The following is a 53,045-nucleotide window of genomic DNA, read 5'->3' as shown; positions in this document are numbered from 1 at the left end:
TCTAGCAAACAATGCCACAAAGCAAGTATTCTGAAGAGCTGAATAATATGTTCAGATAATTGAACAGAGAAATGAACAAGTGAACAGAATGAGTATCTGTGGCTCATGGTGGTTTTCATGTAGATTCTGATCCACACAGATGAAATGAAGCAGGTGCTGTGGATCTTCAGGTCAGGATGATCCTGTTGTTTTGCTGGATCTCCATCTGCTGAATCATCAGTTTCATTCAATTACTCCTGAACAAGCAGCCTCTTGGTTTGAGAGTTTAAAGCCTCTAAATTAAAGCAGGTGTGTGTGTGTGTGTGTTCAGTCTGGATGTGGATAATCTGTGTAATCTGATTACGTGTGTGTAAGAGCCTGTGTTTCTCAGTGTTTCACACACACCACTGATCATGGCAGGAGAAGAGCCGTATCCCAGAAAGATCCTGCAGTACATGGAGGGATTCCTCGTGTCAAAGGTACCAGATCAACATTTACGGTCATGCATTTATACATTTATACAAAACAGCTTAGATTGCATTACTGCATGTGCATGTCATCATTAAACACGTGAGCTTTTACAAGTGTTTGGAATGATGATGATTTTTTAATGTTTCTGAGAGAAGTCTCTCCTGCTCAGCAAGGCTGCATTTATTTGATCAAACATACTGTAAAAATGTGAAATATTATTATCATTTCAAATAAGTGTTTTCTATTTGAATGTATTGTAAATTGCAATTTATTCATGTGATGCAAAGCTACATTTTGAACATAAAGTGCCAGTGAAGATATTTATTAAGTAACAAAAGATTTCTATTTCAAATAAATGCTGTTCTTCTGAACTTTCTATTCATCTGTGAATCCTGAAAAATAAAATGTATGATAGTTTCAACAAAAATATTGTGCAGCACAACTGTTTTTATCATTGCTAATAATCGTAAATGTTTGTTGAGCAGCAAATCAGTATATTAGAATGATTTCTGAAGGATCATGTGACACTGAAGACTGGAGTAATGATGCTGAAAATTCAGCTGCGCATCACAGAAATAAACTAGATAGTAAAAGTTTGTTCATAGACAAACTTTAAGTTGGCTTGAAAAGGTCTAGCCAGAAAGTTTTAAATTGGTGTTTTTCAGTTTAAAATAGTTTGAAAGATTAAAGTCTGAATGTTTTGAAGCCAATACAGTCTATTAGAAAAATGGTAGATAGGGTGTTGCTGTGTGGTTGCTAGGGTAGCCAGGGCAGTTAGCAAGTTACTAGCATGATTGCAGCACAATTAACATGTTACTAACATGATTGTAGCATGATTGGCATGTTACTAACATGTCGTTAGCATGATTAACAAATTACTAGCATGTTACTAACATAAGTAGCAAGTTACTAGCATGTTGCTACCATGATTAGCAAGTTACTAGCATTATTGTAGCATGATTAGCATGTTACTAGCATGTCGTTAGCATGATTAGCAAATTACTAGCATGTTACTAACATAAATATCAAGTTACTAGCATGATTGTAGCATAATTAACATGTTACTAACATGATTGTAGCATGATTAGCATGTTACTAACATGATTGTTACATAACATAGCATGATTAACAAATTACTAGTATGTTTTATAGCATAATAGCATGTTACTAGCATGATTGTAGCATGATTAGCATGTTACTAGCATGTCATTAGCATGTCAAATTAACAAATTATAGCATGTTACTAACATGATTAGCATGATTGTAGCATAATTAACATAACATGATTGTAGCATGTTACATGTTAGCATGATTGTAGCATGATTAGCATGTTGACTAACAAATTACTAGCATGTTACTAACAGCAAGTTACTAGCATGATTGTAGCATAATTAGCATGTTACTAACATGATTGTAGCATGATTAGCATGTTACTAACATGATTGTAGCATGATTAGCATGTCATTAGCATGATTAACAAATTACTAGCATGTTACTAACATAAGTAGCAAGTTACTAGCATGATTGTAGCATAATTAACATGTTACTAACATGATTGTAGCATGATTAGCATGTTACTAACATGATTGTAGCATGATTAGCATGTCGTTAGCATGATTAACAAATTACTAGCATGTTACTAACATAAATAGCAAGTTACTAGCATGATTGTAGCATAATTAGCATGTTACTAACATGATTGTAGCATGATTAGCATGTTACTAACATGATTGTAGCATGATTAGCATGTCGTTAGCATGATTAACAAATTACTAGCATGTTACTAACATAAGTAGCAATTTACTAGCATGATTGTAGCATAATTATCATGTTACTAACATGATTGTAGCATGATTAGCATGTCGTTAGCATGATTAACAAATTACTAGTATGTTACTAACATAAATAGCAAGTTACTAGCATGATTGTAGCATAATTAGCATGTTACTAACATGATTGTAGCATGATTAGCATGTCGTTAGCATGATTAACAAATTACTAGTATGTTACTAACATAAATAGCAAGTTACTAGCATGATTGTAGCATGATTAGCATGTTACTAGCATGTCATTAGCATGGTTAGCAAATCACTAGTATGTTACTAACATAAATAGCAAGTTACTAGCATGATTGTAGCATAATTAGCATGTTACTAACATGATTGTAGCATGATTAGCATGTTACTAACATGATTGTAGCATGATTAGCATGTCATTAGCATGATTAACAAATTACTAGCATGTTACTAACATAAGTAGCAAGTTACTAGCATGATTGTAGCATAATTAACATGTTACTAACATGATTGTAGCATGATTAGCATGTTACTAACATGATTGTAGCATGATTAGCATGTCGTTAGCATGATTAACAAATTACTAGCATGTTACTAACATAAATAGCAAGTTACTAGCATGATTGTAGCATAATTAGCATGTTACTAACATGATTGTAGCATGATTAGCATGTTACTAACATGATTGTAGCATGATTAGCATGTTTAGCATGATTAACAAATTACTAGCATGTTACTAACATGAGTAGCAATTTACTAGCATGTTTGTAGCATAATTATCATGTTACTAACATGTTTGTAGCATGATTAGCATGTCGTTAGCATGATTAACAAATTACTAGTATGTTACTAACATAAATAGCAAGTTACTAGCATGTTTCTAGCATGATTAGCATGTTACTAACATGTTTCTAGCATGATTAGCATGTTACTAACATGTTTTGTAGCATGATTAGCATGTTACTAACATGTTTGTAGCATGATTAGCATGTCGTTAGCATGTTTTAGCATGAATTACTAGTATGTTACTAACATAAATAGCAAGTTACTAGCATGTTTCTAGCATGATTAGCATGTTACTAGCATGTCATTAGCATGGTAAGCAAATCACTAGCATGTTACTAACATAAATTAGCAAGTTACTAGTATGTTTCTAGCATGATTAGCATGTTACTAGCATGTCATTAGCATGATTAGCAAATCACTAGCATGTTACTAACATAAATAGCAAGTTACTAGCATGTTTCTAGCATGATTAGCAAATTACTAACATGTTACTAGCATAAATAACATTACTACCATGTTGCTACCATTATTAACATGTTACTAGCATGACTGTAGTTTGATTATCATGTTGCTAGCAATGATTAGCATATTACTATCATGCATGTTTCTAGCAATGATTAGCAAGTTACTAGCATGATTGTAGCATGATTAGCAAGTACTAACATGTCACTAGCATGTTACTAGCATAAATAGAAAGTTATTAACATGTTGTTAGCATAAATAACAAGTTACTAACATGTTTTCTAGCATGATTAGCATGTTACTAGCATGTTCTAGCATAAATAGAAAGTCATTAACATGTTTCTAGCATAAATAACAAGTTACTAACATGTTTTAGCATGATTAGCATGTTATTAGCATGTTTCTAGCATAATTAGAAAGTCATTAACATGTTTCTAGCATAAATAACAAGTTACTAACATGTTGTTAGCATGATTAGCATGTTATTAGCATGTTTCTAGCATAAATAGAAAGTCATTAACATGATTAGCATGACTAACATGTCACTAGCATGTTTTCTAGCATAAATAGAAAGTTATTAACATGTTGTTAGCATAAATAACAAGTTACTAACATTTTAGCATGATTAGTATGTTACTAGCATGTTTCTAGCATAAATAGAAAGTCATTAACATGTTTACTAACATAATTAGCAAGTTACTAGCATGTTTGTAGCATGATTAGCATGTTACTAACATGTTTCTAGCATGATTAGCATGTTACTAACATGATTGTAGCATGATTAGCATGTCATTAGCATGATTAGCAAATTACTAGCATGTTTCTAACATGATTAGCAAGTTACTAGCATGTTTCTAGCATGATTAACATGTTACTAACATGATTCTAGCATGATTAGCATGTTACTAACATGTTTCTAGCATGATTAGCATGTCGTTAGCATGATTAACAAATTTGTCTAGCATGTTTCTAACATAAATAGCAAGTTACTAGCATGTTTGTAGCATGATTAGCATGTTACTAACATGTTTGTAGCATGATTAGCATGTTACTAACATGTTTGTAGCATGATTAGCATGTCGTTAGCATGATTAACAAATTACTAGCATGTTACTAACATAATTAGCAATTTACTAGCATGATTGTAGCATAATTATCATGTTACTAACATGTTTCTAGCATGATTAGCATGTCGTTAGCATGATTAGCACAAATTACTAGTATGTTTCTAACATAATTAGCAAGTTACTAGCATGTTTGTAGCATGATTAGCATGTTACTAACATGTTTGTAGCATGATTAGCATGTCGTTAGCATGATTAACAAATTACTAGTATGTTACTAACATAATTAGCAAGTTACTAGCATGTTTCTAGCATGATTAGCATGTTACTAGCATGTCATTAGCATGATTAGCAAATCACTAGTATGTTACTAACATAAATAGCAAGTTACTAGCATGATTGTAGCATGATTAGCATGTTACTAACATGTTTCTAGCATGATTAGCATGTTACTAACATGTTTGTAGCATGATTAGCATGTCATTAGCATGATTAACATGAAATTACTAGCATGTTACTAACATAAGTAGCAAGTTACTAGCATGATTGTAGCATAATTAACATGTTACTAACATGATTGTAGCATGATTAGCATGTTACTAACATGTTTCTAGCATGATTAGCATGTCGTTAGCATGATTAACAAATTACTAGCATGTTACTAACATAAATAGCAAGTTACTAGCATGTTTGTAGCATGATTAGCATGTTACTAACATGATTGTAGCATGATTAGCATGTTACTAACATGTTTGTAGCATGATTAGCATGTCGTTAGCATGATTAACAAATTATTAGCATGTACTAGCAACATCTAGCATAGCAATTTACTAGCATGTTTGTAGCATGATTATCATGTTACTAACATGTTTGTAGCATGATTAGCATGTCGCTAGCATGTTTTAGCATGATTAACAAATTACTAGCATGTTACTAACATAAATAGCAAGTTACTAGCATGATTGTAGCATAATTAGCATGTTACTAACATGATTGTAGCATGATTAGCATGTTACTAACATGATTGTAGCATGATTAGCATGTCGTTAGCATGATTAACAAATTACTAGCATGTTACTAACATAATTAGCAAGTTACTAGCATGTTTGTAGCATGATTAGCATGTTACTAGCATGTTTCTAGCATGATTAGCATGTTACTAGCATGTTTCTAGCATGATTAGCAAATTACTAGCATGTTTCTAACATGATTAGCAAGTTGCTAGCATGTTTCTAACATGATTAGCAAGTTACTAGCATGTTTCTAGCATGATTAGCATGTTACTAGCATGTTTCTAGCATGATTAGCAAATTACTAGCATGTTTCTAACATGATTAGCAAGTTACTAGCATGTTTGTAGCATGATTAGCATGTTACTAGCATGTTTCTAGCATGATTAGCAGCATGTTTCTAGCATGATTTAGCATGATTAGCATGTTCGTTAGCATGATTAACAAATTACTAGCATGTTACTAACATAAGTAGCAAGTTACTAGCATGATTCTAGCATGATTAGCATGTTACTAACATGTTTGTAGCATGATTAGCATGTCATTAGCATGATTAAACAAATTACTAGCATGTTACTAACATAAATAGCAAGTTACTAGCATGATTGTAGCATAATTAGCATGTTACATGATTGTAGCATGATTAGCATGTCGTTAGCATGATTAACAAATTACTAGTATGTTACTAACATAAATAGCAAGTTACTAGCATGATTGTAGCATGATTAGCATGTTACTAGCATGTCGTTAGCATGATTAGCAAATTACTAGCATGTTACTAACATAAGTAGCAAGTTACTAGCATGATTGTAGCATAATTAGCATGTTACTAACATGATTGTAGCATGATTAGCATGTCGTTAGCATGATGATTAACAAATTACTAGCATGTTACTAACATGATAGCAGTAGCATGTTTCTAGCATGATTTAGCATAATTAGCATGTTTCTAACATGATTGTAGCATGATTAGCATGTCGTTAGCATGATTAACAAATTACTAGCATGTTACTAACATAAATAGCAAGTTACTAGCATGATTGTAGCATGATTAGCATGTTACTAACATGATTGTAGCATGATTAGCATGTCGTTAGCATGATTAACAAATTACTAGTATGTTACTAACATAAATAGCAAGTTACTAGCATAATTGTAGCATGATTAGCATGTTACTAGCATGTCTTTAGCATGGTAAGTAAATCACTAGCATGTTACTAACATAAATAGCAAGTTACTAGTATGATTGTAGCATGATTAGCATGTTACTAGCATGTCATTAGCATGGTTAGCAAATCACTAGCATGTTACTAACATAAATAGCAAGTTACTAGCATGATTGAAGCATGATTAGCAAATTACTAACATGTTACTAGCATAAATAACATTACTACCATGTTGCTACCATTATTAACATGTTACTAGCATGACTGTAGTTTGATTATCATGTTACTACAATGATTAGCATATTACTATCATGCTGCTACAATGATTAGCAAGTTACTAGCATGATTGTAGCATGATTAGCAAAGTACTAACATGTCACTAGCATGTTACTAGCATAAATAGAAAGTTATTAACATGTTGTTAGCATAAATAACAAGTTACTAACATGTTAGCATGATTAGTATGTTACTAGCATGTTGCTAGCATAAATAGAAAGTCATTAACATGTTGCTAGCATAAATAACAAGTTACTAACATGTTGTTAGCATGATTAGCATGTTATTAGCATGTTTCTAGCATAAATAGAAAGTCATTAACATGTTGCTAGCATAAATAACAAGTTACTAACATGTTGTTAGCATGATTAGCATGTTATTAGCATGTTTCTAGCATAAATAGAAAGTCATTAACATGATTAGCAAAGTACTAACATGTCACTAGCATGTTACTAGCATAAATAGAAAGTTATTAACATGTTGTTAGCATAAATAACAAGTTACTAACATGTTAGCATGATTAGTATGTTACTAGCATGTTGCTAGCATAAATAGAAAGTCATTAACATGTTGCTAGCATAAATAACAAGTTACTAACATGTTGTTAGCATGATTAGCATGTTATTAGCATGTTTCTAGCATAAATAGAAAGTCATTAACATGTTGCTAGCATAAATAACAAGTTACTAACATGTTGTTAGCATGATTAGCATGTTATTAGCATGTTTCTAGCATAAATAGAAAGTCATTAACATGATTAGCAAAGTACTAACATGTCACTAGCATGTTACTAGCATAAATAACAAGTTACTAACATGTTGTTAGCATGATTAGCAAGTTACAAGCATGACTGTAGCATGATTAACATGTTGCTAGCATAAATAGCATGTTGTTAGCATGATTAGCATGTTACTAGCATGTTTCTAGCATGATTACCCTAGTGAAAAAAACGGCATATGCTGGTAGGTGTGTTTTGGTGCTGGTTCATGCTGGTCATTGACCAGCAACATGACCAGCAAAAACCAGCAAAGGAGCAGCTTAAACCCGCATCAAAACCTACCTAACCAGCATATGCTGGTTTTTTAACAAGCTGCTAACATGTTTCTAGCATGATGTTAGGAGTTTGTTAACAAGATTAGCAAGGTACTAGCATGTCGCTAGCATGATTTAGATGGATAGACAGTGGGTAGATTAGAAATGGAAGAGTGGAAGTTAAATGAGTTTAAATGGATTAGAATAGTAAAGGGCTTTAGTGTGTTTAGGTTGAAATGTTTGACAGCTGGAGTTTGAATAGTTTTGGCTCATTTAAACATTCTGTCAGTGTAAATCTATGGGATTTTTTATTTTATATTTAATATTCAGTTTTAGGAAAACCATAAGTCTGATCAGTCTGAAAATATATAACAACCCTGCATTGACGTTTGTGAGTCGTGTAACAGTAAATCCGTGTGTGTGTGTGTGTGCACCTGGTATTTATCATGTCATGGGGACCAAATGTCCCCACAAGGATAGTAATACCAGTAAATTTTGACCTTGTGGGGACATTTTTTAGGTCCCCATGAGGAAACAGGCTTATAAATGATGCACAAGTTTTTTTGAGAAAGTAAAAGTGTGCACAGTCTCCTGTGAGGGCTGGGTTTAGGTGTAGGGCGATAGAAAATACGGTTTGTACAGTATAAAAACCATTACGCCTATGGAATGAACCCCTTAAACATGGAAACACAACGTGTGTGTGTGTGTGTGTGTGTGTGTGTTGAGACTCTGTTCTGTGCGTGTGAGTTGGGTGTGTTTGAGCAGCTGCATGAGTCTCAGCGGCCGCTGTCCGTATCTGAGTTGGCCGTTTCTCTGGGCTGCAGTGAGGACGGAACTGAACGTCTCCTGAACGCCTGCGTGAGTCTGGAGCTGCTGAACGCCAACACCGACCCGCACGGAACAGGTCACTCACTACAGCAGCAGCTACTCATCATAGTCACATATACACTAAAAAATAAAATGTTTGACATCAGCAGCACTGCACAAATACTGATTACAAAGTGCACATGTAAACACTATGAATTATAAACAGTGTTGGGAAATGTTACTTTTAAAAGTAATGCGTTACAATGTTGCATTAATCTCTTAAAAAGTAACATTGTGTTACTTAGTTACTTTTTATAGAAAGAACTGTGTTATGTTACTTTTGCGTTACTTTTGATTCAATTTAAGGAATGCTGAATCTGTTTTTACATCTTACTCCCGATTTCTCAACATGGGAACAGGAGAGCTTTCAAACAATAAATGGGAAAGAAAAAGTAACTGGCCTAACTCAGATATTTTCTTGTAAAGTAAAAAGTAATGCGTTACTTTACTAGTTACTTGAAAAAAGTAATCTGGTTACGTAACTTGCGTTACTTGTAATGCATTACCCCCAACACTGATTATTAATATTTAACTATTAAATATTTCAAAAGGGGAAAATATAAAAGCAGAGACTGTAGATGTTCAAAGTTTCAATATTGTTAGTGTATAGTTAAGATACTATTATAGCATTTATTATAGCTTTTTTTAATTCAGTTTATTTTTATTTTAGTTAAGTTTTTTTAATAAACTTTAATTTTTTTTTTACATTTTTAGTATTTTTTTTAAATATATCTGTATATTTTTAATACATTTTTATTTCATTTTCAGTTATTTTATTCAGTGTTAGTTAAATGAAAAAAAGAGCAACGTTGCCTATTTACAGCTTTCTGTGTATTTACTCTTGAGCCAGTATTATTGTTATATACTATTTTATTTTTATTAATATTTTGAAATCATTTTTCAGTATAATTTTTAGTCATTTTTGTCATTTAAAAAAAAAAATCCATTTATTTGTAATGCATTTATAGTTGTTTTAGTATGAATATAGCATGAAAATGAAAAATGTTGCATTGGCAACTAAACCAAATTGATTTTTAAAAAATATTTGAGGTTATTTCAGTTCATTTTTAATTCATTTTAAGTAACAAAGATGTTTTTATGTTTATTAGTTTTTTAATAACTGTCTATTATAATGCATTATTAAAACAAATAATTTTAAAGCATTTCTTGGTAAAACTTTTACAGTGCAGTTCTGTATGTTAATATTAGTCAGTGCATTAGTTATCATGAACAAACTATTTAAAGTTATAATACATTTAAAGTTGAGTTAAGAGTCCATGTGTTATAAATGAACATGAATTAAGTTTAATATATTTGTACATTAATCTACAGTTGATTATCAATTGCTGAAAAAAAGGTTAGTTCATGATAACTAATGCATTAACTAACGATAATGAGTTTAACCTCTTTTTACAGTGACACGTGTTTATTTGACTTAAAAATCCTGCAAAAAGGTTTTGAAGTGAAACAGATTTTTAGTATTTTACAAGAAAACACTATTTCAGATTTTCTTCAAAACCTCACCTTTATTTCACCTTTATGTTTACTTGTCATTTCTTTGTAGCAATTTCTGAAAAGTGTTTCTAAACCACTTTTTTATTGTCAATAAAATGTTTTGAATGAATTTTAATCAGTGACTTTACAGTGAAGTTTGTCATCTGTACTGAAACACTTTAATGTTTTATAGCTGCATATAAATGCATTGTGTGTAATTGTTTTTTTCTCATGTCATAGTTGTCTACAGTAACACAGAAATGTCCAGTGTGTTTCTGACCAAGTCCAGCCCGACGTCTCTGTTTCACTCGATCGAGTACAGCTCCAGAACCATCTACCTGTGCTGGCATTACCTGAACGACGCCGTCCGGTGAGAAACACAAACATCTTCACACTCTGTATACAGCTACAGTTTGTGTCTCTGTAAAACTGAGCTCCATATTCTCACTGTATCAGATTATATGAGCCATAAAAGCCTGATGGATGTGTGTAAAAACTCTGGATCTTCACTGATCTTGTTTTTTTCCCCCTCAGAGAAGGGAAGAACCAGTATGAGAAGGCTTTCGGCGTAAACTCCAAAGACCTGTTTGAAGCGCTGTACAGGTGTGTGTGTGTGTGTGTGTGTAACACAGTCATCCTGCGGATCATTTACTGCAAACACTCCGTCACGTTCACTTTCTGCTTCACATAATGTACACAAACACAGTGTGATAAATGGAGTGTATCAGAGGTGATTTGACACTGGAGTTACTGGTTTGGATCCGAGAGTCTGTTTGATCTCACACTGGTTTATCTGGTTAGTTTGAGAGCAGCTGCACAACACTCAACCACAACCGGTTGATTTACTATTATAATGTTACGCCAGGAGACGTAATTATGTGTGCTCTCTGTCTCTCTTTTTAATGAATATTTTCAGTTTGCATTTATTTATATATTTTTAGTTAAATGTTTATTCATTTTGTTACGTAATTTATTTTTATGCCAGTTTTAGTTTGTATTTAATTCCAGACATTTTAGTGCTTCAGTTTAACTTAATTCAGTTAGTTGGCAAGGCAACATGTGTGTGCTTTTTTTAGTTTTTATATAATATTTATATTTTATTTAATTTCATGTGAAAAAAAAACAATTTTTTCAGTGCAAATATTTAAAGAAAAAAACAAGGTTATTTTTGGTTACCTCATTTATGTTTCTTTTGGTGAAAATTGTAATTAAATTTAATTTAATCATTCAAAAAGAAAGCAATATACAAACATTTTAAATTATTTCAACAATTATACATGCTTTTTGATCACTAAAATGTATTTTAATCATTGAAATTGACAACATTTTCAAAAAATTTCATAAGGATTGAAAATTTTTTTTTTCCTTAAATTTGCAGTTTGTAAAAAAAACAAACAAACAAAAAAAAAAAAAAAAAAAACAAAGCAAAAAAAGTGAAATTTATTGAAGAAAAAAAAAAAACATTATTTCACTCATTATGCTAAAAAAAAATTCAATTTGTAAATTGCAATTACAAATCTTTTTTGATTACTAAAATTAAATATAATCATTAAAACCAAAAAATTCAAATGTAAACAAAAAACAACGCTTTGGCGCTCAAAGTCAGATTTAACAGGGCTCTAAAAATGTAGTTTTTCTTAAACTTTTAATAAATCTCAATCATTTTGTGATTGAAATAGTTTAACCAATCAAACTAAAAAAAAAAAAAAACATCCAGGAGACGTATCTGTGCTCTCTCTCTCTTTTAATTAATATTTTGCATTTGCATTTATTTTTATATTTTTAGTTTTAGCAAATTATTAATTGATTTTATGTAATTTTGTCATTTTTGTTGGGTTTGTTTTTATATTTCTATTTAGGTTTCATTTATTTTTTATTCCAGTTTCAGTTTGTTTTTCATTTCAAGTAATTTTAGTGCTTCCATTAAACCTATTTCAGATTAATTTATTTCTTTGTTTCTTTTATTTATTTTATTTTTATATATTAAAAGTTTTTATGTAACATTTATATTTTCAGTAAAAAAAAAAAAAAAAAAAAAAAAATGCAGTTTTAATAGTTTTGGTGTTAGTTAACAATAAAAACCCAGCACTAGAAGAGATTTTTTATTTTATTTTTTATTTATTTATTTATTTTTTTTTTACAGGATATTTGTTTTGTTTTCCAGTGCAAATATCTAAAGAAAAATCAACTCAGTTCATAGAGAAAACAAGGTTATTTTTTCTGACCTCATTGACATATATTGTTCTATTTTTAAGGCAAAAACTCACTTAATTAAAATACATTTTTAAAAACAAAACTTCTTATCTGCTTCTCTAAATATATTTTGATTTTAAAAATATTTAAATTTAAATAACATAATTTCTGAGCAAAAAAAAGATTTTTTTTGCAGTGTTTTTTTAAATTTTTTATCTGAAGTGTTTAAGCACCACCGTTCACAAGTTTTATTATAGTTTTAAGATTTTTAATGTTTTTGAAAGAAGTCACCAAGGCTGCACTTTTATTTGGTCAAAAAGACAGTAAAATTGTGAAATATTATTACAGTTTAAAACAGCTGTTTACTGTGTGAATATGTGTTAAACTGTAATTTATTTCTGTGATCAAAGCTGAATTTTCAGCATCATTACTCCAGTCTTCAGTGTCACATGAACCTTCAGAAATCATTCTAATAATTATTGGAATCTTATATATATGAAACTATTGACTGATAGTGTATAAAGGCTCCAACTGAGCCAACAATTCAGTAATAATCAGATTATTATTCAGTGTGTGTGTGTGTGTTTCAGGTCTGATGAGGAGATGGTGAAGTTCATGCACCTGATGAACTCCATCTGGAACATCTGCGGCCGTGATGTGGTCACAGCGTTCGATCTGTCGCCGTTCAGATGCATCTGTGATCTCGGAGGTAAAACGCTTCTCACACGAGCCACCAATAATCCTAAACCCCTAGATTATACATGCAAACCCTAGTAAATTAAGACATGAGACTGAAACTTCGGCTTTCAGACAGATTTGAGTGTAAACGGCAAAAGAACCACAAGGTGGAGCTGATGCTGCATGAACATCAGAACATTAGATTCTCACACAAACACCAACACACATGTGACCCTGGACCACAAAACCAATTTTATAATATCTAAAAGCTGAATAAATAAGATTTCCATTGACTTGTGGTTTGTTAGGATAAGACAATATTTGGTTAAAATACAACTGTTTGAAAATCTGGAATCTGAGGGTGAAAAAAAATCTAAATATGGAGAAAATCACCTTAAAAGTTGTGCAAATCACCGCAAAAGTTTTTAGCAATGCATATTACTAATCAGAAATGAAGTTTTGATATATTTACAGTAGGAAATGTACAGAATATCTTCATGGAACATGATCTTCACTTAATATCCTAATGATTTTCGGCACAAAAGAAAAAATGATAATTTTGACCCATACAGTGTATTTTTGGCTATTGCTACTCCAGACTAGTTTTGTGCTCCGGGGTCACACAGTGAATTCCCAAGAACCAAACAGACCAAACAGTTTTCTAAATGCATAAACAACAATTGACCAGTCACCAATATTCGACATATTAACAGTGACAGATGAATTTGCACCAAAATATTAGCGTTTGATTGAACACAAAACCTCTGACATCAACAATAAAAGATATAGGAAACGTTTTCTCCCTTTTGCAAAGTCTATTTATTTATCTCTCATAACTGTGCATAAAAATAATCTACAGTGAATAAGATTTTTAAAATGTTTTTGTGTTTTCAAAAATCTTTTCTGCTCAGCAATGCTGCTTTTATGTGATTAAAAATGCTGTAAAAATGTTAAATATTTTTAGAAATTAAAACATTTGTTTTGTATGTGAATATCTGTTAAACTGTAATTTATTTCAGTAATCAAATCTGAATTTTTAACATCATTACTTGTCTTCAGAAATCATTATAATATGCTGATTTGCTGGTTAAGAAACATTTCTGATTATTAGTAATTAGTAATTATTAGTAAACAGTTGTGCTGCAGAATATATTTGTGGAAACTGTCATATATTTTGTGTTTTAGGATTCACAGATGAATAGAAAATTCAAAAGAACAGCGTTTATTTGAAACAGAAATGCAACATTATATTAAAAGTGTTACTTTATTTAAAAAAAATTGTACTGACCCCAACCTTGACCTTCAAAAGCAATCATCAGAACAATCTAATGTAACATGCACATGATAGTGTGTGTGAAATCTCACACAGGCTGCAGACGTAAGCGTCCGTCACTCCGTCTTTCCTCTGCTTCCATGAAGTGTCTTGAAAGTGTTCCCTTCAATTATTCAGCAGGCGAGTCTCTGTGGGTTTAATCGTTTTGGACCTGCGCGGACGGCATTGATTCGGAGGTGTGTGGCCTGACGTGTCAAACAGGAGGAAGCCTTGAGGGAATCGTCCGCTCGGCACCTGTAGAGTCTGCTGCGTTTCGGACTAATGATGACGAGACGACATTAACATGTGGAGTGTTTGTCGCGCGCTAATGAGGCTCACGGCCCTTCAGACGAGACTCAGAGCGCAGCTGCTCCATCAAAACACATGTCACTGCAGCTCTGCTGTTTGACAGGACAGTCCTGCAGGAATACAACACAATTTAATCAACCGCTTTAAAGGAGAAGTCCACTTCCAGAACAACAGTTCACAAATAATGTAGTCACCCCCTTGTCATCCAAGATGTTCATGTCTTTCTGTCTTGTGAAGAAATTATGTTTTTTGAGGAAAACTTTTCAGGATTTTTCTCTATGTCATGGACTTCATTGGTGCTCCGATTTTGAACTTCCAAAATGTAGTTTAAATGCGGCTTCAAAGGCTCTAAACGATCCCAGACGAGGAAGAAGGGTCTTATCTAGCGAATTTTTTATTTTTTTAGAAAAATAAAAATGTGTATACTTTTTAAGCACAAAAGCTGGTGTAGCACAGGCTCTGGGATGCGCGTCCACGATGCTGCATACTATTGAATCGCGTCGAAACGTCACACGTAGGCGGAACTACAGACCCAGTGTTTACAAAGCGAACGTGCAAAGACTAAGAAAGTGCAAGTAAGTCAAACACTGTTTACAAACAAAAAGGTACAATGATGTTCGACGATTCTGAAGTTGTAGGAGAAAATAAGGTGGAGTTTTTCACCATACTCTACCTTTTTGAGCCGGAGCACACAGACGATGAACTTAGATGTGATTCGTAGTAGTGATGGGAAGTTCGGATCATTTTACCGACTCGGACCTTTGAGTCTCGTTCAGCAAAATGAACGAGTCTTTTTCCGAGTCATTTTGTTCATTTTAGCAAAATATGATTAAAATGTTACGTGTGACTTCCCTAACACATCTACTGTTTACACAAATGTTGATCACACTACAAACAAGACAAAACTATAATGCTATAAGAAACAGAAAAGATTCATTCATTGTTTACCTGGGTCTTTAGTCTATGATTAGCTCACCTCACCTCTTCTCTGACAAGTTTTCAGGTTTGAGTCATTTGTTCATCACGTGACGCCCCATAAGATGAACGAACCACTCGAAAAACCCAAAGACTCCAAACAGGTGAACTAATTCCAGTACAGAACCTAATAGGATGCTGCGCATGCGCGACTGAATGAATCACTCCCCGAGACGACTCGTTCTTCCCGAGTCACATTAAAGATTCGTTCAAAATGAAAGAATCGTTTAAGAACGACCCATCACTAATTCGTAGCGTCATGGTCGCACATCCCAGAGCCTGTGCTACACCAGCTTTTGTGCTTAAAAAGGATACAAATTTTTATTTTTCGAAAAAAATGACTGATGGTTTCGCTAGATAAGATCCTTCTTCCTCGTCTGGGATCGTTTAGAGCCTTTGAAGCTCCATTTAAACTACATTTTGGAAGTTAAAAATCGGGCACCAATGAAGTCCATTATATAGAGAAAAATCCTGAAATGTTTTTCTCAAAAACCTTAATTTCTTCACAACTGAAGACAGAAAGACGTGAATCTTGGATGACAAGAGGGTGAGTACATTATTTGTGAATTGTTGTTCTGGAAGTGGACTTCTCCTTTAAGCTGCATGTTACTAATTATGTGAATGGGTGCCGTCAGAATAAGACTCCAAACAGCTGATATAAACATCACAATAATCCACAAGTAATCCACAGCACTCCAGTCCATCAGTTAACACCTTGAAGACAAAAGCTGAAACAAATGCATCAAGACGTTTTTAACTAAAATAAGTCCGTAATCCATAATAACACTTCCTCCAGTGAAAAAGTCCATCTCATGTTGTCTCTCACATCAAAATCCAGCCTCTTTTGGCTTGTAAACAGTGCTTGTTCTGTGCAGATTTCTCTCCTGATTCAAACCAGAACACTTTTTCACTGGAGGAAGTGTTATTATGGATTATGGACTCAATGTATTTTAGTTAAAAACATCTTAATGATGGATTTGTTTCAGGGTCATTTCAAAATTTCAAAAACGGCTCAACTTTTTGATTTTGCTAATATTTATTCTGAGGAAAAATAGACATGTGTAGTGATGAAAGCCAAAATATTAAATGTAATGGATGAATATTAACTGAGTAATCCATTATTTTGTAGAGGGGCTTCAAAATGCCAATTTTCACCTGAGATTCAGAGCCAAATTACAGGACGGTAAAAAAAAACTTTATAAAGATGGCAGCATCATCATGTTATTTGTACACAGAGATTGGTAGCTCTATTAGTAAAATCTGTTGACTTTATCAATCTTTGTTGCATTATGTGCCAATGGTGACCATTCAAAAATGAGGAAACAGCACTTTTCATGTGTTTTCACCCAAAGTTTGAATGCCTGTAATTCAAGAAGTATTAAAGATATCTTAATGCTCTTTTAGATGTTGGGTCTCAACAAACTTTCCTTTTGGCATCTTCATATTTTATGCACTATGAGATTCAGTTCCAGAGATATTGGAATTTCAATATGGCTCCAGGAGTAAATCATTAAAATGTACACATTCTCAGTGGTCAAAAACCAAATGTTGGTCAGTTTGCAAAATTATGATTCTTCTTTTCTTTTAAAAAGGAATGTGTGAAGATCAAATAATATTAAAACTGGAGATGCATCTCATTTCTGTTAAAACAACTGTATGTCATATCTATGTGAGTGCCATAAATATTCTTTTTCCAAAGTTTGCGTGCCTGTAACTCAAGAAGCATTAAAGATATCGTCATATGATTTTAGATTCTAGTTCTTAATAAACTTTTTTTGTGGAATCTTCATTTTGAAGGACCTACGTTGTTCAGTCCCAGAGATATGGGGATCTCAATTAGGCTCCGTTTTATCCATTTTCAGTGGTCGAACACCAAATTTGGTCACTTTGTATACAGCTGATACTTAGTTTATTTAAAGAACAATGTCTGAAGAAGAAATAATGTTGAAATTAGAATTGTATCTTGTTTCCCTCCATCAAAACTATTGCATAGGGCCTTAAAAATAAAGATGCCAAAAGGAAAGTTTGTTGAGACCCAAAATCTATAAGGGCATTAACATACCTTTAATACTTACAGGCATGCCAACTTTGAAGAACAATCTTGAAAAGTGCTGTTTCCCCATTTTTGAATGGTCACCATTGGCACATAATGAAACAAAGATTGATAAAGTCAACAGATTTTACTAATAGAGCTACCAATCTCTGTGTAAAAATAATATTATGATGCTGCCATCTTTATAAAGTCATTTTTATCCTCCTGTAATTTGGCTCCAAATCTCAGATGAAAATGCCATTTTGTCCCATTACTCAGTAAATATACATCTATGACATTAATTATTTTGGCTTTCTTCCTAATGTACTACATTTACCAAAAATAAAATTAATGTTTAAAATCAAAATTTGAGCTGGAGAGCTCTGCTTGATACAAAATTACTCACACAAAGCTGAACTGAGATCCTCATATCTGTGGAATTTAATTATATACAGCCTTAAAAATGATGCTACCAAAAGAAAAGTTTGTTAAGAATGTGAATCTAAAAGGATATTTTAATATCTGTAATATTTCTTGAGTTACAGGCATGCGAACACAGGGGAAAAGCACACAATAAGTGCTCTCTTCCCACTTTTGAACTATCACCATTGGCACATAATGCAATAATGTCCAGATTTTGAATTGAAATTTCATATTGAAATTCCAATATCTCTGGAACCGTAAAAAGTAAAGATGCCAAAAGATGCCAAAAGGAAATTTGTTAAGACCCAACACCTAAAAGGTCATTAAGATATCTTTAATACTTCTTGAGTTACAGGCATTTGGGTGAAAACACATGAAAAGTGCTGTTTCCTCATTTTTGAATGGTCACCATTGGCACATAATGCAACAAAGATTGATAAAGTCAACAGATTTTACTAATAGAGCTACCAATCTCTGAGTAAAAATAACATCATAATGCTGCCATCTTTATAAAGTCATTTTTAGCTATCTGAAATTTGACTCTGAATCTCAGATGAAAATTGCCATTTTGACCTCCCTCTACAAAACAGTGGATTACTTGGTAAATATGCATCCATGACATTTCATATTTTGGCTTTCATCACTACACGTGTTTATCTTTCTTCAGGAAAAATATTAGCAAAATCTAAAATTTGAGCCGGGGACCTCTGGTTGAGTTAACACGGAATGATCCTTTAGCTTTTGTCTTCTCAAGATGTTAACTAATGGACTGAAGTGGTGTGGATTGTTGTCATATTTTTATCAGCTTTTTCTGATGGCACCCATTCACTGCAGAAGATCCATTAGTGAGATAGTGATGCAATGACACATTTCTACAAACAAAGGTTGTAGATCTGTGAAAACGTGCATTTTCAGGTTTTCTTTTTAAAGCGAGGATGAAAAATGATGACAGAATCTTAGTTCTAGGGTGCACCATCCCTTTATAATGTCGTTATAAAGTTTCTCCTTAAGGACAGTGGCAGCATCTTGCCCTGTGCTTTGTGAGCGATTGGACATGTGCGGCGGCCCGAGGGTCCAGATGGTTGTGGGTGACATGACTCAAGAATATTAATGTGTGGCCCGCGGTGTGGAAACTCACGTAACGTTTGTTCTCGCTCTCCTCCGATCAGGCTGCAGCGGCGCTCTGGCCAAACAGTGCGTGTCGGCCTACCCCGAATCAACCGTCACCATCTTTGACCTTCCCAAGGTTGTGCGAACATCCCAGCAGCACTTTGTGTCGCCGCAAGATGAGCGCATCTCCTTCTGTGAAGGTACATGTGTGTGTGTGCTGAGGGGAATCAATACTGTTGGAGGGCGAGGAGTCGTTCTGTTCTGGATTGATTCGTCACGCTTGGTGAAGTTAATGTCATGCCAATGCAGCATTTTTGCCACTTCATGACGCTTGCATTCAGGGTTGCCAGATTGGGTCGACGATATCCAACCCAAATGCTCTACAAAACCCACCTGAAACATAGGCAGGCCCCTTCTCTAAACAACCACGTTAACTTCCCAAATGGTAAATGTCAACATTTTTTTCATAATTATGAGCCTAGAGGGTCCAGAGAATTGTACTGCAGTGTTTTTTTTCAGATTGAGCAAAAACCCTTGGACTGCATTATGTGTCAATGGTGACCATTCAAAAATAGGGAAACAGCACTTTTCAAGTTTTTTCTCCAAAGTTTGATTGCCTGTAACTTAAGAAGTACTAAAGATATCTTAATGCCCTTTTGGATGTCGGGTTTTAACAAACTTTCCTTTTGGCATCTTTATTTTTAATGCCCTATGAGATTCCATTCCAGAGATATTGGAATTTCAATATGGCTCAAGGAGTACATTACTAAAATGTACACATTTTCAGTGGTCAAAAACCAAATGTGGGTCAGTTTGCAAAATTATGATACTTCTTTTCTTTTAAAGAGGAATGTGTGAAGAACAAATAATGTTGAAACTAGAGATGTATCTCATTTTCTTTTGTCAACTGCATTGAACATACCGGTTTGAGTGCCATAAATAGTCTTTTTCCAAAGTTTGCATGTCTATAACTTGAGAAGTAATAAAATATATCACAAGGTTGTTAAGGACCATTTTTTACCGACCTAAAACTAAATAGTGACAAAACAAAATTATAAATAGAGCTGCAAGCAGCAACTACCAGGGTTCAAGCACTTAAGGCATTTAAGCATATCAGGAAGACATTACTTATTATTTAGCAAGGCTGTCCACACTTAAGTCAATGATTAAAAAAGCATTTTGGCAAATCCAGGCCATTTACCATAGGAATATGATGTTTTGTAATGTTTATGACTGTTATAGCACCAGCTGTGGTCTGATCTCCTTAAAACTTTGCATGCTTAGTCTCATGCTCAGCGGGTTTTGTGAAGTGTTGAGTTTTCCTTTAGGCTTTATAGGATTTTGGGTAAATTTGGACAGGCCCCTTTTCTAAACAACCCCGTTAAAGCTTCCCAAATTGTAAAATTCTATATTTTTTTTTGATAATTATTGATCTAGAGAGTCTAGGGAATTCTGCTGCATTTTTTTTTCAGATTGAGTGAAAAACCTAGGACTAGTTTGGAAAAGTAGTTTTTTTTAAACATCTTCTCAATCAAAGTTTGACTTTAGCCATCTTTGTTGCATTCAAAAATGGGAAACGGCACTTTTCAAGTTTTTTTCTCCAAAGTTTGCATGCCTGTAGCTCAAGAAATATTAAAGATATCTTAATGCCCTTTTAGACATTGGGACTTAACAAACTTTTCTATTGTCATCTTTATTTTTAAGGCCCTATATGGTTCGATTCCAGAGATATTGGAGTTTCAATGTGGCTCCAGGAGTAAATTGTTAAAATGTATTCATTTTCAGTGGTCAAAAACAAAATGTGGGTCAGTTGGTCTGGATTTTGGGTAAATTCGGACAGGCCCATTTTCTAAACAACCCCATTATAGCTTTCCAAAGGGTAAATTTCAACATTTTGTTGATAATTATTGACCTAGTGAGTCCAGAGAATTGTACTGCAGTGTTTTTTTGAAAAACCTAGGACTAGTTCGCAAAAGTAATTTTTTTTTTTTACATCATCTCAGTCATTTAACAAACAATTTGATTGACAGCAGTGGTTCTAGAGGCAAAGTTGTCTGGAAAGAGAAGTTCTATCATATCAGCCTCCGTTAACCATGTCTATCAGGTGCTCAAAACTGTCGGCCAATGATGGCCATGTTTTTTGAGATACGCAAATGTCCTTGTAGACACTTGTGGCACTTTGGACTAAGACCGTGCACAACGACTTTTATGTTGGTAGGACAAATGCTTGCACAGTTATAGCCATTTTCATGTTTTATTTTCTCTTATAGCGCCACCAAGTGGCCAAGCTCCTTGATTTTTGTCCTGTAACCTCAGATTGAGCTCTTACATAAGTGTGCCAAGTTTGGTGAAAATATCTCATTCTGTTCATGAGTTATAGGCATTTTATTAAAAGTGGCCCCACCCCCTTTTGAATGTTTTGATGTCCATTTGTGACGGTGAGTCGAAGGTTCAACTTTTGTTTGATAATTATTGATATTCACTCTCCAGAGAATCTGCCTGCACTAGTTTCAAGTCGGACGAAAAACCTAGGGCTTGTTTGCAAAAATAGGTTTTTCAAACAAGGGAAATACCCGAACATTTCACAAGGGTCGTGACTGAATCTGGGGCATGCATTTTTTATTCCAACTACATAAGACACTTGAGCCTGTGACTGACGGTTTATGAGTTATGAGCGATATCGTACTTTTGATCGCTGTAGCGCCCCCGTCACGCCGATTGGGGCGAGCATTGGTGACGTTGTAGGTGGTGTGAGTGCTACCATCACGCCAAGTTTCACGTCTCCACGACTTACGGTTTGGTCTGCACAATCAGTTTTATGCAAAAAACGCTCATCCGTGACTATTCTAACAATTACAATAGGGTTTCAGTGCTATGCGCTTGAACCCCTAAAAATGCATTAATTTTCCAGACAGGAATATAATACAACAGGAAAACAGAGGACAAATACAATACAAGAAAATTAGCAAATATGACAAAAAAGGTTGAAACTATTATAAGTCAAATATTTTCATTACAGACTTTAATTCTTGGAAACACACATGCATTGTTTTCAGCCAATTCAAAAGTGGATCCAGAATAAATGATCATAATAAACAATGCAATTAGTGCAACAGGCAAATGTGCCATTGGTCTTGAATAAACAGCTACAAGGTCAACATCTGATCTGTTATCATGCTGAACAAACCTGCAGGTTTAATAACATCATGCATGACTGACATGGGTTTTGTTTTTGTTTTGTTAATCAATTAACCTGTAAAATGTAAATGTTTGACAACTGCCAAACTGATGCCAAACCAGCCGAAGTTTCGTCCATACACACAAACCCACATTTTTAATTTTTAATCTCTAATTTTTTTAAATCCTATATTTGGAGTTTGAAATCGGTTTTGATTTAATGTTACGCACTAGTTCTTTAATAATAATGCAAATAATTGAAACATGAAAGTAATTCTGTAAAAAATCTGGAAGATCCACATTCCAGACATTTCAGTTTTTTCAGAAATGAAACCAATGCACCGATGAGTCATTGTAAGATCTGTAAGATGCATTTAGAAAATAGAGTCAGTTTTAATGTCTAATAAAAATGATTGACATTCTCATGATGTGAGGTTCATCTATGTGATTCATGAGTGTTTTTGTCTCTGTCTGAACAGGGATGCATCAGTAGATTGTTTGTTCCTGTATATATATGTGTGTGTGTGTGTGTGTGTGTGTGTGTGACAGGAGACTTCTTTAAGGACGAGCTCCCGCAGGCTGATCTCTACATTCTGGCCCGGATTCTGCATGACTGGACCGACCAGCGGAGTGTGGAGCTGCTGGCCAAGATTTACCACTCCTGTAGACCAGGTACAAACACACACACATATATACAAGGCCTCTTTTCTCTCTTAATGACAGTGCAGAGAACACAGCAGAAACTCTCCTTCATTCTTTCCAAAGTGAAACAGACACAAGACAGTTTGACGTCATTTTAGTTTAATAGCTACATTTCTGGTGGAGAGCTGAACTACTCATAATCCTGAAAAGAATTGCATCAGAAGAGCTCAGAGGGGCTGTTCAATCCCATGAATATTTGCAAATGATGTAACTGAGTCTCAAATGACTGACATGCTCTACTGGATAACATTTTGACATAAATTAATGTTTTGGAAAGAGGTCTCTTCTGTTTAACAAGGGTGCCTTTATTTGATCAAAAATACAGCCAAAAATGTTAAATATTTTTATAATTTAAAATAGCTGTCTTGTATGTGAATATGTGTTAAAATGTAATTTATTTCTGTGATGCGCAGCTGAATTTTCAGCATCATTACTCCAGTCTTCAGTGTCACATGATCCTTCAGAAATCATTCCAATATGCTGATTTGCTGCTCAACAAACATTTATGATTATTAGCAATGTTAAAAACAGTTGTGCTGCACAATATTTTTGTGGAAACTGTCCTACATTTTATTTTTCAGGATTCACAGATGAATAGAAAGTTCAAAACAACAGCCTTTATTTGAAATAGAAATCTTTAGAAATGTCTTTACTGTCACTTTTGATGCATTTAATGCATCCTTACTGAATATAAGTACACCGTAAAAAACAATTTGTTGAGTCAACTTAAAATAATCTGTTACCCAGCTGCCTTAAAATTTTAAGTTTAGTCAACTTGAAATTTTAAGTTGTACTAAGTGACAACTTAGATATTTGAGTTGATTCAACTTACAGTTTTAAGGCAGCTGGATAACTTACCCAGTTTTTAAGTTTAACAAACCAAATTTTTTGTGAAGTCAACCAATAATTCAAATCAATAAGAATCATGCTAACAACATGCTAGTAACTTGCTAATCATGCTAACAACATGCTAGTAACATGCTAGTAACTTGGTAATCATGTTAACAACATGCTAGTAACATGCTAATCATGCTAACAACATGCTAGTAACATGCTAGTAACTTGGTAATCATGTTAACAACATGCTAGTAACATGCTAATCATGCTAACAACATGCTAGTAACATGCTAGTAACTTGGTAATCATGTTAACAACGTGCTAGTAACTTGCTAATCATGCTAACAACATGCTAGTAACATGCTAGTAACTTGGTAATCATGTTAACAACATGCTAGTAACATGCTAATCATGCAAGCAACCTGCTAGCAACTTGCTGATCATGTTAGAAACATGCTAACAACATGCTAGCAACTTGCTAATAATGCTAACAACATGCTAATAACATGATAATCATGCAGGAAACATGCTAGCAACATGTTAACAACTTGGTAATCATGCCAGAAACATGCTAATAATGTGATAATCATGCAAGAAACAAGCTAGCAATATGTTAACAGCTTGCTAATTATGTTAGAAACATGCTAGCAACCTGCTAATCATGCTTGAAACATGTTAGCAACATGTTAACAACTTGCTAATTATGTTACAAACATGCTAAAAACATGTTAACAACTTGCTAATTATGTTAGAAACATGCTAGCAACCTGCTAATAATGCTTGAAACATGCTAACAACTTGCTAATCATGCTGAAAACATGTAAGCAACATGTTAACAACTTGCTAATTATGCTAGAAACATGCTAAAAACATGCTAGCAACCTGCTAATAATGCTAGAAACAGGCTAGCAACATGTTAACAACTTGCTAATTATGCTAGAAACATGCTAAAACATGCTAGCAACCTGCTAATAATGCTAGAAACAGGCTAGCAACATGTTAACGACTTGCTAATTATGTTACAAACATGCTAAAACATGCTAAAATCATGCTAACGACTTGCTAATTATGTTAGAAACATGCTAGCAACCTGCTAATCATGCTAGAAACATGCTAGCAAAATGCTAACAACTTGCTAACTATGCTAGCAACATGCTTGTAGCATGCTAATCATGCTATAAACAGACTAGCAACATGCTAACTACTTGCTAATCATGTTAAAAATGTGCTAACAACATGCTGGTAATGTTAATGTTGCTAATGGTAACAAATATATGACTCACCAAATTGTGATTTTTATAGTGTATTAATATATAACATTTCTACAATGAAATAAAACAAAAACAAAAATAAAGAAATAATCTGTAACATTAGAAATGTCTTTACTGTCATTTTTAAATCAATTTAATGATTAAAAATGAATAAAAGTGTTCATTTATTTAAAAAAAAATACAAATAGTATACATAAAAAAATAAAAGAATATAATAACAAAATGTATACATTTATTATTTATTATTTTTATTATTCATTTGCAAAGCATCATGTAGTTTTGACTCATTGGCTCATTGAAGATGTGAAGGACACAGTCATACATGTTTATTTTTTATACAGTCAATTGTGATTCATCTGTAGCTGTTATTTTAGTTCAGATCAGAACTGAACATACTGAAGAATTTCTGCAAAAGAAATGAACATGAGAAATGCGTCTGGAGCAAAGGCTGCTGGGAAAGTGTCTGTTCACTGTTATACACACCTGTTCAGCTGCTGAGAAGGTGTGAGAGTCTAACGCTCAGTGTGTGTGTGTGTGTGTGTGTGTGTGAATGTCTGAAGGGCTGCTGCTTCTTGACTCTATAAAAAAGACGAGCAAATGTCAACAGAATCCTCGTCACAAACTCCGGCCCGTGAGCGTCTCGTTCCGCTAAACAACAACAGCACAAACCGCCAGAAGCTCATTATATAATTCATCCACTGACAACAATATGAGGCTTTCACCTCACATTCACCCTGTTAAAGAGACAGTTCACCTAATACGTGTGAGGAAATTAAGACAGAATTTAGATTCTGTGCTGAATTATTCTGTTAAATCACAGTAGAGGAAACCTGAAACACATTCAGCCTGTTAAATATGAAACAAACAAACAGAAGTGATCATATATAATACATGATGATGCTGCATTGCTTGATTAATAAATGAACAAATCATGTCATCTGTGGATGATAGTTCATGAAGGATTTGTATATGTGTGTGTACCTACTTCACCATATATATATAACCTCCCACAACCTTTTTAGGATGTCCTCATTTGCAAAAATGGTATAAAATATAAATAAAAAATAGATATAATAAATAAAATATATAAACATAATTTAATTATAATAATATACATTTTATTTTATTTTTTAAAAATATAAATTTAATAAATAACTTCTGAGAAAAAATCAGAGATATAAAATTGCAACAAATAAGTCAAAGTTATGAGCTAAAAAGTTACAATTACTTTCTTTTTGTTTTTTATTCTGAGGTGGGAACAAAAAAACTCACTTGTGAGAATTGCAAGATATAAACTTAGAATTCTGAGATAAAAGTTGCAATTAGAATTCTGTGACAAATGAAAGATTTGTGTGTTCCTACTTAACCATATAGAAATTAGTTAAACATGACAAAACCTCCTTTTCAGGATGTCCTCATTTGCAAAAATGGTACAAAATAAATAAATAAGTAAGTAAATAAATATAATTAGAATTGTTTTATTTTATTTATTACAAATATAATTATAATAAATAAAATAAAACAAAATTTTAAAAAGGTAATTACAAATTTTTATGTAATAATTCTGAGAGAAAAAAAGTTGTTATTACTTTTCCTTTTTTTATTTTATTGTACCTACTTAACCATTTAGAAACTTGACAAAACCTCATTTTCAGGATGTGTAAAATAATGTAATGTAAAATAAATAAGTCAATATTTAAATATGCTATGGAAGCTATTTCTGCCACAAAATAAAATTAAATTAAATTAAATTAAATTAAACTAAATTAAAAATTAAAATAAAATGGTAATTGCAAATTTTCATGTAATAATTCTGAGAGAAAAGTCAGAGATATAAACTCAGAATTGAGAGTTATGAGCTAAAAAGTTGCAGTTACTTTTTTCTAACATTTCTTTTTTTATTTATTCTGAGGTGTGAACAAAAAACTGTGAGAATTGCAAGATATAAACTTAGAATTCTGAGATAAAAGTTGCAATTACATTTCTTTTAAATTTTGTGACAGAAATGGGCTTCAACAGCATTTAAAAACAATTGAAGTCACCATTTAGTTCCCATTTCGATTGCTGAGTAAATGTGTTTGACAGCCAAATGTCCTTGCTTAAATAGTGAAATTTCAAGACAACCAATTAGCGAGGACATTTTATGTGTCCTCACTAGTTAAAATGGCTCATAATTCTGCCAAATGTTGTATCTAAATCCAGTTTTGTGCACAGGTGTCTGTAAGGGTTTATTCTGGGGTCGGGTCAGGACATACAAAATGTCATTAGCCTGATATGAAAACAATGGGAGTCTATGAGATGAGATCACCAGTGTGTGTGTGTGTGTGTGTGTGTGTGTGTGTTTCCCTCGGCTGGTGTCAGAATCACTCATGTCTGAGATTGAGTCGCTGCAGTACAGCTGCTGCTCCACTCATACACTCACACACACACACACACACACACACACACACACACACACATGTATAAGTGAACACATGATACAGTGGTTCTCATATGGATATTTTCTAAATGTACCTGTAATCCACAACACACCTGTTGATATGAGGAGTGATTTGGCCCAGGTAACAAAATAAGTTATAAGAATGTTTTTCTAACATTCCCATTCATTTATGAAAATGTTACTTCTGTATGTTCTCTAAATGTTCAAAATGTCCAGTTTTTTAAATGTTTTACAAATGCTTTTACTTGGTTATGAAAACATTAGAGCAGTGGTTCTCAACCTTTTTTGGGCCAGCGCCCCCCTACCCATTATCCAGGTCCCTCACCGCCCCCCATCAAATAAATCGTAGTCTAATTGTCCTCACTGAATATTAAAGTTGATTATTATTATTTTGTGTTTATAATAAGGACTGTTATTATATTTACAGCAATTCAAATGTATGGGGTCATTATGATTTTTAGGAAATTACTTTATTTCAAGAATGCATTGACTTGATCAAAAAGGACAGTGAAGTATTTTTTTTTAGAGTAAATTATTTTAAAATAAGTGTAATAACATTCATTTACAGAGTCTTTAAGCATGTTGGTGGTTTTCATTGCAACAGCTTCAGTGTTGTTGAGATGCGGATAGATCTTGTTGCCCCAAATTTAAAAAGACTAAATAAAAATGACACAGTGGACATTGTTATTTTGGTGAGTAAATACCACATTTACTCATGCTTTACTTTACTTTACTTTATATTTACTACTTTACTATATTTTATAGATTTTGTGAGAATATTTCAAAGTTTACTTTAAAAAAAACTAAGTACAACCCTAATTCTAGAAAAGTTGGGACATTTTGTAAAATCATAAAATCTGTCATTTGTTCATTCTATTTAACTTTTATTTAATTGACAGAAGTACAAAGAAAAGATTTCCAAAGTCACTGACCAACTTAAATGTATTTTGTAAATATAAACTTATTTATTTATTTATTTATTTATTTGAAGTATGCATCCCACTCTAAAAAAGTTGGGACAGAGGCAAAATAAAAGTGAAAAGGTTGTAGAATAACCAAATAAACTGCTTTGAAGCACAGCAAGCAGGTGAATTGGTAGTAGGTGAGGGTGTCATGTTTGGCTATAAATGAAGCTTCTCAGTCTTCACAAGCAAAGCTGGATCATGACTCAAAATTTGTTTATATTAACAAAACAAAACTAAGTTGGCCAGTGAAAACATCGGATTTGCTATAGTCAATTAAATTTTAAATCTTGCTTTTCTGTCAGTGTGTTGTGCCAGCTATAATAATAATAAGAAATGTTTCTTAAGCAGCAGTCAGCATAATTTCTGAAAGATCATGTGACACTGAAAGCTGTAGTAATATACTGTAGCTTAGCATGAGAAGAGAACACATTTTAAAATATATTCAAATAAAAAAAGTTTTTTTTTTTTTTTTTTAAATGGTAGATTTACTGTTTTTAATGTAGGCTGTTTTTTAAACAAACAAATGCATACTGACCTTTTTTAATGCTAGTGTATATCATAGGCTATATTTTATTTATAATATTTAGGCCCGTTTTGAAAGCATGTATCTTAACACTTAAAACAGCTCATACATAATATTATTTTTTAAATGTCATTAAATGGCACATGACATTCATCACATTTTTGATTTATCATTTGAAGTATCATTATCATTAGAAGCAAAAAAGGAGCAAAAAAAACCAACGTGGATATATTAGGCTATAATTGTGAGCTTTGAATAAACTCCTTAGTAATGTGGTATTCAAACCAACTGCAGCCAATCAGCAAACAAAAAGTATTAATATTAATTTTTCTAAACAAGAAAAAACATCTCTTGCTTTATCGTGTATAAATGCTTGATATTGTTTTGACGCAGCGGCTGCGCTACAGAAAGTCAAGCAAACTGAAGTCGTTGCTAAGGAAGTGATACACAGTCAGGTCTAGGAGCGGGAATATTGGTGTAAACTATCAGCGAACAGCACTACTACACTGACCGCGAACAGCGCGACACGTGTGTTAAAGCTCACAGATCCCGTTATAATCAGTCGTTCAGTAACAACCGAGCGCGAGCGCTACAGTAAACGGGTGCCGCGTTCTGTTTCTGCCTGCGCTAAGTTGAACAATAGATATAGAAAGTGCGTTTTGATGTATCCAGTAAAGACAGCGTTAGGATGTGGCAGACCATTTTCTTTTGCAAGTTTCAGCTCATACATCTTTGGTTTAAACTCGTCTTGACCAAACGCCCCCCCAGGAACAGCTCAACGCCCCCCTTTCAAAAATATTGCTTCCAGCGCCCCCCCGATGCTGTCCGAACGCCCCCGCTGAGAAACGCTACATTAGAGGAACATTCCATTGTGTCATTTTAAAAGTATTATAAAAATGTTACTTTTGAATTTTCTCTGAATGTTCTGCAACAAGTAGAAACATTTAAAAAATGTGTTAAAACACTTCAAGAAAAAACATTCCATGAATAATGTTTAAATGATGTTAGTTAGAAACAGTTAGTGCAGCTGATTATTATTAGATGTCTGTATGTGTGTCAAATTCTTATGTTTAATAAATAAATTCATCTAGAATAATAAAAAACCTACACGCTGTAAAACCAGTGAAATCAGTAGCAGCAACAATTGAGTAGAGAAAGCTAAAACAGGAGGTTTAAAACGTTTTAAAGCCAGAAGTTTGAAGGTTTTCAGTTTGAGGTAGTTTGAAGTTCAAAGTAGTTTTAAAGATTAGACAATAGATAGATAGATAGTTAACATGTTATTAACATAATTAAACATCTAGCATGTTTCTTGCATGATTAGCAAGTTATTAGCATTTTTTAGCATGATTAGCATGTTAGTAACATGTTGTTAACATGATTAGCAAGTTACTAGCATGTTGCTCACATGTTCCTAACATGTTACTAACATGTTGCTAACATGATTCTATCTTGAATAGCATGTTACTAGCATGTTTTAGCATGATTCTAGCATGATTAACATGTTTCTAACATGATTAGTATGTCACTACCCTAATAGCACACGTACATCTTGGAGATGTCTATTTGATGTCTGCATTTACATCTGCAAGACATCTGCAAGATGTAGTTTGCTCATCTGCAATACGTCTATTGGATGTTTCATATCAGATGTCAAATAGATGTCTATTAGATGTCTTTAAGATGTTTATGATTTAGAATGTATGTAAAACTGACATCTTACAGATGTCTGCCAGATGTTTGTACACAGCAGATGCTTTCCAGATCAAGAGATCTTTAACAGACATCTTGCAGATGTACGTGTGCTATCTGGGTAGCATGCTGTTAGCATGATTCTAACATGATTAGCAGCTTACTAGCATATTACTAGCATGATTAGCATGTTAGTAACATTGTTAACATGATTAGCAAATTACTAGCATGTTGCTCATGTTTTTAGCATGTTACTAACATGTTGCTAACATGATTTTATCACAAATAGCATGTTACTAGCATGTTGTTAGCATGATTTGCAAGTTAGTAGCATGTTGCTAGCATGATTAGCATGTTTCTAACATGATTAGCATGTTACTAACGTGTTGTTAGCATGATTCTAACATGATTAGCAGGTTGTTAGCATATTACTAGCATGTTTCTAGCATGATTAGCAAGTTCCTAGCACAATGATGGCATGATTAGCATGTTACTAGCATGTTGTTACCATGTTTCTAGCATGATTAGCAAGTTACTGGCACGTTGATAGCATGATTAGCATGTCACTAGCATTTTGTTAGCATGATTCTAGCATGATTAGCATTTTACTAGCTTGTTGCTTACATGATTCTAGCATTATTAACATGTTACTAGTATGTTGTTAACATGATTTTAACATCAATAGTTTTTAGCGTGATTAGCATGTTACTAGCATGTTACTAGTATGTTAGCATGATTTTAGCAAGATTAGCAAGTTACTAGCATGTTTCTGTCATGATGTTAGCATGATTAGCATGTTACTAGCATGATGTTAAAATGATTCTAACAACAGTTTTAGTAATAATAATAAGTTTAAATAGCATTTCAGTAAGTGTGTGTGTGTGTGTGTGTGCAGGTGGTGGTGTGCTGCTGGTTGAGTCTCTGCTGTATGAGGATGACAGTGGTCCTCTGACGGCGCAGCTCTACTCGCTCAACATGCTGGTTCAGACGGAGGGACGTGAGCGCAAGGCTTCCGACTACAGTCGTCTGCTGAACGCCGCCGGATTCACACACGTCCACATCCACCACACCGGCAAGATCTACGACGCCATCCTGGCCCGCAAATAAACCTCCCAACATCAGACGGAGCGTGTCATGAGTGCGCAGATGACGACTGCAGTTGTTCAGAGATGATTGTCACATTTTTAATGTCTAATTTCAGGCTTTAACAGATGAATGTTTTCATGCCCGTGTTTGTAATTTACCGTGTTTCTCCTGTGTTCAGGCAGGATCTTACATCGAGCTTTTACTCTTCTGTTTTACTCAGATCTTCACAGCACCACTGTAAAATGATGCTTTTGAAGTAAATAAAACAAAGAGCACATTTTACAAGGAAATATTGTCTTCAGTTTTTCCTCTAAATGTCACGTTTAATTTAATGTGCAACTCACCATTTCTTTGTAATTAATTGTGAAATTTACTAGCAATTTCTGAGTGAAAATTATTTCTACACCAATTCTTTTCAGCATAATGTCTCCTCCTGAATAAAGAACATTTTGAATTTCGTAACTTGAAATCCAGTAATTTAAATAATAGGTTTTAAGATGAAATTATCCAAAATAATTTCAAATATTTAAAATTTACTAAAAAAAATAAATAAAAATAAATAAAATATACACTTTTTCAAGATCATTTATTATTATTATTTTATTATTATTATTATTATTTTTTTAAATTAAGATGAGGCCTACATACTGCTAATTAATTTCCAGGATGTCAGTTCAGTCTAAATTATTGAAACTAAAAATTATTAAAATAAAAAATAATTAATACAATTCTTTTTATACAGTTGGGAACATTATTAAAGACCAGATAACTTTGAACAAACATTCTTTAAACATTACTGGAAAAATGTTTGTTTGACATACTTTTAATCAATATTTTGAATTCGCTTTTTATTTATTTATTTTTAAATATGTTTTCAGTTTTCATCTTAATTGTAGTTATGTTTTTGTCATGTTTATCTTTTTTTTAAAATCATTTTTTAAACATTTCTATTTAGATTTCATTTATTGTAGTTTTAGTTCAGTTTTATTTATAAAATTTCATTTTCTAAAATGAAAATTATTTCTACACAATTCTTTTTAGCATTATCATGAATTTCTCCTCCTGAATAAAGATCATTTTGAAATTCATAACTTGAAATCCACTAATTGAATAATAAAAACACACGTTTTAAGATGAAATTATCCAAAACAATTTCACATATTTAAAAATATTTTAAAAATATTTTATTTTTCAAGATCATGATGTATTTTTTATTTGTTTATTTATTTTTTACTAATAGCTTAGTATTGAATGAATTAAATGTGAAATAATGATCAAAATTTTCTAGGATGTCAGTTCATACTAAATTATTAAAACAAAAAATTCCTAAAACAAAAAATAATTAATAATTCCTTTTTATACAATTGTTTTTTTGTTTTTTTTTTTATCTTTATTTTACAGTCTGAATTTAGCATCTTCAGTACTAATTGTACTAAAATCCACTAACTGAATAATAAAAATCTGAATTTACAACCCCAAATTTCATGGTGGATTCATACAAAATATTTAAAAATATTTAACATGAAAAAAATCATTAACATTACATTTTGCTCTTCTTTTTTTTTTCAAGAGCATGAATTGAATGGCTTTGTCAAGTGAAGATTCTGACTAAATGTGTGAGGAATGACCTTCCTGCAGGCGGCGTTTTAAAAAAGGAAAGCAAACAAGTATGTTTTGACGAAATAACAGCCGTCCGTCTGAATCACATGAGAGTCACGATGTGATCGTGTGTCTGCAGGGAATGAATCCAGTCCAAAATCTGTTAGTGACACGCTTTATTGTCTACTAGATTTTAGATCATACTCTGACATCCCTCATAGTTCAGAAAGAACTCTTTGTCTGCATTTGCTGCTAAAATTAAGTTTTATTAATGCACTGTAAGGCTCAACTGGACGTGAACATCTCAGCTGATGAGAATGTTTTTCAAATGATTTCATTAAGTTATGAAAGCGTTATTATTTCTGAATGTTCTCTAAATGTCCAGAAACATTTTTTCTTGGTGATGTAAATGTTAAGGGAACGTTACATTGTATCTTTTGCAAACATTATGGGAATGTTACTTTTGAATGTTCTGAAACAAGTAGTAACATTTAACATAAACATTTTTTTTGAATATTTTGAATATTTTGAATAGTTTAGTATTCAATTAATTAAATATGAAATAATAAATACCTGCATTTCCAGGATGTCAGTTCATACTAAATTATTAAAACAAAAAATTATTAATAATTCCTTTTTATAAAATTGTGTGTTTTTTTTTTACATTTATCATTTGATTTTTTTTTATTTTACTTGAATTTTACAACCTGAATTTAGCATCTTCAGTACTAATTGTGCTAAAATCCACTAATTGAATAAAAAATACACTAATTGAATAATAAAAAGCTAGTTTTCATTTTAAATTTTGTTTATTTTTATTATTAATTTGTACATTTCTACTTAGAATTTTTATTTTTATTTTAGTTTTAGTTTACATTTTAAGAACATCACTAAAGAATGTTTGTTTGACTGATACTTTTTTATCAATATTTTGAGTTTGTTTTTTATTGATTTTTTTTTTTATTTTTTGTTTCGTTTTCAGTTTTCATCTTACTTGTAGTTATGTGTTTTTGTCATTTTTATTATTTTTTAAACATATTTCTATTTATGTTTAATTTACTGTAGTTTTAGTTTTGTTTTATTTATTCATTTATTTTATTTTTTAATTTCCTGTTAGAAATTTTAGGGCTTAAATTAATTTTAGTTATTTAGATTGCAACACTAACCACATCTACAGTAAATATTATATATTTACCATAAACCAAAATAAATAAATAAATGAATGAATCTAAAATAATAATAATAATAATAAATAAATAAATCAGAAATTATAAACAATACAGTTTTACAGTGTGCATACATAGTAAATATTCTCATTTGGCAACATTTCTAATTTTAACTTGAAGTTTTTCTTCTAATATTTATTTTTTATATTATTTTGTTTTTGTTCAAAATGATTAACTATTAAAATAATTAAATAATGATAATATATTTGCTAAAACAGATGACATGAGAAAATCATGTTTTGTATTATGTTATCATATTTATATTGTATTTTATTGTGTTAGTTAGCTGTATTTTTTAGTCGTTTTTACTTACTATCAAAATAACCCAACTGCAGTTTGATTGAGATTAATTGTAATGCACAATGAAAAAACATGATTTTGAAAACATCTGTTTTTGTAAATAAACTGTAATACTGTAATTCTTGTTAATAATAACAACCCTGAATGAAACATACAGATGTGATGAATGTTGACTTCTGTTGAAAACAGTCTGATAGATACAAAAACCCTCATCAGTATGTGAATTGTTTCCATATGCAGCGTGACAGTGGCTCTGAATGATTTGCACACTGTCGTCCTGAATCATCTCTGTTTCACATCAGATTTGAGCCACGTTCAGCATTAAGTCATTGGGATGAAATGAGGTAAGTCGCTCCTTTGTAAATGTCTCCGTATTAGCAAAATAAAATACTCTGAAACTTGTGACATCATTTTTTCTCTTCACAGCTCAGGAGAGGGGTGTTAAAGCAGCGCTGTGGGACGAGAGCATCTCCTGCAGTCCAAAGGTTAATTGAACACATCCGCTCCTCCAGCCAATCCTTCCCACCGACCGCTTCAGTTTTGCATAAAGGCCCGACGACCCCAAATATTCCCTGTTTTGTTAGTCATGACAGGCTAAAGCTGAAGGATTTACACTTCTTACAGGATTCAGAGAGAGAACAGATCACTGCACACTCACTCATTACTAAACTTGATTTAATTTACAGCGCATGTCCAATTCAGCCAGTTTATTTCAAGTGAATCTGCAGATGATTTGTTCTTTCTCCTACATTAAATGGAGAGTTTCTGAGGTCTTCTCTGATGTTTCTACTGAGAAGAATAGATAAAAAAACAAAACAAAAAAAACTGCCATAAGAGCATTTTACTAACGTTAAGTTATGAGTTATTAAAACGACTAACATTAGGTTATAAAAACTTTATTTCTGAATGTTTTTAAGCATTCAAAACTTGGTTATGTATATGTTACAGAAACATTCTATTTTATCATTTTGAAACTTTCATGAAAATGTTACATTTTTTTAAATCATTTTGAAACTGTTACGAAAATGTTATTTCTGGATTTTTGTTCAAAACTTTCCGTTTTTAAAAAGAAGTGTTAAGATTTTTTTTGGTTGTGCGAACATTAGAGGAATGTTAAAATTACTAACATTGTTATAAAAACATTATTTCTGAATGTTTTTAAACATTCAAAACTTCATGTGAATGTTACAGAAACATTCATCATTTTGAAACTCATGAAAATGTTACATTTTTAAAAATCATTCTGAAACTGTTACGAAAATATTATTTCTGATTTTTTTTTTTAAATGTTCAAAACATTCAGTTTTTTTTTTAAGATGTGTTTTTTTTTTCTTTTCTGGTTATGTGCACGTTAGAGGAATGTTAAAATTACTAACATGAAGTTATAAAAACATCAGTTCTGAATGTTTTTAAACTGTGAATGTTACAGAAACATTCCATTTTATCATTAAACATTCATGAGTATTGTTACATTTGAATGTTCTATCAGATTTTAAAACACATTTTTTATATTTAAACATTTTTTTCATGTTTTTGTTAGAGAAACTACATTTTATCATTTCAAAACTGTCATGAAAACATTATGATTTTTTTTTTTAACATTCCATCTATTTTTTTATTAATTTATTAAGATCCTTTCTTGTTGCTTGTGTGAACATTAGATTCATATAAAACACCCATTTTTTATATTTACAGATTTTTTTCTTGGTTTTACGAAAGTTAAATTCCATTCCATTATGAAAATTTTTTTTTTTTGAATGTTACTTTTTTTTGCTTTTGCGAATGTTAAAGATACATTCAGTTCTATCATTTTGAAAATGTTATGCAAATATTACATTTGAATGTTCTCTCAGTTTTAAAATACATTTTTTTAAATATATATTTAAAGAACATTTAATACTGGATTTGTAAATGTTAATGATTTTTTTTTTTTAAATCATTTTGAAACTGTTATTTCTGAATATTTTTTAAATGTTCAAAACATGTTTTTCAAAACATGTTTTGTTAAATGTATGCGAATGTTAGAGGAATGTTCCATTGTATCATTTTCAAAACATTATGAGAATGTTACATTTGAATGTTCTCAACATTATTTAATGTTACATATTTAAACAGTGTTTCCTCTCAACACTATGGGAACTTGTATCAAATATTAATAATGTTACAAGAATGTTCCATAGGCATTATTTTAGGAATGTTTTGTCCTTACATTTACATAACCTTTAAAGAACATGTTAGTGGAGCTTTTCAAGAGATCTCAACAATGTGTCAAAGTGTGCTCAGATTTGACAGAAAATCTCAATATGAACTCAATTTCTCATCAACATCAAATGATTTGAGCTGCTTGTGTGTTACATTTCTAGCACTGTAATCTAATGACAGCTGTTCTTTTAGGGATTCAGTGAGAAACATCTGAGACGACTTGGAGACACAAGGGCTGAGAGCTGCTGTAGGTGTGTCAGGATTGTCCTCAGGCTTTCATTCTGAGTAAGTTGCACACTTTAAGTTCTCTGGTATAAATGATTCAGAGTTTCTGTTAGCTTCAACTTCCTGATCCACGTGAACAGGAGGAAATAGAGCAGATGTGTGAATAAATGACTCCCTGCTCCAGCGAAACTGAGAAACCAGTCTACAGGTCCAGATGATGATCAGTTTTATTCATTCGTTCGAAGATACACTCAATAATTAGATCACTAATTAATCACTGATTAATGTTAGTAAATCTTTTATAACATCATTCTGACATTATTTTCATGACAGTTATGCACATTTTAATTTTGCATTCTTATTACTGTAAAGACACCTTCATTTCTGTAGAGCTGTACAGTGAACGGTACTGTATAAATCACTATAGAAATAAATATGACTTGACTTTATACAGTTCAGATTGTTGTCTCAAAGCAGGAATGTAACAGAATCTATGATGTAAACTTGATCAATTATGAGATTAATTCAAATTGGATGAAACCCATTTCTGACACATTACAAAAAAAGTCATGCTTCAGCAAGTCAGAATTATGACTTTAAAACTCGTAATCATGAAATCAGAAGTCAAAATTATGAATTTAAAGGTTGTTAAATATTAACTTTTTAAAAGTTTATGATATTAGTCAAAATTATGAGATTAAAAGTCATAATTATGAGATAAAAAGATAAAACTGAGATAAATGGTCATTGTTATGCGATTAAAAAGTCAATTATTTGATAAAAAGTCATAATTATGAGATAAAAGTCATAATTATTAGATAAGAGTCAGTTATGAGATTAAATTTCAATTATGAGATAAAAGTTGCAATTACAAGATATTATGTTATGAAATAAAAAGTCTTGATTATGAGATAAAGTTGAAATTATTACATTAAAAGTCAAAATTATAAGATAGAATATACCATTATGAGATAAAGGGTCATAGTTATGAGGTAAAATGTCATAATTATGAGATAAAGAGTCATAGTTGAAATAAAAAGTCAACTATGAGATAAAAGTCATAACTACAAGAAAAAGTCAATTATAAGATAAAAAGTCATAATTACGAGACAAAAAGTCAATTATGAGATAAAGTCAGTTATGAGATAAAAAGTCATCGTTTTGAAATAAAACGTCATAATTATGAGATAAAGTCAGTTACAAGATAACAAGTAGGAATTTTCTAGCATGTTACCGGCCTGTTAGCATGAATTGCAAGTTACTAGCATGTTGGTAGTATAATTCTAGCATGAGTAGCGAGCTACTAGCATGTTAGCATGATTAGCAAGTTGCTAGCATGTTTTAGCATGATTAGCAAGTTGCTAGCATGCTTTAGCATGATTAGCAAGTTTGCTAGCATGTTTCTAGAATGATTAGCAAGTTGCTAGCATGCTTTAGCATGATTAGCAAGATGCTAGCATGCTTTAGCATGATTAGCAAGATAGCACGTTTCTAGCATGATGCTTTAGCATGTTTTTAGCATGATTAGCAAGTTGTTAGCATGTTTTTGGCATGATTAACATGTTTTAGCATGATTAGCAAGATGCTAGCATGTTTCTAGCATAATTAGCAAGTTGCTAACATGTTGTTAGCATGATTAGCAAGTTGCTAGCATGTTTTAACATGATTAGCAAGATGCTAGCATGTTTCTAGAATGATTAGCAGGTTGTTAGCATGTTTTTGGCATGATTAACATGTTTAAGCATGATTAGCAAGATGTTAGCATGTTTCTAGCATAATTAGCAAGTTGTTAACATGTCTCTAGCATAATTAACAAGTTGCTAGCATGTTGTTAGCATGATTAGCAAGATGCTAGCATGTTTTCGCATGATTAGCAAGATGCTAGCATGTTTCTAACATGTTTAACAAGTTGCTAGCATGTTTTTAGCATGATTAACATGTTTTAGCATGATTAACAAGATGCTAGCATGTTGCTAGCATAATTAGCAAGTTGCTAACATGTTGTTAGCATGATTAGCAAGATGCTAGCATGTTTTCGCATGATTAGCAAGATGCTAGCATGTTTCTAATATGATTAGCAAGTTGCTAGCATGTTTTTAGCATGATTAACATGTTTTAGCATGATTAACAAGATGCTAGCATGTTTCTAGCATAATTAGCAAGTTGCTAACATGTTGTTAGCATGATTAGCAAGATGCTAGCATGTTTTCGCATGATTAGCAAGATGCTAGCATGTTTCTAATATGATTAGCAAGTTGCTAGCATGTTTTTAGCATGATTAACATATTTTATCATGATTAGCAAGATGCTTGCATGTTTCTAGCATAATTAACAAGTTGCTAGTTTGTTGTTAGCATGATTAGCAAGATGCTAGCATTTTTTAACATGATTAGCAAGATGCTAGCATGTTTCTAACATGATTAGCAAGTTGCTAGCATGTTGTTAGCATGATTAGCAAGTTGCTAGCATATTCTAGCATAATTAGCAAGTTGCTAGCATGATTGTGGTTGTTAGCCATAGCTAGAGATGGATGAGTTTGAACGAGTCTCAGTGGATTCGTTAAATGTATCAGCAGAAGTTCATTGACCTCAAACACCTGTGACTTTACCGCTGTGAAGTGTTTCCTGTTGTTGTGTGCATTAGTTTAAAGTCAGAGGTGTGTCTGAATGCTTTCCTGTGGTTTCTGTCATTATATCACACCTATAGATTCTCGTGCCGATCGTGGAACGTTCCGCTCGGAGTCTCTGCGCTTCAGGCTGTTTCTGACGATTCCTCAGAAGGTGCGTTGGATGTGCTGAGCGTTTGATGGAGTGTCTCAGCTGTGGTCGGTGGAGGCCGCGGGCGGATCGTCGTGTCACGGGTCCAGACACGCCGACTGAAGCAGCTGAGACTCACATCATCTCCGTCGGCGCAGTACAGCGCTCACGCTTTCATCTGTCGTTAAACAGCTTCGTCAGGTTTATTCAGCTATAAAAATAATGACTCACACAAATGTCACTCGGAGTGTTTTCCGCTCTTCCACGGAGCACATGCAATGTTCTTCTGAATTCACAGGCTACAAAACACGTTCTGGTAACATTCCAGATTATTCCAGATTGGTAACAAGTTATGAAAACTTTATTTCTGAATGTCTAATTTTTTTTTAATGGATTAAAAATGTGGTTTGGTTATACAAATGTTAAAGAAACATATTCTATCATTTGGAAAATGTAATGAGAATGTTACTTTTCAGTGTTGTTTTTTATATTTATTTATTTTTTGTGGAATTTATTTTCCATTTCATAATTTTGAAACTGTTTTGAAAACTTTATTTCTTAATGTTTTTTTAAATGTTTAAACATTTTTAATGTATTAAGAAAATTTCATCTTGAAATGTTAAAGGAACATTTACATTTATTCATTTGGCAGACACTTTTATCCAATGAGAACAATTGAAGCAATCAATACCAATTATTTAATAATAATTATTAATAATTAACAATGTAATTTATATATTGAAATATATTATTTAATAAAAATGAATATGTAATAAAAATAAAAAAGTAGATATAAAAGAAAAAAAAAGGAAACGCTACTGTCAGAGGACCTTTCTTAAATAAAAATAAATGTCAAAATAAAATAAAAACAAACAAAACGTTCCAATTTTAAAAATATTATGAGAATGTTACATTTGTTGTGTGAAAATTACTTTTTTGTTATGAGAACATTACATTTGAATGTTTTCTCAACATTTGAAACGCTCATTTTTTATATTTAACTTTTTTCTTTGCATGTGAACATTCCACCTTTTCATTGAGAACTTTATGAAAATGTTATTTTTGTTTTTAATAGTCAAAACACCCATTTATTATTATTTTTTTTAAAAAACGTGTTAAAATTTCTTAGTTTTGTAAACATTAGAGGAACATTCCATTCTATCATTTTCAAATGTTACATTTGAATGTTTAAAAACACCCATTTTTTATCTTTAGAGAACACTTTTGTTTATGTGAATGTTCCATTTATCATTATATCAAACTTGATAAAAATGTTATTTCTAAATAGTTTTTAAACGTTCAAAACACATTTTTTAATGTATTAAGAATATTTTGTGGCTATTCGAATGTTAGAGGAATATTCTATTCTATTATTTTGAAAATGTAATGAGAATGTTACTTTTCAATGTTTAAAAACACCAGTTTTATTTTATTTATTTATTTATTTATTTATTTATTATTATTTTTTTTTTTTTTGTTATGGAACATTCAATTTTATCATTTTGAAACCTTTATTTCTGAATGTTTTTTTTTTTTTTTTTTTTTTTTTTAAATGTTCAAAAATGTAAAAGTTTCTTTTTGAAATGTTAGAGGAACATTTACATTTAGTCATTTGGCAGATGCTTTTATCCAATGAGAACAATTAAAGCAATCAATATCAATTATTTAAAAATAATTATTACATTTAATTAAATAATAATTAAAAATATATATTATTTAATACATATTAATATTCAATAATGAATAAAAAGAAAAACAAGTATATAGAAAAGGAAAAGAACAGGAAATGCTAGTGTTAGTGGGTCTTCTTTAAATAAAAATAAAACAGGTTAAAATAAAAACAAAACAAGTAAAAATTCCATATTATCATTTTGAAAACATTATAACATTATAACATTTTTGTTATGAGAACATTACATTTAAATGTTCTCTCAATATAAAACACTCATTTTTTATATTTAACTTTTTTTTTGCATGTCAACATTCCACTTTATCATTGAGAACATTATGAAAATGCTTAAAATGTTTTAAGAATTTCTTGGTTTTGTAAACATTAGAGGAACATTCCATTCTATGATTTTCAAATGTTATAGGAATGTTACATTTGAATGTTTAAAACACATTTTTAATCTTTAAAGGACATTTTTGGTTATGTGAATGTTACATGTATCATTATATCAAACTTTATGAACATGTTATTTCTGATTAGTTTTTAAACTTTCAAAACACATTTTTTTAGGTATTCGGAATATTTCTTGACAAGTCTCAAACACAATGCATATAGCTTCTTTTTATTAATAATAAATAAAAAGAAAAACAGTTAAAATAGAAACAAAACAAGTAAAAATTCCATATTATCATTTTGAAACCTTTCTGAGAAAGTTATGAGGACATTACATTTAAATGTTCTCTCAACATTAAAAACACAATTTTTTTATGTTTATTATTTAATTTTTTTTTGTATGTGAACATTCCACTTTATCATTAAGAAATTTATTAAAATGTTTTGAAAATTAAAACACCTTTTTAAATGTATTTAAATGTGTTAAAATATTTTGTGACAAGTCTCGATTGATTCATTTATTATTTAATAATATTTATTTATTATTTATCTATTATATAATACGATTTTTAAACTTTTTCTTTGTTTTAAATGTATTAAGAACATTTCTTAGTTTTGTAAACATTAGAGGAACATTCCATTCTATCATTTAAAAATGTTATAAGAACATTACATTTGGATGTTTAAAAACACACATTTTTAATCTTTAAAGAACGTTTTTGCTCACGTGAATGTTTAATCATTGTGAATGTTTTATCATTATATCAAACTTTATTATTAAATTTATTATTTAATAATAAATAAAAAGAAAAGAAAAACAATAGGGAATGCTAGTGTTAGAGGGTCTTTTTTTAAATAAAAATCAAACAAGTTAAAATAAAAACAAAACAAGTAAAAATTCCATATTATCATTTTGAAATCTTTCTGAGAAAGTTACATTTTTGTTATGAGGACATTACATTTAAATGTTCTCCCAACATTATAAACGCAATTTTTTTATATTTATTAATTAATAATTTTTTTGCTATGTGAACATTCCACTTTATCATTGAGAAATTTATTAAAATGTATTCAGTATTTTTTAAAACTATCAAAACACCTTTTTTGATGTATTTTAATGTATTAAGAATATTTCGTGACAAGTCTTAATTAATTAATTTATTATTTATTAATTAATTTATTATTTATTATTTCTTTTTATTTATTATTTAATTTTTTCAACGTGTTTTTGTGCTCATGTGAATGCTCCATTTATCATTATATCAAACTTTATGAAAATGTTATTTCTGATTAGTTTAAAACACTTTTTTTTTTTAAGAATTAAGAATTAAGGAAATTTTTAACATAAGGATGTTTGGAGAACTTTGTTCTAAGAATGTTTCCTCTCAATGTTAAAAGAGCATATATTAAATTTTAATAATTCCATAAACATTATTTTACAAATATTTTGTCCTAATACTTACATAACCATTTAACAGAGAACATTTCCTGTTAGCTGGGCTCACGATGCTTTGTTTGATGAACAGACTCAAATTTAAGTGAATCACAGCAGATATTAGTTTTGCTTCATTCAGCATCCTGGAAACCGAAGGTCAGTTTGAGCACATTGCATTGTGGGAAACAGTATTCCAGCTGTCGGCTGCACATTTGGAAACTCTTAAATACTATATGCAGAAATAGCAGTAAAATGACAGAAAGTGAGTTAATATCCATAAATCAGCAGGCAGAGGATGTGTGAGTTAAGCTCTCAGAGATGGTCTGATGCTGAGAACATCCACATTTAATCCACAGACAGAGTTAAATCAGAGACACACTAAATCACAAGAAACTTAAATACTTCAGCTCATGCGTTAAGATGATGGATAGAGCCGCCAGACACGTGCTGGGACGAGCTGGTTCCCTTATACATATGGAGAAGATCATACTGTAAACGCCTGTTCAAACCGAGAATGATGGCTATATTAGCGGTTACGTATACACACAATAATGTTCTGTTTATTATAAATGCAATCTGCGTTAATTGCTTGAGCTCTTTAAAGTCTGATTCTGTTCTGATTTCACTGTGTTGTTCCGTCTCTCCTGAGGACCATGTTCTCCTCCGTATGACTGATGTGGTGTGGAGCTGATGGGCTGCATTTGCAAAGTAACCTACATTTGGTTTTCGACCACTGAAAATGGGTACAATTTTGCACATTGAAACTCCCCATATCTTAAGAATTGAACCACATTGGGGCTTAAAAATCAAGATACCAACTGGAAAGTTTATTGAGAACCAAAATCTAAAAGGATATTGAGATTTCTTTAATACTTATGGAGTTACAGCCGCATAAACATTGGAGAAAAACACTTGAAAAGTGCTTTTTCCCCATTTTTGAACTACGACCATTGGCACATAATGCAACAAAGATTGATAAAGTCAACAGATTTTACTTTTAGAGCTACCAATCTCCATATACAAATAACATAATGATTCTGCCATCTTTATAAAGTCATTTTTACACTCCTGTAATTTGGCACCAAATCTCAGGTGAAATGGTCAATTTGACCCCCTCTACAAAATAGTGCATTACTCAGTAAACATACATCCATGACATTTAATATTTTGGCTTTCTTTTTTAATTAATTCATTGGCCAGAAAAGAAAAATCAATGATTATTTTTATTTATTTATTTATTTATTTTTTGCTGCTGACCTCTGCCTGACACAAACTTACCCACATGGAGCCATATTGAGATCCCAATATCTCTAGTGATAAAGTATATACAGCCTTCAAAATCAAGATGCCAAAAGAAAAGTTAGTTAAAAATCAGATTCTGAAAGGATATTTCAATATCTCTAATATTTCTTGAGTTACAGGCATGCGACTTTGGGGAAAAGCACACAAAAGTGCTCTCTTCCCATTTTTGTCACCATCGGCACATAATGCATTAACAATTGCTCAAGTCAACAGATTTACTACTAAAGTTTTCAATCTTTATGTAATATAATGATGCTGCCTTTCTAAAGTCGTTTTTATCCTCCAGTAATTTGGCTCTAAATCTCAGATGAGAATCGCCATTTTTACCCTCCTCTACAAAATAGTTGATTACTATTGCATTTAATATTTTGGCTTTCATCTTCATTCATGTATATTATTCACCAGAAAAAAAAGATCAAATAAATTTTTTAGCCAGTGACCTTCGGCTGGTATGAAGTAATCCATATGGAACTGTATTGAGATCCCAATATCTCTGGAACGAAATTATTTACAGCCTTAAAAATGAAGTTAAAAGAAATGTTTGGTAAGAACCAGAACATAAAAGGATTTTAATATATCTTTAATAATAGCAAATTAAGATTCCCATATCTCAGGGATTGAAACATATTGGGCCTTAAAAATCTAAATACAAAAACAAAAGTTTATTACGAACCAGAATCTAAAAAGATATTGGGATATCTTTAATAGTTCTTGAGTTATAGGCACAAAAACTTTGGGGAAAAACACACAAAAGTGCTTTCTTCCTATTATTTGAACTGGCGTATAATGCACCTAAGATTGATAAAGTCAACAGATTTTACTAATAGAGCTACCAATCTCTATGTAAACATAACATCATGATGCTGCCTTCTTTCTGAAGTTATTTTTACCCTCGTGTAATTTAGCAACAATTTAAATTACCCACATGGAGCCACACTGACATCCTCATATCTGTGGAATTGAGCGATGTACAGCCTTAAAAATGTAAATACCAAAAGAAAAGTTTGTTAAAAGCCAGAATCTAACAGGATATTTTAATATCTTTAATAGTTCTTGAGTTATAGGCACACAAACTTAGGGGAAAAGCACATGAAAAGTGCATTTTTCCCATTTTTGAACCGTCATCATTGACATATATTGCAACAAAGATTGCTAAAGTCAACAGATTGTACTAATAGAGCTACCAATCTGTGTGTAAAGATATCATAATGATGCTGCCATCTTTCTGAAGTTATTTTTACCCTCCTGTAATTTGGCTCCAAATCTCAGGTGAAAATTGCCATTTTGACCCTCCTCTACAAAATAGTGCATTACTATTAATCTATGGCATTTAATATTTTGGCTTTCATCTTTATTTATGTATTTCATTCACCAGAAAAAAAGGATCAATTTTTAGCCAGTGACCTCTGGCTGGTACAAAATAACCCATATGGAACCGTATTGAGATCCCAATATCTCTGGAACTAAATTATTTACAGCCTTAAAAATGAAAATAAAAACAAACAAAAAAAAAAAAAAAATAAACGTTTGATAACAACCAGAATCTAAAGGATTTTAAAATATCTTTAATAATTCTTGAGTTACAAGCATCTAAACTTTGGGGAAAAACAAAAAAGGCCTTTTCCCATTCTTTAACAATTTACTCATGGAACCAAATTAAGATTCCCATATCTCAGGGACTGAATCATATTGGGCCTTAAAAATCAAGATACAAAAAGAAAAGTTTATTAAGAACCAGAATCTAAAAGGATATTGAGCTATATTTAATAGTTCTTGAGTTATAGGCACACAAACCTTGGGGAAAAGCACACAAAAAGTATTTTTTTTCCCATATTTGAACCGTCATCATTGGCACATAATGCAACAAAGATTGATAAAATCAACAGATTTGACTAATAGAGCTACCAATCTATTTGTAAACATAACATTATGATGCTGCCATCTTTCTAAAGTCATTTTTACCCTCCTGTAATTTGGCTCCAAATCTCAGATGAAAATTGTCATTTTGACCATCCTCTACAAAATAGTGCATTACTCAGTAAATATACTTCAATAACATTTATTATTTTGACTTTCTTCTTCATTTATTTAATTCCCTAAAAAAATCAATGATAAGCTTCAAAATCTTTAGCTGGAGACCCCTGCTTGACATGAAATTACCCAGACAGAGCCTTATTGAGATCCTCATATCTATGGAATTGAACTATATACAGCCTTAAAAATGTAAATACCAAAAGAAAAGTTTATTAAGAGCCAGAATCTAACACAATATTTTAATGTCTTTAATAGTCCTTGAGTTATAGGCACACAAACTTTGGGGAAGAGCACACAAAAAGTGCTTTTTTTCCATTTTTGAACTGTCATCATTGGCTTGTAATGCACCAAAGATTGCTTAAGTCAACAGATTTTACTAATAGAGCTACCAATTTCTTTGTAAACATAACATTATGATGCTGCCATCTTTCTAGTAATTTTTAGCCTCCTGTAATTTGGCTTCAAATCTCATGTGAAAATTGCCATTTTGACCATCCTCCACAAAATAGTGCATTACTCAGTGAATATACATCCATGATATTTAACATTTTTGTTTTCAACACTATATTTGTCTTACTTCAAAAACAAAAACATTAGCAAAATCAAAAATGTAAGCGATGTACTCAAAGCCAAATGTCCTCAGTGCAGGTAACAGCAGCCGATGGCGAATGCTCTTCATGCGTGAGTTGAATGGTGCTGGTTAAAGACTCACAGATCGAGCAGAGAGAAAGACAGAGCGTTTTTTCCATTCAGTCAGATCATATTGTGTGACATTCAGCTGAACTCCATTAGTCATGCGCTGCTGATCCTGCTGCATTTATCGCATGCTTGATTACGGCTGTAATTAACCTGCCTCCAGAAGAGTGTGTGTGAAACCCGTCATTCATTCAGAGCGTCTGAATACTAAACGAGTCGGCCCAGTTTCTCCTCATTATTTCAGCAAACGACCCTTATTGTTCAAATGCATCTTCAGGTCAGTGATGGTGACCAGAAAACTGAAGCAATGCCATCGCTTAATTATGCTGAAATGAGTAAAAACAGCTTAATTATTTCAAGTAATCAACTTAAAAATGTGCGTTTCTGCTACGTTAAGTTCTTCCAACTCAGTGTGGTTTGTTGGTTGAACATAGTTTTCTTAAGTTGTTATATTTAAAAAAAACTGATGCAAACTGTTGCTTTATTTCTGCGTCTGCTCCTCAAGCTGATGGCGTGTGCCGATCGAGTGCCTGTAAATGTCACTCCTGTGACCTCCAGGCTTCGGCGCGTCACAGATTCACTCGCTGTGTCTTTCTCAGTGTGTTTTTATCATGGCAGGACGACGCCGTCGGCTCTCTGTGTCCGTCTGACTTTATTCATGTCCATGCTGTGAGAGACTGTCTGTAAGACACAACATGCATAGCTTTCTTGGCGAATCCTTCTCATTTTGATTTGTAATTTTATAAAATTGCTTGTGATGAACTTTGGTTCATTATGTTTTCTCTTTACCACATTTTTGAGGTTGTTATTAGTATATTATACTTTACTGGAAAATTAAGTTTAAGATGTAAAACTTAAAATGTTGCTATTGTAATTTTATAGTAAGGTGAATTTTGCATTTTTTTTTTTTTTTTTTTCGCATTGCAAGTGTAAATAACCAACCATTTCCATTGCATGGGCAGGATCAGCTCACACTTTATGCCGAACATCCCATTAGTATGTAGGCATTTTAATCTCACTGTTACAACTTTATGTCAATAATTCTGACTTCTTATTGCTTTACTATTGTATTGCCATGACTTTATTTTCATAATATAATTATTTTTTATTATTGTATGAGGCACTAAAAGGCTATGGAATGACAAATAAGGTAATTGCAACTTTATTTGCAATTCTCAAATATATAATATATATATATATATATATATATATATATTTTTTTTTTACCTTGCAATTGTAATCTCGCAATTCCAACTTTTTTCTCCGAATTTTAAAGTCACGATTACCTTCTTAATTCTATGGCAGAAAAAAAAGAATTGCAAAATTATTATTTTAATAATTTTGATTTTATTATTTAATTATTATTACTTTATTATTGTATTGCCATGACTTTATATTCATATTCATATTATTAATGTATTTTTTAATTATTTATTTATTTATTTTTCCTCACAATCTCACATTTTCTATTGAAAAAAAATTTGCAACTTCATTTGCAATACTCAAAAAAAATTACTTAAAAAATAACTATATATATATATATATATATAGTTATTTTTTAAGTAATTTTTTATACATATATATATTACAAAATGACAGTTACAAAAAAACAATTTTTTATTTTTATATTTTTATAAAAATATTACAAAATATATTTTTTACTTTTTGTTATTTAACATAACTTTATATGTTGCAGTTAAATTTTTGTTCTCACAGGCCTGGTTCTTTTTTATTGTAATTTTTGATTTTATTTTTTTTTAAGTAATTGTGACTTTTTGTCAATTGCAATTCCGACTTTTTTCCTCAGAATTCTAAAAAAAAAAAAAATAGTCATGATTACCTTCTAAGTTTTTAATTTTGCGGCAGAAAAAAAAAACTCAGAATTCAGCAAACTCAGAATTCAGAAAAAAAAGTCACAATTTCCTATTAATTTAATACATTTTTGGAAATGATCTGGCATACATTTGCGTCTTTGGTTTAGTATGCAGGAGTCTTTTCTTGCGTGAGATAGTAATAACAGTGAAAACACGGTAATTATTCCCGTTCTCGACACGCCGCTGCTCTCTTTCTAAACGCAGCCACTTGTGTGAAAGAATAAATGAAATAAAAGCAATAATTGAGTCGTGTCAAGCGGTCGGCTCACATCTGGAGTCTTTATACAGGAGCGCAGACGCTAATGACGTTAATTGTGCTTTTCTTGACGTTTAATTGCCGGCTATTGTTTGCAATTAAACCAGGAGCTGCTGATTAATAGAGTCACTGCTTCATTATCGCAGCGCCAAAACGCCTGTGACGCGTTTCCATCACACACGTGTGCTTCTGTAGATCTGTGAGTTTATTCTCAGAAGATGAGAAACACCAAAGTCACTCAAGTTCAGCAGATTCTTCACAAATACAGCGTATAAAATGCTTTTCTTGTGCCGAGATGAGTTTAGTATCACATAGTGACTGAAGATTAAAACCATTTAAATGTTACTAAAACATTTCTTACAGCTTTTGGCAATCTTTTTCACTAAAAATTGTTATTTAAATGTTTATTTTTAATATTAAGAATGTTCAAATTTGTGTTTTTTTGTCATAAGTTATTTACATAAGGTTACAAAAACATTTCTTGCAACATTCTGCTAACTTTATTTTCACCCAAAAGTAACATTGTTTAAACACTTATCTTTAATATTCTAAGAATGTTAAAACGTAACATTGATGAAAACTGAAAACTAGAAAAAAAAAGACAAACGTTAAGTTGGCTTGAGAAAGCCGGAACAGAAAGTTTTAAAAAGTTTGAAAAGTTTCTAAAGTCTAAAAAGTTTAAGAAGTTTTAAGTTTGATGGTTTTCAGTCTGAAATAGTTTGAAGTCTAAAGTAGTTTAGAGTTTGAGTTTTGAAAAGCAATACAGTCTGTCAGAGATAGATAAATAGATAGAATGTTGCTAGCATGTTATTATCATGATTAACATGTAACTAACATGTTGTTATAATGATTAGCAAGGTACTAGCATGTTTCTAGGATTATTAGCATTTTACTAGCATGATGCTAACATAATTAACAAGCTACAAGCATGATTCTAGCATGATTAACATTTTACTAACATGTTGCTAGCATGTTTACCATTTTATTAACATGATATGCAAGTTACTAGCATGTTGCTAGCATGATTAGCAAGTTTTTAGCATGTTACTACCATGATTAGCAATTTACTAGCATTCTTCTAGCATGATCAGCCAGTTGTTAGCATGTTACTAGCATGATTTGCATGTTACTAGCTTGATTAGCAAGTTACTAGCATGTTGCTAGCATGTTTTTAGCATGATTACCAAGTTACTAACATTTTTAGCATGATTGTTTGCATGATTAGCCTGTCGTTAGCATGTTACTAGCATGATTAGCCTGTCGTTACCATGTTATTAGCATGATTAGCAGGTTACTAGCATGATTAGCATGTTGTTAGCATGTTGTTACCATGTTATTAGCATGATTAGCATGTTACTAGCATGTTGCTAGCATGTTACTAACATGAGTACCATGTTACTAGCATTTTTTTAGCCTGAGTAGCCAGTTGTTAGCAAGTTACAAACATTTTGCTAGCATGATTGTTCATATGTAGCATGTTATTAGCATGATTAGCATGTTACTAACATGATTAGCATGTCATTAGCATGTTACTAGCATGATTAGCCTGTCGTTACCATGTTATTAGCATGATTAGCATGTTGTTAGCATGTCGTTACCATGTTATTAGCATGATTAGCATGTTACTAGGATGTTGCTAGCATGATTAGTAGGTTACTAACATTTTTCTAGCATGATTAACAAGTTGTTAGCATGTTACTAGCATGAGTACCATGTTACTAGCATTTTTTTAGCCTGAGTAGCCAGTTGTTAGCAAGTTACAAGCATTTTGCTAGCATGATTGTTCGTGTGATTAGCATGTTATTAGCATGATTAGCATGTTACTAACATGATTAGCATGTCGTTAGCATGTTACTAGCATGATTACCAAATTACTAACATTTGGTAGCATGATTACCATGTCGTTACCATGTTATTAGCATGATTAGCATGTTACTAGCATGATTAGCATTGTTACTAGCATGTTACTAGCATGATTAGTATGTTACTAGCATGTTGCTAGACTGTTTCTAATATGATTAGCATGTTGTTACCATGTTATTTGCGTGATTAGCAAGTTACTAACATGGTTCTAGTTGCTAGGCATAGGTAGCATTAGCTAAATAGCATTTCAGTAAGTTAGCTTTCTCAAGGCAACTTAATTAGAACAATGTTTAGAGGTTATAAAATGTTTATTTTTGAAAATTCTAAAAAAATTTTCTCTCATCATGATTATAAAATTAGTTAAACGTTACAAAAATATACAAATAATATCATAAGGACATTTTAAAAATGTTATTCTAAGAATGTTTTTTCAATGTTATGACAACATTAATCAAGTATTTAAACTTTTAAGAACATCCCATTAACATCTAATATTGTAATGTTCTGTTCTAATATTCATTATTTATTATTTTAAAATGTAAAAAACATTTGCGAAAGTTGTGAGAACAGCAGAGTTTGAAGGACTGAACCGAGGACAGACTTAAGAAACAGAACATGTTTTTATTATTATTATTGCAAATGTTGATATGGAATATTCAGACAGGATGATTGAGGCTTTTCACTTTTTCATCACAGAGAAAAACAAAACAAGTGTTGGTATATTTACCAGTTATTGCATGTGAATTGGCTCAGAGAAGAGGCTCATAATCATGACAAACAAAATAAAGCACATCAAATGAAAACACTGAACATCTTCAGAATCACAGTGACAACACAAACTCCTTTATGCCGTAATCATCAAGATCAGAACTCTTAGAAATGGTAAGTTAGAATCTCATATTTGTTTGCTTTGGTAAAATATTCCAGAAAGTCACATATGGATTCATAAAAAGAACATCTGATGCTTAGACACTGAACAGTTAAATTTGATACCATAAGCTATTTGTTTGCAAGAAAATGTTGAAAATAAAAACTAATTTTAATCATGTAAATTCAAAAGTCTTTCTTCTGTTCTCAGAACTCACAATTT

At 31.7% G+C, this 53,045-nt stretch overlaps 1 protein-coding gene across 2 annotated transcripts; it reads left to right on the top strand.

Annotated features, from left to right (window-relative positions):
* The first annotated feature begins 392 nt into the window (after positions 1-392).
* On the top strand, positions 393-32,388 carry asmt (acetylserotonin O-methyltransferase). 2 transcript variants are annotated; one of them, XM_051118552.1, is made up of 8 exons: positions 393-458; positions 8,769-8,946; positions 10,644-10,773; positions 10,938-11,006; positions 13,187-13,305; positions 19,495-19,635; positions 23,162-23,284; positions 31,935-32,388. In XM_051118552.1, the coding sequence occupies exons 1-8, from the start codon at positions 393-395 to the stop codon at positions 32,144-32,146; spliced, it is 1,038 nt and encodes a 345-aa protein (XP_050974509.1). In that variant the 3' UTR covers positions 32,147-32,388. The 2 variants fall into 2 exon arrangements, with proteins under 2 accessions (XP_050974509.1, XP_050974510.1); XM_051118553.1 differs by lacking the exon at positions 19,495-19,635 and having other exon boundaries at positions 400-458.
* Positions 32,389-53,045: the final 20,657 nt, after the last annotated feature.

Source organism: Labeo rohita, chromosome 9 (genome assembly GCF_022985175.1).
Source record: "Labeo rohita strain BAU-BD-2019 chromosome 9, IGBB_LRoh.1.0, whole genome shotgun sequence".
NCBI lineage: Eukaryota > Metazoa > Chordata > Actinopteri > Cypriniformes > Cyprinidae > Labeo > Labeo rohita.
Note: the sequence above shows the minus strand (reverse complement) of the source record. Positions and strands in the feature narration are given on the sequence as shown.

Coding starts and splice junctions, on each gene's coding strand:
- asmt (XM_051118552.1), top strand. CDS start 393: ATGGCAGGAGAAGAGCCGTATCCCAGAAAGATCCTGCAGTACATGGAG. Junction 459..8,768: donor AGGGATTCCTCGTGTCAAAG/GTACCAGATCAA, acceptor GTGTGTGTTGAG/ACTCTGTTCTGTGCGTGTGA. Junction 19,636..23,161: donor GCGCATCTCCTTCTGTGAAG/GTACATGTGTGT, acceptor TGTGTGTGACAG/GAGACTTCTTTAAGGACGAG.